This window comes from Sceloporus undulatus, chromosome 6 (genome assembly GCF_019175285.1).
Source record: "Sceloporus undulatus isolate JIND9_A2432 ecotype Alabama chromosome 6, SceUnd_v1.1, whole genome shotgun sequence".
Taxonomy (NCBI): domain Eukaryota; kingdom Metazoa; phylum Chordata; class Lepidosauria; order Squamata; family Phrynosomatidae; genus Sceloporus; species Sceloporus undulatus.
In genome coordinates, this window is record NC_056527.1 from 123,909,483 (window position 1) to 123,981,366 (window position 71,884).

Genomic DNA, 71,884 nt, shown 5'->3' on the forward strand with positions numbered 1-71,884 from the left:
CCCCCCCTTACAACTTACAATTCCACAATTTGGGCATCTGTAAAATGCTTCTGGGGAGCATTCCTTCCATGGGTTGTGATACTATACTGTCCCACAATCAAGTTGTTGTGCACTGACTGCCTCCTTTAGTTTCTCCAGGGCAGTAGCATTGCTTTTTTCAGGCCTAGCATCCAGACTAGGACAATATGTTTTCATTATGTATTAACTGCTTTTCTGCTCTCCTTTTTAATTCTACTTTTAAAAAATGAATGGTGGTTGTGCCACAGCTGTGGCCCACTTCAGAATCTTCAACTCATCAGCTAAAAACTGATGGCATAAGGTACTCTTAGAGGGATGCCCATTAACAGTCCTGTGCTATACATGTTGACTGGGCTTACCATAAAAAACAAACCTGCTCTAGTGATATCTGTGGGTGAGTACATTATGCTCAGAGATAGATGTGGCTCACACTGTGCAAGGTGAAACAGGTACCTCGGGCAGCAGATTTAACATGTCTGGAAAAGGCAGCAAGTTGTTAATGATTGCATTTTATATCCTTTTGCTTGTATTGACATGGATGGGCAGAGGTGCTTGTGAGAGTTCGTGCCTTGGGAGCCCAAATAAGTCTGTCATAGGATACTATACGAACCTTGACCGGGGCAGATGGGGTTGTTATTTGCTGATCTGCCCCATAGTCTCTTGGGACCTGACTTGCTGAGATGTCTCCTTCCCAAGTGATCTTCCATGCAGTTCATAAGGCTAAATCTGATCAGTTTTTTCCCCGGTAGGAACTAAATATATTCTTAGGAGATTTGCAGCCAGTGTTCAAGACTCGCCCGAGGTCACCCAGTGGGTTTCCATGACCAAGCAGGGAACCGAACCCTGATCTCCAGAAACATGGTCCAATGCTCAAACCACCATGCCCTGCTGCCTCTTTAATGCAGCCTGCTAGCCTTCCACACTTGCCCACCCCTTTAGTAAATGCATAACTTGTTGCCGGAACTGAGCATGGTAAGGAGGGCTGGCCAGCTCATCTTTTGTTACGCAAACATTTGTCTCTCTCCTTGGCCATGCAATAGCTTTTTTGCTCAGCTGTGCCTAACTGGGACTGGCAAGGTTGGCAGTTTGTGTTTCAGAGGCAAAGGGCAAAGTCCAGGTGACTCACGTTACCTGTTCTAGGGAACAAGCTGAAAACAAAAGGTGGTTGTGCCAGAGGAGGGCAGGGATTCGCTTGAAAGGTAGTCCAAATGAGGGCATCACCACAAGTGCTGCCAAATTGCGGGCAATCTCTGTTCTTTTCTTTGTGTCTGGAAGATGGTACCCCTGTTTCAAAAGTGGAATGGAATTTGATAGCCACTTGAATTGTCCATCCCAAACATACAAGTGTCTTTATGGTCTTAGGGCAGGTGCTTCCCTAAGCAAACTTGAAAGTTAAGTAGATTTTTGAAAGAAACTCAGCAGAGTTGTATGTTAGCACTATTTCAAGACATGTCTCTGAGACAGTCATCCTCAATTGTTTTACCCTGGAGGCACAGCACAACACAACAGCAAACACAAATACAGTTTATAGACATATACAGTTGGCTCTCGGTATCCACGGATCCCACTATCCACGGCTTGAAAATATTGGAATATAAATATAATTCCAAAAAGCAAATCTTGATTTTACAATTTCATATCAGGGGGCACCATTTTAATATAGAGTGGGCTCATGGTATCCTCTGAGGTTTGGTTCCAGGACCCTCTGTGGATACCAAAATCCATGGACGCTTAAGTCCTATTATGTACAATGTTGTGGTAAAATGGTGTCCCTTATATAAAGTGGCACAATCAAGACTTGCTTTTTGAAATGTATATTTTTATGAAATATTTTCAGTCCGTGGATTCAACCCAGATTGTTTTTATGGTCTGAATAAGCCCCTAGAGGTCAACATGCTTTAGCCTGCCCTAAAAGGTCTTGGTTATGTTTTCTTCTTCCTTTGCCAACCATGTTGGAGATGAAGAGCCGGGGGAACAGAAGAGGCCTGCATAGAGAATGGGGTGGTTGAGGGAAGCCCTTCCCAAAGGTGTTGGCAGTTGGGAACTGTGGCATCAGAGATGCCAAGAACAGCACTGGATGAACCACCGTTTGATCTCCTTGGTCAGCTGCCAGTGTTGGAAGTAAAGGAAGAAAATTCCACTGGATTTGTGTTCACGGTGAGTATGCCTGCACTTCTCATGCACTCCTGGGGCATTGCACAAAGGTGATGGATGCATTTGTCACTTAGGTTATTGGTGTAGTCAATGGAGGGGGTGGCCAGCGGCTTGGCATCTTCTCCCCAGGTCTCCTCAGTTGCAATGCAGTATCTATCATGGGTGGATGGGTCACTGAGTGAGACCCTAGAGGTAAGTCTACAGACAAGCTGACTGGGCGATGTGATGCCAGATTCCACAACACACTTGGACACTTCCCCAATTGGAAGAGAAAGGAGTGTTCCTGGGGCAAAAAAATCATGGACAAAACTACAAGGGCCACCCAGTCCAGCCAGTATTCTCCATTTGCTGTTGCGGGAAGGAGTACTTAGTCCATCCATTTTCATTTTTTTTAAATGCCTGAAATTCTGCATATGTTAAAAGAGGCATTAGAGGTTTTGGAGACAAAAGATGGCAGGCAACCCTATTGTGTCTGCATCATGCCTTCAAGGTGCCTATTATGGTGACCGCATGAATTCCCTTCCTCTTATGGTGACCCCATGAGGGTTTTCTTAGGCACAGCATCCTCAGAGGTGATTTTGCCAATCCCTTCCTCTGAAATACAGCCTATAGCACTTGATATTTGTTGGTGCTCTTCCATTCAAGCGCTGTCCAGAGCAGACCTTACTTAGTGTCCAAGATGAGATGAGATCGGGTGCCTTTAGGATATTTAGGTCTCACAACCCCATTCGGGGAGGTGAAACGGGAAAAGGTTCCCTGGCAGTTTACTCTGTAGAACAAACATTCTCTCCTATAGAGTTGAGCTTTGTTCTTCAACCTGTTCGGTCTAGTTTCCCAGCCTGCTGCAGGTCTTTCAGTTAAAAGGTTAAGCAAACAGTCCCAGCAGCTCCTTTTTTCTTTTGTTGGCCCAGATCACTGCCAGGCAGCTGGGACCTGCCTTCTCTTCTTACCCCTGCTGCCTTGCTTCCCTTCTCTTCCAAGATCCCTTTGTTTCCACTTTACATCCCTCCAGAAATGAGGTTTTGAACTTGGCTCTTCCCACCCTTACGTGAACTGTTTAACCATTATACCACACTGTCTCTCACTGTACCACAGGAAGAACTGAACAGTCCACTTTACTCTCAGGTCTGAATGTGGCTTACAACCTCAAGACCAGCAATACTGGGAAGCAGCCAGCATTTGGTCTGCTGTGTTTAAATATTTCATTGCAACCTCTAGTAAAGGTGGCAGAGAGAACTGGATCTGGGACACCCTCCTGCTACTGGGAGGGAAACAAGTCTCAAAGGCTGCACACTTTTCTAGTAGCTTAAAGTGAGCCAGAGACTGTGTGACATTCTTGGAGCGGAGAAGATAATCATTAAACCATTAGACTGAGTAACCGTGTCTGGTCACTGGGGAGGTCTCTGCAAAAGGAATGAGAAAATGCTCATATGGAGATATTACTTTTGTGGACTACAATGTCCAGAATTCCCAGTCATCTGGGATATTCTGGGATTCGTAGTGGCTAGGGGGTTTTGTAATTGTCCTCTCTGCTCCTATTTTAGGAATGTTCCTCGGAGGAATGTAATTTGGATCAAACTGGGAGAGATGGGTTTGTGGATGGCATTAAAGGCCATAACCTGACCACAATGAATGCTTGTTGCCCATAAAAGTAGGCTGGCATTCCTTTAATGGAGATAAATTTACAGCACAATATAAATAAAGCTTGATGATGATGATGATGGATGGTCAGAAGATACACTTAGCCTTCCATACCCATGGATTTTTTATCCATTCAGTGCATTCAGTGATCTATGGTTCGAAAATGTTCAAGAAATATATAAAATCTTGGCAAAAAAGCCCCTTGATAGGTTCACCTTAGGGTTTCCATAAGTTGGAAATGACTTGAAAGCACACAGCAATTGCTGGAGAATGCAACAGGAGGTATACTATAATGCCCTGCTTGTGGGTTTTCTATGGGCATCTGGTGGGCAAGTACACTTAGAGAAACAGAGGATGGTCTAGATAGGCTACCAGCTGCTCCAACATAGTTTTTCTAATTTTCTTGAAGCCATGGCTCAAGCCTATCTTGTGACAGAGGGCTTTGGGGAATCGACATGCAATCCAACAATTGTCCCTTTCACGATTACCACAAACGTCATGGTTGTTAACACACATTGGATGATAAGCCTCCAGTTTCCCTGCCCTGTGGTTTGAGCCACTCAGTTGCTCTTTGCATTTGACTCCTTGATGTCTTGATTCAGTTTTCTTCTCTCATTCTCTAGCTCTAGCAAACTGTTGTTTCTGCATGAAGAAAAGTGTTGACTTCATGAATGGTGCCATTCATCTCTTGCCGCTCCATCAGACCTTCGTCTGAGATGTTACATTAGTGCCAGTGTGCTGCTTTCCAAATGCGTTTTGTTGTTACGAAAGAAAATAATCTTGCCTTCGGTGTCCAAATCTACAACTGTCAAGGCCACACAAGGCTTTGTCCCAGTGTGCAAGAGCTGGTTGTGTGGGTTTTTTTTTATTCAAGGAACATGGAGGAGTAGAGAAATGGCCACATCTTCCAGAACCTTGTAAGGGAAGGCTATGACTGAATAAATACTGCGGCATGACTCCTTTTTTTAATCAGCCAGAAGTAGATTCTGGGCCAACTTTGCAAATGACTAACTAGAAATAAGTAGCTAGTTGCAATGAATTCCTTTTTCCAGTCCTCTGTCATATAACATCTTGGAAAAGGGATTCTAGGAACTGTAACGCAAAAAGGTTGATTCCCCTTCCAAGCTTTGCATTTAAAGACAGTCAGAATGAGAACAGAAAGAAAAGGGAAGAGAGCGATAGATTTGTATGGTTAAGAGCCTGGCTGGTCATTCTGGGTCATTCCTATTCTGTCGCTTTGTCTGTTGACAGTTTGGACACAGTTTGTGGGATCTCTCAGCTGGGATAAGCAAACTACAGGATCAGCAACAACCGAGAAGGTTTTTGAGGTGAACTGGGGACAGATCCTCCATTATCCACTTGAAATCTGCCACTTGAAGGATTTGGCTTCTTCCCTTTGGCTCCAGCAGGTCTGCAAGCATTGATCCCAATCCCAAATATTGATTCTGAGATTGGCATTGCTAGTGGGAAGGTGAAGGCACTCTTTACATGGCTGGGCACAAAGCAATCCTTTGTGTAAGACAGCATGGCAAAGTGGTTTGAGTGTTATACTACGACTCTGGAAACCTGGATTCACTTCCCTGCTCAGCCATGCAAACCAATGGGTGACCTTAGGCAAGTCACACACTCTCAGCCTCAGAGGAAGGCAATGGCAAGTCGGAGTCAACTTGAAGGCGACAACAAGAATCTTTACTACGATCTTTCTTTCTAAATCATTGTGTATTCTTGTGTACCGGTTACTCTGTGTACACGGATTATAGGTACAAAGTAGCTTGCTTACCTCTGGTTGTTTTTTGCTCAGTACATGTTCAGCCAGCTGTTCTAAGTACATGTGCATCAGTGCACGGTTCAGCATTTAACAACCAGAGAGAATGAGCCAAGCTCTATGTGTTTGCATGCGCATGGATCACCAGTTAAAGATTAATGCTCTGGTTCAGCTAATGCTCTGGTTCAGCGCTTTAGCTTTCCAGAGCAAAATCCCACTCCTACCCTCTGACCATGTCCCTGGAAACGCCAAAAGATGCTTCCCAGACTTGGTTTTAGCTTGAATGGTGGAGTTCTGGAGCATATAGTCTTGATTTAAGTGTGAACCTTGAGTATCTAAGCAAAAATTTTTTAGAGGAAGATTGTTGACAGCTTCCTAGATAAGTACACGCCAGCATCCAAGCACAAAACAAACTGTCTACAGGGATCTAGTACATTTATAAAGATTTTTGTGGGTTTTTCAGGCTATGCGGCTGTGTTCTGGAAGAATTTATTCCCGATGTTTCGCCTGCATCTGTAGCTGGCATTTTCAGAGAATTATTTCTAAAGCATTTACAGTATCTAGGTTTTTGGCAATGTAAAGAGACTTTGGTACCCATTATCCTAGTAATGCTTTGTGACTATTATTTAAGGTGGATTAATATCTTGTAGTCAGCCGCCTTCAGGTTGACTTCGAACTATGGTGACTCTATGAATGGGAGGCCTCCAAGTTACTCTATCCTCAACCATTCTGCCATGGCTTCTCTGACTGAATCTATCCATTTGGTATATGATTTTTCTCTTTTCCAATTGCCCCCCATTTTACCAAGCATTATCATCTTTTCTAGTGAGTCCTTTCTTCTCATTACATGGTCAAAGTATGACCATCACCAAACCTCAGGTCCAGGTTATAAGAAAGACCATAGTGTCCCATACAAACCTGACTCAGTTTTGGGATCATCTGGGGAAACCTGTCTCCCTTTTCCATCACCATTATAGGTATATCTAGTGGGAACATGGAAGAGATCCTTCTCAATGGATATCCCAGGCTCTGGAACACCTTTTCCAAAAGAGGTTAGAGTTGCGCCCTCCTAACAATCTTTCCACACCCAAATTAAAACCTTTTTGTTTTGGAAGGCCTTGGATTTATTTATTTTTAAAGAAGAAATGGACCTTCTCAGTCATTTTTGGCTGATTATCATTTTAATTTTTAAAATATTTATTTTAAATTGTTGAATTGTTGTATGCTGTGAATCTTAACTATGTTTAACTGTTGTAAGCATGAAAACATATCCAGGGTATGTATGTTAGCCATACACAGAAGTACAATAACATCCAAAGTACACAAAATGGTGATACCTTTATTGGCCAATCGAAATGCACTCCATACACGATGCAAGCTTTCATAGCTCCACTGGTTTCCTCATCAGGCATTAAAGGTGTTAAAAATCAAACAGGATTTTCGTCGGGAGCCTGTCTTTCTTGTCGTTGCTGTCGAACTTTTGTATGCTGCCTTGATTCCTGCAAAGAAAGGTTTTTCTGACCGCCCTTGCCGTGTTTTGCAGAAGAGGCGGTGGGAATCCCCTGGCACTTCAAAGGGACAGGTGAGTCAGACTATAGTTTATTTTGGTGTAAAAAAGGGCTTTCTTTATCTAGGGCTAGCCCAGCACTGGGAGAGGTGAGGAAGAATGCTCTAGCCTTAACTCCCTGGAATGGAGCAAGGTTCACTCCCATGCTTTTGCATTGTGTTCCCTTCTCTCATCTCTCTGGCTTGTTGTTCTGCTGTGTGTGGATCTGATTTGCTCCCCCTGCAGCTCTCAGCATGCATATTAAAGCCACAGGCGCACACAGCAGGCGCACTCTTTCAGGAAAAAGCAGCGCCTTCTCCTTTAGTCTGTGTCTCTGCCTGCCTCCTACAGACCTGAAAGCCCCAGGTTGCTTTCGCCAGCTGTGCCAGGGGTCAGGAGGTGCCCAGCGTTGGCATTAAGTCCTGCAGGATAATAACTCACGGTGCTAGCGAGTTGCAACAGGACTGTGGTTGCACTCTCTAACTTTTCCTGTGCTCTCCTTGCAAGGTAAGAATTGGCTCTCTTAAATCTTGGCAGGGAGGACTTGTGTGAATGAGGTGTAGGTTCTGGGCTGAGGGAGAAGAAGGAGAAGTGGAGAAATGTGACTTGTGGGTAAGACAAATAGCCAGACTGGCCGCCACCTGATCTCAACCAGCAATGTCCAAAAACAGCCCAAAGTCCCTTCTGTGCACTGGAGATGGAAGAAAGAAGAAAAATCTGTAGACCTGGGAGAGGACAAACTTATGGTTTCTTTTGGAGGTGTGTGCATCATGGAAGGATGGAGAGCAGCCGGACAGTTATTGCTCATATTCCTCTATGCTTCTCTCTGGAAGGTAGGGAGAAATTAGTTGCTGCGGGGCAACTTAGAAACCTTCTAAGGTTTCCAGAAGAGACTGTGAAGTGTGGGAAGGAGATGAGGCTTTTCTATGGGACCATGTGCTGTCAAGGAAATGGTTCTTCCTCTATCCATAGCAGGGGAAGATGACAAGAACAAGAGCCACCTGGATCTCTGCAGCTACATCCAGGTCTCTCTCTGAGCAACCATGAAGAACTGAGGGCTGGGGAGATGGGTTCTGGAGAGACACTTGGGTCCCATAGCTTAGAGTAAAGAGGATGCAAGTTATACAGCAAGCTTTGGGTTAAGCTTCTCAAAAGAACATGAGTGATGTGTAAGTTGTCGGTGGTGATGGGTGCGAAGTTGAAAGCTTTCATGGCTGGCATCTATAGTCATAGTTCACTGCTCAAACCACTACACCGGCTCTCTGTGGGTGGCATCTACACTGTAGAAATAATGCACTTTGACCCAGGACTTAAAATAGTGTCAAGCTGTATTATTTCTGCAGTGTAAATCATACTATGAGTAAGTCATACTGACCCTGTGTAAGTCATAATGCACCCTGTGTAAGTCACGGTCACCGAGATTATGTGCGTGCTTTCATTTGCGGCAAAGGTATGCACCTTTCTTCTCTCTCCCCCTGCCTGTCATTCCTGAGTTGACTGTCAATTTTTCTTATTTGCAAGTGTTTAAAAGCATTACCTTCTGCAAATAGTCAAGGTGCATTCCTTCCTTTTGCCCCATGGCAATGACAGCAGCCTTTGCTGTGGAAATGTGATCTAGGAAAGGTCAAGGAGCAGAGGGTTGAAAGACGTGGCATCTATCTTTCCTACAGGGACCTTGACAACTGCAACAGGCAAATAAGACTTGAAGTCAGGGTTATGGTCTCTGAAGGAGGTGCCACTTCATAGTTTCAGTATTTCTAGAGGTATTTTCCCCATATATTGGTATGCGTGTGTAGGTAGAATTTGGCCATAGGACTAAGCAGATCAGAACCAGACAGAACTTTGCTGGCTGAGAGTGCAAGGATTTCTAATGCTGGAGAACTAGATATGAGTGTTTATTATGGGGGTGGCCCTGTTGGCCATCATGTTCAGCCATCTTTGACCTTTTCCAAACCCTGACGTCCACTTTTCTCCATCCGCATTGCTGTTTTAGACCTCATTTTTACTTGCCCGACCCTACACTTCTCTGAACTTCTTTTCTTTCTTTCCTTTTTCTCTTCCTGGAGTCTCTAATCTTCTAGGGCTTGCTTCCTTGCCTTACTCCAGCTCTTTATGGAGTTCAGTTATAACAACAGATAAGACTTTAACTCTTTCAGCAACTCACAACAACAAATGTCTCTTCAATACAAGCAGACTGTGCAGAATCTCTAAACTGGTGGCTTCCAAACTTTGGTCTTCCAGATGTTTTGGACCTGACCATTGGCCAAGCTGGCTAGGGCTTCGGGGGGTTGAAGTCCCAAACCCCTGGAAGACCAAAGTTTGGGAACCGCTCCTCTAAACACCTGGCTTTAAATAATCAAGTACCTCCTCTACCCTGTATGTCCCTCTGAGTCCATGGAGACACTAGCCCTATTCAGATATTATGGGTCTGGGTGGAATAACGCAAGAGGAGATGTAATATACTAAAAATGTTGTGAAGAGACTCTTTTATCTGTGAAGACTCTCCATACAATCCAGGTCAGGTCTAAACAGGGCTAAAGAAGAAGACTGATGCACAGAGACAGCCATGCTCACATTCTCAACTTTTGCATGTAATGGATTAGGATAGGCTTCAGGGATCCCAGCAGCGATGTAGCCAAGGGGGGGGGGGGTTTGGGGTCCAGACACCCCCTTCTGTTAGAAAAATGAATGGTGCGTGTTGCTGCATCGCCGCACCCAAGCCCCAATATAATGGTAGCACTTAGTCTGGACCCCCCCCCCCTTTCCTAAAATCCTGGCTATGTTCCTGATCCCAGGAAGATGAGGGATAGGACCCAAACATCCACGTTGCCTTGAGTCCCTGTACTGGGAGAAAGGCGGGATATAAGGAAACGACAGTAACAGCATCATCAACAACAACACCACAATTTCCCAAGGAAGGCCCAGAATCAGCTTACAGACCTAATGTGTTCAGACCTGTCATGAAGAAAAGATTGGCTGGCATTGGAGTAGTAGTGGCTATGAAAATAGCATACCCTCCAGTATTTTACAGATGAGAACCAGGATTCGTGTGGCCAAGCCACATTACAATGTAGTCAAGATGGCAAAAGGAAGAGCAGATGAGAGAGGCTGCAGCAGTTTGCTTTTGCCTGAGTCTACAGGGAAGGTCAAGATTTTGCTCCCTCCTCTCGTCTCTTCCCTGCAGAGTTTGTTGTTGTTTGCTGTGTGTGCCTTTAAGATATTTCCCAACTTAGGGCAACCCTATCATGCCATCCTCTGAGGCTGTGCGTATGTGTGACTTGTCACCTAGTGACTTTACATGGCCAAACTGGAATCCAAACCTTGGTTTCCAGAGTCATAGTCCAGCGCTCAAACCACACTGGCTCTTCCTTGCTGAGCTGAGTGCAAACCACTTTTGCACTTTGAAGTTGGTTTGCAGCAACTGAAAAAGTCTGAGGACAAAGGGGGAAAGTGCAAGGAGGAGAGAGAAACTGGGACATTTTAAAAGCACCTGAAAAAGTGAGACGACAGAGGGACAGTCAGAGGTCATGGAGTAGTAGAGACAGACAACTGTTTTGTAGGAGGACTAGAAGCAAGGCATAGCAGGCTGATTGTATTTTATGGGTTCAAGAAGCTTTCTTAGACACCCACTGAAGAATGGAAGCCAGTATAATCTCGGAGTGTGCTTACTGGGTGCCATTCAGCCTCCACTTGAAAATCTCCCTGGAATGCAATTGTTTGTACTCCTTAGCCACATATTCCCCTAAAGTCCTATTTTTTAATTCGAAAATATCTGAAACTTCTCTCTTTCCTGTTATTAAAATGGCTTGTTTTTGTCTCCACAGCATGCTCACAATGACTAATACTTCTTCTTGCTGACATCCATCAAATATTTGAAATTTGTCAGCATGTTCCCTTTTGGGGTTTCCCCTTCTCTTGGGACGGTTGATGAACGCTTCTTCCAAGCTTTCCTTTCTGTGGTTTGCCTTCTGCTGTTGCTAACTTATCTTCACATCCCTCCTGAGAATCCTCTCAAGTTCATCCCTTGGCAAAGAGATGTCTTTTGTTTGCTAAGAGGGTCATGGGATCTTCCGAAATGGGAACAACTTCCATGGTTCCTCCAGCATTCAAATTTGTTTTTGGTTTTGTGTTGAGATTCCTAGATTTTGTTCCATATTCCTTTACTGACTTGTCTGTGGTCTCCTTTCAGTAGTTTGTTATCGCACCAGAGCTCTCTGACAAAGAAGACTAAATGTCTCCCAAAGCTACAATGCTTTGAATTCCATAGCATTGAGTCGTGGCAGTTAGAGTGGCGTCAAACTGGATTATTTCTGCAGTGTGGATGCAGTCTTGGTGTTGCTATTTTAATATCTATTTCCTATTTTGATGACTCAGCCCTCCATATCCACTATATATTTAATGGGGTTTTCTTGGCAAGATTTGTTCAAAGGAGATTTACCATTGCCTTCCCCTGAGGCTGAGGGAGAGTGACTTGCCCAAGGTCTGCATTTATGTCCCTCTCCATCATCTCCGTATCCACGGATTCAACTATCCACAGCTTGATTTTGCCATTTTATATAAGGGACACCACTTTACTACACCATTGTATTTAATGGGATTTGAATATCCAAGGGGTGGGTGGGTCCTGGAACGAAACCCCAGCAGATACTGAGGGGCTACTATAACCTCTGAGACAAAATGTAGCTCTGTGGTTCCAACGTCATAGCATTTCTTCTCTTGCATGATTTTCAGCATCTTTGCCCAATGAAGAAGCCAGTGAAGCTTGGAAAGCTTGCGTGATGCATTTTCTGCCTCTTGGTTAGCCAAGAAAGGCATCGCTCTTTTGTGAAAGCTGGCTAAGTTGCTACACCAGCATCGCAGAAACTTTCCTCCACTTGTTGGAGATGTATGGCTTTAGGCCCTTCTCAAGATGAGATGCAACGGATGTTCTTAATCCTTGCTTTGGCTTCTCGGTCCCCTGCCCAGATATATACCACTGTCTGCAGCTGAGAGAGATTTGAGTCGGAAAATCCCGGCTGAAGCCAAAGTGGGCAGTTCACTACCATGGCCCAAGGATAAACACTAGCAATGCAATCTGGGGGCAGGGAGGAGAGCATTTGGGTGGGGAATGGAAATGTTTACATGGAAGGCTGAAAGAATTGGGAATAACAACGCGTTGACTGTAACAAGTAATGAAGTCCAGATTTCCCCACCCCACGCCAAGTACTTTGCCAGTTCCCCTCTAGAGCTGGTTACAGATTTGGTTTGAAACACCCCAAAGATAAGCAGATTTGGGGCGAGTAAAGCTGTGGGCACAGAGAAATAGTTCCTGATAGCTGGTGTTGGGTAGATGTCTCTCCCTCCCTCCATCCATCCCTAAACCATAGCGAAGTTTTGAGAGAAGGAATGGGACTTGATTTTGGGAAGGATTTCAGAGGGGAACGTGGCATTGTTGCATGGAATTTGGGCAGGAAAGGATTTGGCACCTAGTAAAACAGCACAGCGTTGGCCGGCGCTCTTATGAGAACCACATTGCAAAACGCTCTGTACGACTGGAAACCAAAAGCTCAGCCATGCTGTTGCATCTTTGTAATATATATATATATATATATATAGAGAGAGAGAGAGAGTTCAACAATATGAAACAACATAGATGGGAAAATGCATCTACACAACTGACCACACAAACTAAGACGCTAGAGGAAATACCAATATAACCAAAGCAAAGCAGAGACATATGAGTTTCAACATACTAGATGGCTGTTGTAGTTGTCAAATTCTTCTATTTCCTCTTAATATATTTATATTTATATGATTGTTGCTGTGTGCCTTCAAGTCGTTTCTGACTCAAGGCGGCAATATCATGGGGTTTTCTTGGCCAGATTTGTTCAGAGGGGTTTTTCCATTGTCTTCCCCTGACAAAGCTAGTGATTTGAACAAGATCACCAAGTGGGTTTCATGACCAAGCTGAGAATTGAACCCTGGTCTCCAGAGTTGTAGTCCAACACTCAAACCAATCCACCACACTTTCAGGTTGCTATAAGTTGTAAGGCACACACCACCACCATTACTTCATTGCATGAACCAAATCTCACAAAGGAGAGTAGTGTGCAGAAACAGATTAATATTTGCCCATAAAACTGATGTGGATGAGCATTTTTGGGGGGTAAGTAGCATGATTACCATGTCTGCTAACCAAAACTTTTTGAGGCAATATAAGAGAGGCAGCAGCAGTTGCTTTTGCCTGATCCTACTGGGAAGAGCAAGATTCTTCTCCTTCCTTTTCTGTGTGCTGAGTTAAGTGAATGGAAAGTATTTTGTACTTTGAACTCAGTTTGCAGCAATTAAAGTAAGCTGAGGACTAAGGAGGGAAGTGGGAAGAGGAAAGAGAAACTGGGACATTTTAAAAGCAGCTGGGACAGCAAGGGATAAATTGCCAAATCAGGACAGTTGGAGGATATGTAATATGTAACGACTGGGCATTTGGACATGGCTGTTCACCATGAAAATGGTCACACATCCACTGCCTGGTACAACAATATTAATGGGAGATCGCTGGATCAGATTCCAGGTTGGTGGTTTTCTCTTCCCCTTCCTTCCTTCCTTCCTTCCTTCCTTCCTTCCTTCCTTTTCCTGCTCCAGCATGCAGCCTTGGTGCCTTCCTCTCCTGACCTGCCTTTCTCTTAAGCGTCTCCCCTTCAGGGTGTGGAAGTGTTTGCATGTTGGCACGTGCGGCACTTTGGATCCTTGGATACTTTACCTGAAACACAACCCAGGAGCGTAGGTTGGGCTCCACACAAGCGTGGCAAGGCTGGAAGTGGAGAGCCCACCTTCACTCACACTTTTAACTTTGCTACGAAAAGAAACAGAGACAGAAAAGAAGATCCTCGTGGCACTTTTAAAGCCGATGGGTTTATTTTAACATGGGCTTTTGTGGATTATAATTTCCTGCCTCTCACTGTGATAGAATATAATTCACGGGTCTCAGGTGTACATGCAGAGTTACATAACTGTGCTTTTAACCTTGAGACACAGCTACTCCTGGCTCTGAGAAACAAGTGAAAGGTTGGCCATGATCACTGTGGAACACAACTCAGTTCTGTAAAGGATCCCCGGATCTCAGGATCTTGCTCTAAAGTCTCAGGATCTGGTCCCACATGGGAGGAATCTCAGGGTAAGAGTATGGTCATGTACATTTGTGTGTGTCTGTATATTCCTCATTAGTTAGAGCTGTTGTTTTTTAATTTGGGTTTTATTCAGTATTTTATTGGACTCTGTATTGTATTTTATTCTTTTGGAAGCTGCCTTGATCCAAACAAAGAGGCGGGACATAAATAAAATTTATTATTATTATTATTATTATTATTATTATTATTGGCATACAGCTGGCCCTCCATATCCATGGATTCTTTATCCATGGATTCTAGCATCCCCAGCTTGCAAATATAATATTATATATAAGCAAACCTTGTTTTTGCCATTTTATCTAAGACACCATTTTCCTATCCATTGTATTTAGTGGGACTTGAGCATCCATAGATTTTGGTATCTGCAGGGAGTCCTGGAACCAAATCCCAGCGGATACCAAGGGCCCAATGTACTCTGTGCAGAATGAGAGGCAGCGTGATGTACTGGTTAGAGCATTGGACTATGACTCCAGAGTTGTCGTTGCAGAGAGAATGTTGTTGCACTATGCTTTCGAAATAATTTCCAACTTACGGCATCCCTAAGGCAAAACTATCACAGGATTTTCTGAGGGCTGAGAGTGTGTGACTTGCCCAAGGTCACCACATTTTCATGGGTTTTCATGGCTGTGGGGTTTCAGACCCTGGTCCCTGGAGTCATAGTCAAACCACTATGCCACGCTGGAGACCAGGGTTCAAATCCCAGCTCAGCCATGGAAGCCCACTTGATTACCTTAAACAAGCCACACTCGCTGAGCCTCAGAGGAAGGCAAAGGCAAAACCTCTCTGAACAAATCTTGGCAAGAAAACCCCATGATCGGTTCATCTTAGGGTCACCATAAGTCAGAAACAACTTGAAGGCACATAACAGCACAACATATTATTTGCAGCTATGTTTAATGCACAATGTACCATGCTTGATGCTATTGCCAAGAGCTGCCTTTTGTGACATTACCAGGAGACAGGGTCATCTCCCAAGTCTCAGGTTTTGGTCCTGAAATCTTAGGGCTGGAGATAGTCCTGAGCTGGCAACCCTAGCTCTATGCAAAGTCTAACTCTCAGCCAAGGTGGTGGTGTAAATACAGATCTCCTTTTGTGTATATTGTTGATCTTAGCCTAGAACTCCACGCCTCCTGCATCCACTTTGGTCATTGAACACTCCCCATGTCATTCTAATTATTTCTTTCTCAGGAAGCCAAAGAGGCAAGAAAGGAACCCTAGAGCAAGGCCAAATGTACAAAGGGATGCTGTCTCTGAGTCAAAGATAACAATACAAGTTCTTTCTCGGGTGTTTTATCAGCTACGACTTGTAAACACAGACAAGTCATCATTAACGTGATGCTATCAAGTGACACCTCTGCGTGCATGAATTACTTCCAGACGTTTCAGGGAGATGTCTTTATGCCTGCCAACATTTCGCAAATGATAACCGAAATACATGATAACAGAAATGCATTGTGCGTACTTAGGGAGTTGCGCCGGAAAAACTGAAACTTTAGCTAGCACAAAGCCTTCGACAACCAGATTGTTTTGTGGCATGTGTTTTATCAACGTTATGACACTTGTTTCCAGTTTGTTTCTTGGCACAGTTTTCAGTGCAGGGCCTCTTCTGTTGTAGCACCACAACCCAGGGAGGTTAGACTAGTTTCTTCTTTCTTTCCTGTTAGGTGAAGCCATTTAGCATTTTCTATAACATTAAAACAGTTCTATATGCAATTAACTCCTCTCTTTGTTGTAAAAGATGGTTGTCGGCTGTTCTTAATTTTCTTTGCCCATAATGTTTTAGAACTATGTTTGAAATTGTACAGTTGTAATGTCTGTTGTTGTTATTGTTGTTGTGAGCTTTCAAGTTGCTTCTGACTTATGGCGACTCTAAGGCGAACCTATCCTGGGGTCTTCTTGGCAAGATTTGTTCAGAGGAGGTTTGCCATTGCCTTCCCTTGAGGCTGAGAGAGTGTGACTTCTTGCTCAAATAGTCCAACACTCAAATCATTACGACATGCTGGTTTAGTAATTTCTATACTGGACATTATAGTAATTTCTATACTGGAGTGCTAAAGTTAGAAATAAACAGATCCTAGTGCAAATCAGGCCGGAGCTTTCCCTGGAAGCCGAGATAAGTAAACTGAGACTGTTTGTACTTTGGAGATATCATGAGAAGACATGACTCACTAGCAAAGAGAAAAATGCCTGGCAAGGTAGAAGGCAAGAGGAAAAGAGGAGGATTGCAGATATATGCATTGCACATGGATAGACTCAGTCAAAAAAGCCACAGCCCTGAGTTTGTAAGACCTGAGCAGGGCTGTTGATGATATAGTGGCTTGAAGGTCTCTCATTCATAGCATCACCAGAAGTCGGTTGACTTGACAGCAGATAACAACAGTCTTGATCCTCATGCCAAAGCACATGACCCACAACGCCCCGTTCTCTGCTCTGTTTAAAGCTGCGCCTGTGAGACTTCAGAAGTTCTTCAAAAATTGTCAGAGCTGAGATGCTAAATCATTTCCTCTCTGCTTCTCCGTTGCTGTTTAAAAGCCGGAGGGAGGAAAGAACTGGGTGGGAACTGGTGCCAATTTGGATGGCAAAACATAGCGCACCCTGCCTCCCTATCAACTTGGCAAAAGCAGTTTTCATTTTTCTCTCTGCTCTTAAAGTGCAGTTAAATAAAGCCCAAGGAAGACTTTTCTTGACAGTATGGGTGGGCAACCTGACATAGTAGTTTGAGTGTTGGACTAGGACTCTGGAGACCAGGGTTTGAATCCTGGCATGGCCACAAAACCCACTGGGTAACCTTGGGCAAGTCACACTCTCTCAGCCTCAGAGGATAGCAATGGCAAACCTCCTCTGACCAAATCTTGCCAAGAAAACTCCTTGATAAGTTTGCCTTAGAGTCACCATGACTTGACGGCACACAACAACAACACCAAGTGGGCAAAATGGAGGGCTCAGCCATCTCCTCCAGCTGTCCCAGTTTGGCAGGGACAGTCCCTATTAATCCTCTGCTATCTCACTTTTTCGATGCTTTTAAAATGTCCCCGTTTCTCTCTCTTCCTCCCACTTTCCCTCTTTTGTCCTCATTTTGCTTCAGTAGCTGCAAACTGATTTCAATATGCAAAAAATAGTTTGCACTCAACCCTTTGTGTTCCCAGTTGGCTCAGGCAAAAGCAATCCGCTGCAAGCTCTCCTCACTTGTGTGCTCTTCCTCATCTTGGTCAAAGATGTTTTAATGCCCTTTCAGCCCCAAATTCCTGATTTATTAAACAGAACAATTAATATTTAACTTGAGACAAGAACACAGAGGTGGGTGGTGGTTAATATACTCGAAGGGCAGCGATTCTTGCAATGTTTTCATACCCTCCAACAATCCTATTTTGGTACAGTCAGTTCTGGTTATTTGTGTGCCATCCAACTTTCTCCGCTGCTTTTAAAATTGACCAGTTTCAAGACTGGTATCCAGTCAGAAGTTATTGGACTAAATAAGGTTTGGCCAGGCATACAAAACATTAACTGAAGTCAAAGAAGCAGCTAGAAAGAAGGAATTAGTAACTTTTGCCTTCTTGTTGCCTGGCCGCACCGTATCGACTACCCTCTTATGCCAGTTTTCACCTGTGAAACGTTTGGAGGGTATGCAATTTGATCTCCATCGTTCTGTATTAATAGGAAACAATAGGGTTAAAAAAAGCATTTACTATGAAATGTTGACGCTAAAATAAAGACTCCACCCTCAGACTGTTCTTTTGCTTTGCTTTCAGAGGCTGTTCAGTTCTGTTTTCTTGTTCTCCTCTGGCAAACAGCTAGTGATTCGCCTCCAAAAGTGAGTACATTTTACTTTCTTTAAAAGTGGTCTTTACCTTCTTTAAAAGGGTCTTAACACTTTTCTCCCCAGGGCCAGCTCTACCTTCAAGCCAAGTGAAGCAATTGCTTCATGTGGCAGAGACTGGAGGCAGGAGCATGCTATCTCCTATCCGAATGAACCATCTCAGTTATAGTTTTATAGTTATACAGTAGTCGTGGGCACCGTTCCATCATTAGCCCCAAAATAAACTTGCATTGCTACACTTTCTATATGTGGAATAGGAGAGGGGTGCCATCCTGTGTTTTGCCTCAATATTTGCCCATATTCCATTCTTTGTTAGTCTTGGTTTTCCTCTCTTCCACTTTCTCCTGTTTTCTGCCCCAACAGAATAAACTTAGATTGTAAAATTCTTGCAGTGAGAAGATCGTGTTGCTGATTCTGCTTTGCAAAATCCCATGTGTACGGATGGCACTTGGATCAAACCCCAATAGATAAGGATAATGTATCAAGAGCCAGCCTGGCATAGTGGTCTGAGCATTGACTACAACTCTGGAGACCAAGGTTTGAATCCTGGCTCAGTCCTGAAACCCACTGGGTGATCTCGGGCATGTCACACTCTTTTAGCCTCAGAGGATGGCAATGGCAAACCTCCTCTGAACAAATCTTGCCAAGAAAACCCCATGATAGGTTCTCTTTAGGGTCGCCATGCTAGGTTCATAGAGTCATAGAATCATAGAGTTGGAAGAGACCACAAGGGCCATCCATTCCAACCCCATTCTGCCATGCAGGAAATCCAAATCAAAGCATCCCCGACAGATGGCCATCCTGCCTCTGCTTAAAGACCTCCAAGGTTCTCTTTGGGGTCACCATAAGTCGGAAACAACTTGAAGGCATGCAATACATATATGCATGTGTTCTGCAAGAACTGAATTATGTGCAAAGATCTGAAGATGAGACTGGATTACAGGTTTTCTTACAATCAGAGGCCCTCAATAAACATTTCAGACAAAGATGTTCTGTTTGGCTGATTTCTTGAAAGATCCTAGAGTCGGAGTGTCTGCCTACTCCCTCTAATTGTGAAAGTCACTTCTATTTTGGGTCATGTGAACAGGCCTTTTCAAAGCTTATATGAGATGATTTGGCTTAAATGTTAATTATGCTAACTGGTAATGTTCCTTTGGCAAATCATTTAACCTAATTATTCATAAATTGTAAACTGCATATGACCAAGCTAGCATCTAATCTGTTTAGAAGAGCTGAACTGCAGAAAAGATTTTTTGGGAATATATATATATATATATATATATATATATATATATATATATACCACTGTCATGTCTTCTGACTGTCCCTATTTGGCAGGGACAGCCCCGATTAATCCTCTACCATCCCACTTTTTCAGCTGATTTTAAGTTTCTATGTTCTCCTCCCACTTTCCTCCTTTGTCCATAGTTTATGTTAGTTGCTGCAAACTGAATATGAAGGGCAAAAATATTTTGCATTCATAAGACTGGATCCTAGTCCAACATCTAGACCATTATGCCATGTTGGTTTGAACAGAAATATCCAGACAGAGGATCATTGTGCATGTATATACACTTCTGTTAGGCAGAGTTAAGCCTTGCCATGAGAGATCTATAGATAAAATGGACTGCTAAATAGATGAAGAAGTGAGTCCTAGTGCAAATCAAGCCTGAAACTGGATAATGTTGTCATTTGGACCTATCATGAGAAGACACGACTCATTAGAAAAAGGCAAACAACACCACATAGTATGGTGTCATCTGCATATCTTACATTGTTGATGTTCTTTCCTCCAATTTTCCCAGCTCTTTCGTCAGCATCAAATCCATCATTGCATAGGATACGTTCAGTCTAAACAGATAGGAAGATAAAATGCAAGAGTGGAGAAAGCCACATGGATCGCCCATGAAAACCAGAGATTTATGACCAGGCCTTGAAACCTTAATCTCCAATATTTTGGCATTTCTTGCCCACGCTAAAGCCTTTGCTTCCTCTCTCACCCCCATCTATTCTTATACACTTGGACAAGAATGCAGCTGTGCAACTGAACACACTGTAGAGCCTTGTTTGGGACTGAATAATTAATGCGAAATGATTTGCATTGTCAGAGCCACAGCGAAATGCCAGACACGACATGCATACACACACCCTGCGCTGGCACAGAAATGGGGCCGGGCACTGACCTTGCTGTGGGCACTGCACCAGCTGTGGAAAGAAGGCTTGTTTCTCTAGGGCCCAGCAGGGAACAGTGTCAGGAGTAGATAATAGATGAGTCTGCCCTGCTCCAATAACTCACTGGTATCGCTTTCGGAATGAGAAGCTCTCTTGTCCTTCCTTTGCGGAGAGGCAAAGCTTGGGAATGGAAGTAGCCCATCATCCTGCCACATCTCTCCTTTCCCCAACGTAAGTCAGACTTTACTGGTGTGAAATTAGTTTTGTAGTATGGTGTGTGGGGGTTGTATGCCCTCAAGTCATTCCTGACTTATGGTGACTCTAAGGTGAACCTATCATAGGGTTTTCTTGGCAGGTTTCTTTGGAGAGGGTTTGTCATTGCCATTTTCTGAGAGAGTGTGACTTGCCGAAAGTCATCCAGTGGTTCAAATCCTCGCTTGGCCATGAAAACCCACTGGATGATCTTGGGCAAGTTACACATTCCCAACCTTCATAAAACCTTAGGGTCACTATAAGTCAGAAACAACTTGTGGGCACACAACAATGTACAGTGTGCCCTTGGTATCCATTGGGGTTTGGTTCCAGGACCTCATGGATACCAAAATCCATGGATGCTTGAATCCTATTAAATGCAATTGCATAGTCAAATGGTGTCTCTTCCATAAAATGTTTACTCTTTGGAACTGATATGTTTTGGAATATTTTGAATCTGTGGATAAGGAAGGCCAACTGTATTTCCTCAACTAGGGAATACCTAGGGATTGTGAATATGAAAGAGTCACGACTGCCTAACTCAAGGTTACACAGCAGGTTTCCAGCCTATTTTTCATCTCCAGCACATCTTTTACTATCCTATCTCCCATATCGCTCAAAAAAACAAAACAGGAAACCTTTCAGAACAGATTGGTCTGGGCTGTGGATTTAGGATCCCATGGGATACATCGCTGATGCCTCCTGTAACAAATGGCAGGGATGTAATCCGTTTCTGGCAGCAGCCCCTAGGACTTCCAGTCAGACCCTTGTCTGGGAGCCAAAAGGAGGCATTCCCTTCTCTGATTCCCACAGAAGGAACGATGTGACGTTGGGAGCAACCCTCTGCAAGGGAGGATTAGATAACAATGTGCAATGCAGAGGGGTGGCTGCAAGTTGGAAGTGTGTCTGGCCATCTCTTGTTTCCAGGGAAATGCACAGAAAGCGTGGACCTCTGCTCCTCAGCAGAGTCCATGCTCTGCATGATGAAGGTCTCAGGTTCAATTCCACATGCTTCTAGCGAAAAGGATCAGATACCAGATGGTGGGAAATAGCCTTCAATGGGAAAACCCTCTGTCAGTCACAATATTGGGCTGTGTATTCCTACATACACAGGAATGCACCTTCAAGGGTAGCCTCCCCACCAAATTTGTCCATGCATTGCTCTGTGAATACCCATTAGAATCACTGAGTTGGAAGGATTCAAAGATATAGCCGTGTTAGTTTGTAGAACCAGTATGTAGAGAGATTTTGTGGCACCTTTCAGACTAGCCAAAAAGAAGAGTTGGCAGCATGAGCTTGGAAGGAGTCCGAGAGGTCACAGAATCTGACCTGTGACTTAGTGCAGGGAATCCAACTGCAACAAAGGTAGGCAAAATGCAGCTTTGTAGACCCCAGGGTCGTCTTAAGTGATTTCCAAACTTTGGTCCTCCAGGTGTTTTGGACTTCAATTCCCAGAAGCCCTTGCTAGCCTGGCCAACAGTCAAGAATCCTCAGAGCTGAAGTCCAAAACATCTGGAAGACCAAAGTTTGGGAACCATTGCAAATAGTCCAAAAATGGGGAAAAATCCAAAATCCAAAAGCCTTTTGGAAAATGGAAACCCAAAGTGTATAACAAATTGAATTACATGCTTTCTTCAGTCACACCTCTCCAAACTCTATTCAGATCTTCACCCATTCTCTGACTGCACTAGCTTTATTCCATCTTTTCTCTATCTGACTCTTTAACAGATAAAGCTCTACATTGTAAACAAAGGAGTTCTTGGAGAAAGGCTTCCAGCTCCCCTCTCTCCCTTTGGCCTTTATTCCTCTTCTACCTTGTACCCTCTATCTGACATACCTATCACTCTTTTTTCCCTCGATTCCAGTCTTCCCAATTCTTGCTAAAACATTCCCAGTTTATTTTTTATACAGATCTGTTTGTTGCAGTCTGGGCTGCATCATGGAAATGTAGCGATGATGAGATGCAGATGCTTACATAATGCAGCCTAGCACAGGCCTGCATGACTCATGCAGGAGAGACCTGGGTTTGAATCCCTACACGGATATAAATCTCTTTCTCTCTGGCCTTAGAGAAATTAATATCTCTTTGCATCACTGTGGCGGGAATAAAGTGGGGCAAGGGAGGTCCTAAGTGTACCATGCTCAACGCATTGGAGGAAGGGAGGGGATACCATTGTGCTAAATGATACAATATACGCGTCTTGTTTCAAAATCTTTCTTTATGCCCATCATTGTCTGCCTTTTGCTCCATAAAACAATAAAATACTATGTGCGTTACTCCAGAATGAGCAAAGTTCCATCATGTACTGGTAGCTTTATGTAAATGTGCACCATAACTGTGGTGCTGTTGTTACTAATTGACCGATAGGGAAATTTGGCCAAATGATCCAAGTTGTGTTACTCAAGGACTCTTGTGGCAATGATTGAGCAAAGTCACTCTCCAGGGGTCTCCAGGAATGCTAACGCTTCTCCGTTGTTTAAAGTACAATCCTAGAGGTTGACCATAGAAGCGTGCTGGATAACCTACAAATGCCTAGAAAAGTGTTTTCTCTAGGAACATCTAGGTCCTCCAGTGTAACTCTATGGTCAAGGTCCATGACAGTCACACTGGAGGGCCTAGAAATTCCTAGAGAAAACATATTACTGTATATACTCATGTATAAGTCTGGACATTTTAGTCAAAAAGTTGGCCCCAAACACCTGAATCGACTTATCCATGTCCAATGTAAGTTCTGTACTAACTCTTATTTAAAAAGGAATCATCCCCTGGTGAAGGGCAAGAGCATCATCTGTCCTGGAACCACTGACTTTCCTTTACTCTTTCATCCATCCAGTTTTGAGTGTGAGCAGAGTTTTGCCTGCTGGAATTTTGTAAGTTCTTTGGCATTCTTTTCCTTTGCTTCAAGTTTTAGATCCTTTGTTATATGCCTCTAAGTTTTACCCTCGACTTATCCATGGGTCATATCGAAATCCATAAGTGTGGCCGCAAAACCTGCCCTCGACTTATATATGGTAATCAAATCTGCAAATATTCAAATCCGCCAAAGTCAACACTGCAAACATGGAGGGTCGACTGTATGTCCTCAAGGCATGAATAAAAATGCTTAAGCCATCTTTTCCTTTTCTAATCCACACAGGGTGCATCATATTGGAGCATCACTCTCACCTTGGTTGTGTTGGCCGTCTGTCTTCTGTCCTAGCAGGAATGCCAAGCCTGACCTCCCCACCTCCTCACTCCAGGCCTGGAGTACCAGAAACAAGCCTCGGACTTAGTCTGGATGACTTTATCCCTTCACACCTCCAGAGAAACTCACCCTTTGCCAACAGCACAAGCCCGATACCTCCTCAGGCCACCTCTACTCCGCAGTCTGTGCAAGCCACCTCTCGCCGCAGAGTGAGTCTCAATGAGCTGAACTTAAGCGCAAAGATTTCATGCATCCACATGAACCAGGAAAACAGAGTTGCTTGTTCTCCAAGAGAGTCACACTGCAGGGCAACAGTGCAAGAAAGGTGGAGGACAACAAACTGCAATGTGCGCAGGGAATTTAGGCCTAGATATACCATACTATGGGTTGAATTCCCCCCTATCCAAAAGGCTTGGGACCAGAAGTGTTTGGGATCTTGGATTATTTACTGAGATATCTTGGAGATGGGACTCAGCTCTAAACATGAAATCCATTTATGTTTCCTAGTTTGGTGAATCGCCAGAGATCTCTGGCTGAGAATCTGAAATATCCTTCCTTAAGATGCAATCCCCAGACTTTAGATTTGGGTCTTATCTCCAAGAAGACTAACTTGTTTTTATTTTCCCGTGAGCTTTCGTGATGCATCTCAAGAAGTGGGGTTATATCCATGAAGGTTCATGCAAAAGTAAAAACCAGTTACTCTTAAAGCTGCTGTCGGATTTCTATTTCTCCCCTCTTACTTCCCAACTGTTCTTTTTTATGCTGTAAGAGATAAACCTGGCTACTTCTTTGAAACTTGTTCTGTTTTGTTTTGCTTCTCTCCACTTCTCAGCGTGAATCAGAGCATGGGAACAGGAAGTGTTCTCATTCAGATAATGCGTTTTCATTATCTTTCATGCCCCTCTTTTACACTTATGTATCTTTCCCTCTATTTTCCTTTCCATCTGTTTTGTTCCATTCCTTTCCCTTCGCTGTTACCAGTTTTTTCCCTTCTTAGTCAGTCGACATTCTGCAGCCATGGAGTCACTGGTCTATTTGCTGGGTTTGTTTTTGTAACTTGAAGAGGGTTTCTCCTTTTTGTTTCCTCGCCAGAATTTGGAAAAGTAACTTTTTTTGGGGGGGGGGACTACAACTACAGAACTTTCCTGGCCTGCATTGACTGTGATCATGCTGGCTGGGGCATTCTGGGAGCTATGTTCCAAAAAAAGTAACTTTCCTGACATCTGATCATTGCAATTGCTGGAGCTATCCTAGATCTGAGGACACCACAGTCTTATGCTCCAGTTTTGACTTGCATCAGAAATTAAAGAAACATGTGAAGTCGAAGGCTTTCATGGTCGGCATCCATAGTTTTTTGTGGGTATTTTGGACTATGTGGCCATGTTCTAGAAGGGTTTATTGTACAATACACAACATGGAAATCACTCCTCCCTACCCAGGGTCACACAGTATGGATGAATGGATGGATGGATAGGTAGGTAGGTAGGTAGGTAGATAGATAGATAGACAGACAGACAGACAGACAGATAGATAGATAGATCAATTATACCTAATGTTGCCTCTTCCTAGAGATCTAAAATGGTTGTTTTGCACTTTCTGACCTATGGCGACCCTAAGGCAAACCTTAGGTTTTCTTAACAAGATTTGTTTGGGTGTGTGTGTGTGTGTCATTGCCTTCCCCTGAGGCTGAGAGAGTGTGACTTGCCAAAGGTCACACAAAAGGTTCATGGCCCAAATGGGGACTCGAACCCTGGTCTCCAGAGTCCTAGCCCAACACAAGATGCTGAAACCTATCCCTAAATTGCTTTAGCACCTTGGACAGCTGCATGAAAGTAGGAGAATTACAGCTGATTGTGAGAATTAATTGTGGGGGGGGAAAAGAGGGCTTACTCATTGATTTGCTCTCTGGGAGCAGAATTCGAATGTTGCAGGTTTTCCTTACCAAGTACCATTGGGGTAGCCATTTTGTTGACAGTGGCATAAGTAAAGTAGATGACTTTGGCTTCATCTGCACTGCAGAATTAATGCAGTTTAACACTGCTTTAACCGCCAGGATTCAATATCATGGAATTCTGCCATCTGTTTATTTTTCACTTATACCTTAGCGTTGCTTCAGGAAAAGCTAGAAATTATATAACATTATATGAAATTATACGACGGAGCCAGAAGGAAATAACCCATTACAATATTACAATATCTCATTGTAATTTTTTGTTCCACTTTTTGCAATGATGTTAAGTTTATTCCTAATAATAATAATAATAATAATAATAATAATAATATTGTTTTATTTATATGCTGCCTCTCCGTAGGATCGAGGTGCTTACAACATTGGGTAAAACACAGTATAAAATACAACATACAATTAAAATACATCCCATTAATTCCCTCCCCCATGATGATGTTGATGATGATGATGATGATGGACTATATTATTGTATCCATTCCCTGAAGGTGCCTGTTATCCGCAATTGTGGTTCAAACACCCTGAATTTTGAGTTCCATGACACAGCCCCTCGCACCGTGTACAATGGGATATCTCATCTGCAGCCACAGAAAACAACCCAGTGGAACAACTCAGGTAATTCCAGCCAAGAATAGAGGAGATAATAGATTCCCTTTGGCAAGAGGAATGGAACACCTTGTCGCCTTTGGCTCCTTATCTTCCTGTTGTCCATTGACTTGAGCCTTTGTGTTTGATCAGAGGTAGACCCAATTCTAATCTGCTAGAACCTCCTCTGCTGATGGAAAGGAGCAGAGAGATTAGACCTGTCTCTCTGTTCTCTCTTCTTAGCAGGGATCAGAGAGCCCCTGGGGTTTTTATAAAGTACTCTTTTTGGCTGTCGACATTAATTGCTCAACATGTTAATTCAGCTGGGTATTATACAACCCACATCTTCGCTGTGCTTCCTCCTGCCCATGCCTATTAGAGCAATGGCTGAAGCAAAATCCTCATTGGTTCAGCGCAGCTCTGGCATGGATAGGAACAAGACTGGGCTGATGGTTGGATCTCTGGGGTTGTTTTTCTGCAAAAGTGCAATGTGAAGTTGAAGGCTTTCATGGTCGGCATCTATATTTTTTTGTGGGTTGTTCGGGCTATCTGGCCATGTTCTAGAAGAGTTTGTTCAGAGAATGCTGGCATGGAAGAGAGTAGGGTATATATACACACACACACACACACACACACTGTGTGACCCTGGGTTGGGAGGAGTGAATTTCATGTTAATCTGTGTATTGTTCTGTTGTTGAATGGCAAGGCCTCAGGGTGGGAGGATATACTAAGAGGATTGGGTCACACATATATATACCCTACTCTCTTCCATGTCAGCATTCTCTGCAGATGCCAGCCTTGTAGATCGTTCCCACTACACCTCGCATGAGCCCTACTTGGCATAGCTAAAGGCCAGGAGTTGTGGATATTGTACTCCAAAACATTTGGAGGGCTGTAAGTTGCCTATGCCTGTCCAAAAGGTTTCTTTGGGATGCTTGCAAGTTCGGCACAATACTGATGGTTCTCCCTTTTTTTATCCCTAGCTTGTGTTGATCAGAAGTAGATTATTGCTTCTAAACACAGAGATTCTGTTTGGTTTCTATAATTAAAATGATGCCAGTCCAATAAATTAGTTTGATCAGACTGTTCTTACCTTCCTACCTTCAGCTTTTGCTGAGTCCCTAATCATAGAATCTTAGAGTTGGAACCAAGGGTGGTTCTGTTCCAACTCTCTGCCACGCAAGAATGCACAACTAAAGCACTCCTTTGCTCTTTTTTGCAGGAAATAATTGGTACCCAACCTGGCCCACAAAAGAAATTAGGCCACCAAAGTCTCAAGCTACACCTGTCCCCTCTCTCCCTGGTTCATCCATGAGCCCAGCTGTGAATGGCACAGGTCAGCAAGGCTGGTCAGCTACTTGGACAAAGGATGGCAGGAGGAAGGAAAAACGCTGGTTGAAGTATGATGGGATTGGACCAGTGGATGAGACGGGGATGCCTATCGCCTCGCGATCGGTGAGTCCTTGCATTATATGTGAATGCAAATAGAATGCAGAGATCCCCACTTTTTGGCATGTCTTCACATTTCTTCTGTATATATAGCCTGGAGCCAAGCTAACATGGGGGTGAGGATCTCTTGGCTATGGAGAGCTGGGCTGTACATAAATGAGAATTGCTTAAAGTTTTCCAAATGCTGTATCACACAAACAGGTGGTTGATCTGAGATTTAGAGTGTTCCTAATACTTGAGGGTGCTCCATCTTCTCTGCACGGTTTGGCACAGCCTTTCCATGCCAAACAGCTCATTATGGAAGGAAGACTGTTCTAGTATATCTGTAATGCTCAGTTAAAACAAATGGTAGTTTGCAAACTAGAAACCAGTCTTGATGAGGCTGTGCATGATGTTTCTTCAGCTTTCCACCCCTCTCCAGCACAATATTTCCTTGTGCACATAACCGGCAATTTAGCATTATATTTGCAATGGTATTAACCATGGCTGCATGTGCAGTGCAGAAATAATGCAGTATGGCACTGCTTTAACTGCCATGGCACAGTGCTATGGAATTCTGAGATTTGTAGTTTGGGGAGATAGCAGCCATTGTCTCATGCTAATTTGTATTCTCTCCTTCCTCGGGATTTCAATATCAGTGCAAGTGTGTAATGTGAAATGAAATAGGGAGGGGACATTTGCATTCGAAATGGAAGGAGGACGTTGAAGGCACTATTCGTTGGTCTGGAGGCTGGCTCCCATTTTGTAAACTACATTTATATTTGTACTGGACACATCCTTATGGATAGAGAATTCAAAGTCCTAGTCCTGTTAGTCTGGAAAATCAGTACGCAAAGCCATCTTGCAGCACGGGAATCTTGAGACTAATTGAATGAAAGAAGCTGGTCACATGAGCTTTCATAGATTTGAACCTACTTCTGAATATGGAACAGTTACAGATGAATAGATCTAGGTAACGGTTCCATATTCCCCATTGCTACTTAGTCATGATGGTTACACCCTACAGCTACGATAATAACTCCACACACACACCAAACATACTTTGACAGTCCATTCTGCTGGTGATCAGAGCATGCATAAATAACATTTCCATTAGGTTTGACAGTGGACAGTACAGGGGAGTCTACATAGTGAAGTATTCTTATATAGCTGATACAGAATACTGCCCACTGTTTTTTCCTGACAATGTTTATATTTTATTCGTAACATTCAAATGTTAACTCATGACTGGCAATGTCTATTCAGAGGTGATATTCTTCCCTGCCCATCACTCCCACCCTGATCTTACACTCCCCTTCCTTCAAGTCTTTCAATCCCTATTAGTGACTTTGCATGTCTGATTTCTCTTTCAGAGTGTGGATAGCCCCCGGGACTGGTATCGCAGCATGTTTCATCAGATCCACAGCAAGTTGCCCGGTATCCAACTGTTAAATTTGAGCATCATACAGTACTTATCCGGCTCTGAAACCCGGAGCAATGAATAATCGTTGCAATTATACTCTTAGGCACAGTCCTTAACAGTTATTGAGCATCCTCTAGTGGTTACAACTTTATTGCATCCTTTTTTGTGCTGTTGGTGGGACTTGGGAAACACGTAAGATGTGGCTTTAGACGTTTTAAGGTTCAAGAGGAACTGCAATTTTGGGTACTGAATAAAGCCAGGGATAAACACAGCTAGTAGTTTCCAGAAAGATGAATTTCTTTTCTCAGATTATAGCAGGAGACCTAGACATAGATAAGGGTAGTTTCTGAATTGGACATGCTAAAAAATGGAGGAGCTCAACCATTGCTTTCCTGCTGGCCCCAGCATTTGGAGGCAGAACCTGAAGGTTGCATAACACTTAGCAGAGCCTAATCCTATTAATTATGAAAAGCATACCCTCCAATGGGTTCAAATGCCAAAAAACAAAACACTCCACATACACACCGGGAAGAACTTTTTTATTAGTACAGTATTGTGAGAGTTGTTCAAAAGTGGAATTTGTTGTGTGTTATTGTTTGGCGTTCAGTTGTTCCAATTTATGGTTCATATTTCTCCTTTAAGTGAAAAAAATGATGCACAACTATAATAAAATACAAATGAAAGCAATTAAAAAAAATAAACAACAGTTAGTTTAAACAGCCTTGGAAAATGCAGGAATAAGGAAGAAACAAACAGCACCCAATCAATTAAAATTTCCTTCGGGTAGTGAACCCATTTAAATTTAAGTCTAGTGTCATTTCTACGCATTGTGGGAAATTTAAAAGGTTGGTTTGATGAAGACATCATGTTCTGTTCAGAGTGTGGCCACCACAGCCATGTGCCACAGATGGAGAGGGGAATCCATTAGATAAAAGACACTATTGAAGAGCCCTTCAAAATGAAAGGTGTTTGTTCCTGAGCATCTCAATTCTCTTTCAGAACCAGATGTGGACTGGGACTTCTCCTACAAACCCAAAGGTAGGGATTGGTTTCTGCCTCCAAGTGCACAGCCTAGGTGCCAAGTGTTGTGAGACTACTACGGGTGGGTATTGAGACAAATACAAAACAAGGGTCTATAGTCCTGTCCATGTTGATGGGAAAGCCCAGCTTTCTTCTGGGGCTTCTGGGTCCATGGCAAGGATGAGCTGTCTACACAATGGGCACCCACAGTAGGCAGCACTGTCCTCACACTTTCCAGGAGACCCCTCTCCTTATTTTCCCATGACTCATGGAGGCAATGGCTATCTTACTGAGTGTCGGTGTGTTGTACTGGTGGTATGTTCGTCTACTTGGTGCTTGTGCTATCAATTTGCACATCCACAAAAGGACTGGCCACATACCCAGAGGATTCTCCGGAGTTTCCGTCCTGATCTGGAACAAAAGAGGACTCTTTGTACTCCAGGGAATTGTCCTGGAGCATGGATTGGGCCCGTGTTTCACCCGTTTTGGCCCTGTGCATCATCTGAAGAGATCAGTGGGAATAGGGCAGGAATGTTTCTTTTCCTCCATGCGTACACCATCTAAAGGAGTGTTCATGCAAAGGCTAGGAGCCAAATGAAAACAGAAGTCTGTGGATGTACAGTATTTTGGAAACACACCTTTACAGCAAGTACAGGACCAATTCTCTTCAGATAGGTTCTATGTGAGCCAAAGCCTTGGATTGAAAGCTGAGACCTGTTTGTTGAGAGTAGATGGGAACAGAGTACATTTTTCTTGAATTTTCTCCAGGCCTCATGAAAATTACCTGTGATACCAAGAGCATCACTTACTGTGATGCCCAGACTGAACTCCTATGGCTTGGTGGGTGCTTCAAGACCCATAGCTTCATAGACAAGGTCAAATCATTGTGAGCCATAGGAATTCAGCATTGCACCATGAGAGGAGAGTTGTTTCCGTCTTCCTTTGAGGGAATGAGCCTCACTCTTCATTAAGATGTTCCACCATGTTGTTGGATCATCCAAATGTTCTTCCAGCCATGAAGGAACATCTCATGGACGAAAGTCTCTCACAGCTCTGGCTCATGCCTAAAAGGTGTGCATAGGTTTTTGTGGATTCACATTGGGTTTCTGAGAAGAAGCTAAGCAGAGCAAATGTTGTTCTCCCTTGGAAAGTGATACAGGTTGACTATCCTTTATTCGGAATTCCAAAATCCAAATTACTCCAAAATCCAAAATTGTCTACATGACTGGCTGAGATGGTGACACTTTTGCTTTCTAATGGTTCAGTGTACATAAACATTGTTTCATGCATAACATTGTTTAAAATATTATGTATAAAATTATTTTCAGGCTATGTTTATAAGGGGTATATGAAACATAAATGGATTTAATGTTTAAACTTGGGTCCCATCTCCAAGATATTTCATTATATATATATGCAGATATTGCAACATCTAATCATCATCATCATCATCATCTGAAATCCAAAATACTTCTGGTCCCAAACATTTCAGATAAGGGAGACTCAACCTATACTTCGATCTCTTTCAGATTACAGATCCCCAGCGCTCTTGAAAAAGACCCATTCACCAGCCCAGACATCAAACAATTTATACTGTGGACAGAATGGCTTGGATTGGTGAGTATAGCATGAGGAATATGAAAAAGCTTATTTGGGTTGGGCCAACATCAATGGCTGCCACAGAAATCACAGTTAGACAAGGATGGAAGGCTATGATCCTCCTAGATCCTATCAAAATTACAAAGTTAAACTAGTTTGCATTTGAGGAAGAAGATTTTATACCATCAGAAACTGGTACTTTCAGCTTCTCTTGATCTGCTTGAGTTGATCCAGCACCTAACCTGGTTGTGGTGCAAACTGACTAAACAGCATCTGGCATGTTCAGCAGAACTGGGCTATACCCCCCTAATATGCATGTTAAAAAGCTGCCTTTTGTTCTGGAAGATCTGTTGTGATGGTGGGTGGCTGTTTGAAACGTGTCCTGCTGATCCACCTGGCACATCCACTGCTGCTGCAAGTCACTTGCTTGGAGGGCAGAACAAGGTGCCCATTTCATGTGAATATTCCTGGACACTTTGTTCTCACCTCAAAGCGAGGCAACACACGGCGGGCAGCTCAACAGAACATGTTTCAAACAGCCACCTGGCGTCACAACGGAGAGCCAAGTAATCAGGACGTTGGGGTAGATCCTGGGCCAGTGCAGACAAGGCCCTAAAGGGACTTGAGTATGGGAAGGATGAGAAATTGCACAGAGGGGAAATTGCATGGAGGGAACAGAGGATGCAAAGGCACAGCATGAGTTCCAATAGCAGCAGTCTGGGAATAGTGTATTCTACTTTGCAAACACAAGATTGAGGATCGTGGGAAGGAGGCATGAATTGGTCAGTGACAGACCTCACAGCCACTTCTTCTATTGCAGGAGAACTTGGGAACCAGCTAATGTTGCTGCCACAGAGCCCAGGAGCATCTTTGACTACGAACCCGGGAAATCATCCATCCTCACTGATTCCATTTCGGTATGCAGCCCGCCCTGTCTTTGGAGTGTGATATTTCTTGATTTGAGCTGGTAATAGTCCTGCATTATGTCTAGAATGGATTTCTATTGCCAATCGGTAGAAGCCTAGAGGAGTGCCAAAGCTATAAGGCTACACACACTTCTGGCAAGTAAACCTCAGTGAACTCAGTGGGACTTAGGGCTGGTCTACATGTAAGTGGATTGTGCAAATTGCTGCGGATACTTGCACATTTACATCAATCCACATCAATCTCTTCAATCCACATCTATTCACTCTCCCTTTGCCAAAGACACGCAACCATCTGAATCCATTTTGCATGAATACTCTGGTAAAAAAAGCGGGAAAAAAATTTCTGCAGAGTTTAAGGAGGTTTTTTTTTGGGGGGGGGGGGTCCCTACAAAAAGTCCGAACTCCTGCAGATCATGTGTTGCCAGATCACATTCGATTCCCCTCTGATGAGGAGTATTTTAATTGTGTAGACTAGCCCTTAAGTGATTGCATATTTCTGCTGCACGGCTCATTGTGCTGAAACTAAAGCAACAACCCCTGAACAATAGTTGCAAGACAGTATGGAGGATTACTTTCAGGAGTGGGAAATCTCCATCCCCAAACCATTAGTCCTGATTCAGGCTGAAAGACGAGGATGTCAGGTTTGGTAATGCTCTCTTAACACCGCAACCTCTCTGCTGTGATTTAATTTGCTGACTAGGGCCTGTTACAGACTGCCAAAATAAAGCTGGTTCGGGTCTCTTTGCAGTTATGCTATTTAAATGATGCATGCATCCTAAGGATCCGGAAGCTGCACCAAAGCTGTACTCCAGTGCTTAGGAATGGAGTGTGGCTTTGGCGCGACCTCCGGACTCTTAGGACCCATGCATCATTTAAATAGCATACCTCCAAAGAGACCCAAAGCAGCTTTATTTTGGCAGTCTGTAACAGGCCTATGGTTTTTTTTGCAGCCTAAGAAGCCCTTCAACACATCTCCAGCACAAGCCCGGCCAGCCTCCCCACCCATTGAGGTGAGTACTTTGCAGTGCCAAAGGACACCTATGCTTAACCTGTGACCATGGAGTCAAAACTGAAATCCAGCTAAGCGTATGCTACAAACTTCCACGGAGGTGGTTGATAGTTGTGGAAAGACACCCTCCCCAGCATGGAAACTGAGAGACCAGGCAGGAGGGGATGCTGTTGTGTTTGAGTTCCTCCCTTCAGGGTTCTCCCAAGACGGCTGGAGCACAGCTGTGTTTACTGGCTTCCATGGAGCAGGATTCTTTGTTATTTCCTCTCCCCTCCTCCTCTTCCTTGAACATTGTCCCCCACGTTGCCTCCACGCTGTGAAAAAATACTTGACATGCTTAGATAGAAAGCTCCAGGTTAGGATTCTGGGCAAGAACGATGCTGGGGTCTCCAAATGGTTGTGCCACAATGCCAAGTGCTCCTTTGGTGCCAAAGTCAGGATCGGGTGAGCGCTACTTTAGAACAACAACCGCACTAAAAATAAAATTGAATCTGCACCCAAGTAATCAACGTTCTCTACAAAAAAGGGCTAGATTCTGTTATTGACATCAATTACCCTAACGAAGATAATAACATATAATTTATCCGGCTGGAGACCATGTATTCTTTGCATTTTTACCCTCTGATTCTGTTTCATGGAAGGTTAGCAGGAAGTTATGCAAGAGATTTTATATTTAAAACTGCCCACACAAATATGTTTAATGTATTGCTTGTGTGGTCTAGCTGTCCTTGGGGCAGCGGATTATAGCTGATCATATCATTTCTGTCTGCACATTGAAGGTTTATATGATCCTTCCTATTAAAAAATGTAAGTGCCTTGCATAGAGAAGACTAGCATGCCAGGGCAAAGGGGTCTTTTCTGAACACGTTGTTTTTCTATGTATATAAATCATTTTGTAAGGGAGCAGTCTGTGTGTGTCTATCTGTACATGCTTTTTAACGTGGGAGGATTTTGTCATGGGATCATGCCACGCAGACTGAATTGACATAGTGAAAAAATGAGGCCTCGGTGTCCATATCTCCATTTCTTCATCTCTGCTTTTTGTTCTTATGGCTGCATTTCTATGCACATGTACTTGACAAGTTGTTCTCGTGAACTCAATGGGACTCAATGGGACTGTGGTTCTGAAACACTGGCCTTCTTGATATTTTGGACCTAGACTCAGAAGTCAAAGCCAGCACAGCTATTGATCAGAGATCGAGGATCTGGGAGGGAGTCAAGGTTTCATAACATCTGAAGACTCAACATTGAGAATCCCTGCTTTGGCCTCATTGAATCTCTTCCTATGGCAATGACTGAACCCAGGGGCAGTGCATGGTGTTATATATTATACACATTCTCTGGCATTTCTGTGGAGTGGGCACATTGCTGCCCCACTATGCTTCTCTTTTGATTCATCCTAACATTGGTGTGGCTTGCTTACTGTGGCTTCTCCAGACTCTTACCTACTAGCTACATATTTCTGTCTCAGGAATTGCTGGAAAAGGAGCTGCAGCAGCTCAGCGAACAGTTGGACAAGGACATTAAAGCCATTGAGAGGCGGCAGCTCGCTCACAAGGTAAGCATCATTGTTTTCTGTGCACATTGCTGACTGCTTGCAAATAGGGGCAGGAAAATCTTTAGGGTCATAAAAGTGTCCTTTTTGCTGAGCTGGAAAAAATCCGTTTGGCAAAAGGGACATTTTTACTGCCCTCTCCCATGCTTTTACATGAGAATGAAAGTGCTTCAAAGTTATGTGGAGACAGAAGGATCTGTCGGGTTTGTTTTTAATGCAATAAGGTTCCTAGTTTTAAATTCTCTATGCATCTGATATCTCCCTATAAGAGGCTCCCCATGTCTTGGGATCTTCTGGTGAGGCTCTTCTGTCTTCTGGTAGGAACTTGGGAGAGGGTTTTCTTGGTGGCTGTTCCCAAAGTCTGGGAGTCTTTTCCTACAGAGTTACTTAAAAAACCAACACATTTTGACTTGTGGAAATATTACATACAGCACAATCAGAGGTGTAGCTATTGGGGTGGGCAAGATGAAGGCACTGCCTCTTCTCTCCATAACAGTTCCACCCAAATAAAATGTTCCTTCAGTTCATACATGTTGTTGTTGTTGTTGTTGTTGTGTGCTTTCAAGTCATTTCCAACATGGCAACTCTAAGGCCATAATCATGGGGTTTCTTGGCAAGTTTTTCAGAAGGGGTTTGCCATTGCCATCCTTTGAGGCTGAGAGAGTGTGCCTTTCCTAGAGGGTTGAGATGGCTGAGCCAGGATATGAACCCTTGTCTCCAGAGTCATAATCCAACACTCAAAACATTACACCACTCTGGCTTTCTACCTTTGCTGTGGCTTAAAACTTCAGTTGAGCCATGCATTGTAAGCATCCAAAGTTGTCAGGGGAATGCAAACATAACAAATGTAAAAAGTTCGAGTTGTCAACTGTTTTCAGCATCTTGCTTTCTGCAGTGCAAAAATTTGGCGACTGAATTAAAATCCCATTTAAGAAAGTAGAATTCTTATTTTTTTGGAAGGGGATGCCATCATTTTGCTCTGACCACCAGCATCATCTTTTGCATTTGACTTTAAATGGAGTATCAGTGTATTCTGTACTCTAGACAGCAACACCAGACTTGTAAGTGTAATTATAGCATTGGGGGAAAATACCTCTGTCTCTTTTCAGGGAGGTGAGGTTTGTTTTAAATTTATGGAAGTGATTTATTACTCCGTCCTTCAACAGAATCCCAGAGCGGCTCACGAGGAATTAAAATTTCCTGCCCATAATCTAGTGAAATACTTGGTTAGGGCAAGTTTGCTTCAGTATGTTTGAGTTTTGCAAGCGGTAGTTTATGTTGATCATGTTGTGGTTTTGTAATAATAAAAAATATTATTGGACATCATTAAAAATGGGTGGCATGTTACTTGCACCTTTTGTGGAAAAGCCGGGCAGAAATATGTCCGATAAATAAATATAAAAGAAATAACTATAAATTTTCTTAAAAGTAATTTTAAAAACAACCCTAAAGACCAGGGTTCAAATCCTGGCTCGGCCATGGAAACTCACTGGGAGACCTTGGGCAAGTCACACTCTCTCAGCCTCAGAGGATGGCAAGGGCAAAACCCATTTGAACAAATCTTGCAAGTTTTGTGACCTATTTCGCTTTCTCGGTCAGAGAGGAACCGCAACAAGCAACAAAGCCCAAGTTCCAGAGCCTAGAACCCTGGCAGTTAAAGCAGTATCAAACTGTGATAAGCCTGTAGTGCGGATGCAGCCTAAAGAAGCTCTTTTGGCACATCCTTGTCAGTCTTTAGGACCCAGCTGTTTCTCCGGCAGCTTCTTGGAAAGCCCTGCCTGCAAAGCCTTTCCCCGCCCGGCTGGGCTGGCAACTCCTTTGGCTCTTGGCTCCAGTTGCTTCCATTCCTTTTCCTCTCTTTCTTTTTCGTTCTTTCTTTCTCTTTGCAGGGTTTCTCCTCGTCCCTCGCCTCCGCTAGTCCCTCTTCTTCAGCCTCTGCTGCCCAGCGGTGAGTATGGACCAGCTGTGGGGAGTTGGCACCCTTGGCACCCTTGGCACAGGACTTGGTGCCCAGCTAGATGTTGAGCCTTGCTTTTTTCCAGCTCGCCACGCCTTGCCTTGCCCCAATGGCCTCATCCAAGAAGCATCTGGGGTGGAGCAGGGCAGGAAGGGGGAGAGGGGAGGAAAGGCAGAGTGTGAAAGTGAAGGAAAGGAAAGGAAAGAGACAGCCCTTTGGGGAAGGAGGGGGTTTGCAGGACAGTCACTTGGGTTTAACCATAGACCAGTGTGTTTGCATGTCAAGAGAGCCTACTCAAAGGCACCAGAGATTTCATCTGATCTTGGGAGCTAAGCAGGGTCAGCCCTGGATAGTCTTTGGATGAGAGATTGCCAGTGGATCCCAGGGATCCCAGGTGCTGGAAGCTCTGTTTGAGAGGAAAGGACTGGCAAAACCACCTCTGAGGGTTTCTTGCTGGAGAGAACCCTATGAAACTCATCATAAGGCCACAGGCCACTTGAAGGCACATGCACACAGTACCCTAAAGGCACTAGAGATCCTCCCTGATCTTTGAAACTAAGTAGGGTCAGCCCCGGATAATCCTTGGATGGGAGACTGCCAGCGGATCTCATGTGCTGGAAGCTCTGTTTCAGAGGAAAGCACTGGCAAAACCACCTATCATGAGGTTTTCTTGGGAGTTTATCACACGAAGGGGATCAGGAGTTTATCCTGGAAAAAACGTGCAATTATGTGAAACAATTTCACACAATGTCGCACAAAACCCGCCATTAGAGTGGTCACAAAACAGCATTAACGTGCATCTTTTTACTTTCGGGATTTCAGCAACAATGCATTTCCGATATCACTTTATTTGTACAATTGTGTGTGATAATTATTCTTGCCATTTCTGCTTTATTTGCAGGATGCTTTAAATGTGCTTTAATTTCTCTTTAATGCCAAAAGTAGCCCCAGTGTATTAAACTCCATAGCAACCTTTGTTCCGAGGAGGTTTGCCACTGCCTTCCCCTGAGGCTGAGAGTGTGCAACTTGCCTGAGATCAGCCAGTGAGTTTCATAACCGAATCAGCCTTTGAGGACATGGTTCAATGGAGCCTCCAGCATTTGAAACAGTGTACCTGTGCGTGAAGAGTACGGTGTGCAATGAATTCTATTGGAGGGGCTTTGAAAGATTTGGCTGCTCACTGTGCAGTGGAATGCTTGGATCCCTTTGTGGACTTTTTTGGTCTCATGCATCAAGGTCCGTTCTTATCACACCCATCCGGACACACATCCTGTTCCATAAGGAAAACAAGGGAGGTGAAGCAGGGGGTCCTTTAGGAACAGGAAGCATTTGCTGGCAAGCTTTACTGGGATTGTGGATGGAGTGGAAGGGGACAGTAAGAGTGCACTGGGACTGAGAGCCACTGGCTGCGCATATCTGATTCTCTCAGGTTCGGTGTGTGATGGTTGACATAGGGCTTGTTGCTGTTGTGCACCTACAAGTCGTCTCTGACTTACGGCGACCCTTTCTTGGCATGTTTCTTCAGAGAGGGTTTGCCATTGAGGCTGGGAGAGTGTGACTTGTCCCAAGGCCACCTCATGGGTTTCATGGCTGGGAAGGGATTTGAACCCTCTTATCTATAGTCATAGTCCAATGTGCAAACCGTTACACTACACTGGCAGCCCCATGCATTTCATAGCGTTTTTCTAATCAAGGAATATTCAGAAGGAGTTTGCCTCTTATATGCAGCTTACAAGCACCTGAACATAAAAACAGTCAAAAACCATGCACTTTAAAACAATACAACAGCCCCAGGTTGTTCTTTAAACACTTTCTGTTTTAAAAGCCTGTCTAAACAAAAAAAAGTCTGAGGCTGCAGGTGGAAGGAAAACCAGGAGAGGGCCATTCTGGCTTCTGTTCCCCATTCAGATATTAACCAGGCCTGACCCTGCTTAGCTACCAAGAGGAATGTGAAGGTAAAGAATGCTGAAATGTCATTATGTACGTTTGGGTCCATTTTGCAAGTCTCTGTGTGCATATTATTGTAGCTTATTCTTATTCTTATTATTAATGTTTATTGATATAGCGCCATAAATTCGCGTGGCACTTTACAGGCATCAAAACAGCATATAACCTGCCGATGGCATACAATCTAAAAGTCAGAAAAATATAAACTATACAAAATTCAGCAAGTTATGCAGTTAAAATACAAACTGTAAAAAGTGAATACATGTACTTTGCAAGGTATATCTGGACGCTCATTTTTAGGGCTCAAAAAGAGCTGGGCATTGTTTTTACTCCTTGTATTGCTTTTTAATACTAAAGAATGATAGATTGATTGCTTTTAAATCCTGACCTTCCTCTGAGGCATTGAAAGCCACATGCATATCCTTAAATGCAACCATCTGAGGAATGTAATGTTGAAACATAGCCCAAGGACACCTATCTGAGGAAGGATTTGAACCTGGATCTCCTTTCATTTTCTCCCTATTGTTTTACATCATGCACCCAGGCCTTGCATCTTCAAACCACACAGCAATGCTGTGTGCATAGGTCTTGTCTATAAGTGGTTGTTATATGCCTTCAAATCGCTTCCGACTTATGGCGAACCTAAGGCGAATCTATCATGGGGTCTTCTTGGCAAGATTTGTTCAGAGGGGGTTTGCCATTGCCTTCCTCTGCCGCTGAGAGAGTGTGACTTGCCCAAGGACACCCAGTAGATTTACATGGCCATGCCAGGATTCGAACCCTGGTCTCCGGAGTCCTAATTCAAGGCTCAAACCACTACACTGCATTGAGGATTTTTCCTCCAGCTTCTCTCCAAACTCTTCATGTTTTCATGTTTATCTTTAAATTTGTGGCCCAAAGGTCTGAACCACCTGCAGAGAGTTTAATGACCGAAATGAAGAGAAACTTCTGGTTCTTGCCAAGCAGGTCCCATGATCCCTTTGCCCTTGTTAGAAAATCATCTGATGTGTTTGGCATAAGTAAATGCTGCAGTTTTGCCAGTAATGGCCGGAGGCATTTCTAGCATTTAAAAAGGATACCCAAAGTGACACCTGGCCTCTCCCTGTCCTTACTTAGGAAGGAATGCTGTAGACAACTGGGCAGTTATTTTGCATTTGTTGTCATTGTTGTTGTGTGCCTTCGGGTCATTTCTGATTTATGGAAACCCTAAGGTGACACTATCATAGGGTTTTCTTGGCATGTTTCATCAGACAGGGTTTGCTCTGAGGCTGAGAGAGTGTGACTTGCCTAAGGTCACCCAGTGGGTTTCCATAGTCGAGCGAGCCAGGATTCGAATCCTGGTCTCCTAGTGTAGTCCAATGCTCAAACCACTACATCACACTGACTCTTTTGCATAGGTTGCCATTTTCTGACCTACAAGGATGTTATTTGCTTTACAGAGAGGGAGAAATTAGCAATTGGGGTGGATAAGGGACAACCTTTACCAGGTAAGAGGGCTTAATCTTAAGGGTTATATTTCCTTTTCTTAGGACATGATAAGTGGGAGAACCCCATTTACAGATGTCCAACTTCATATCTCCCTTGGCCTTCCTTTTTTCTTTCTTGCCCCTCTGCTCACTTTGCCTGGAAGGAAAGGTGCTGTCTCTTTAAAAATGATAAATCACGCAAGTTAAACTTCAGCAAATAGATGTTGCTTGCCAGTTTCTTGTTGCCGCCTCAATGGTTCCTGTTGAACTTGGCCTCTTGCTTGCCAAGGCAGCTCCAGGGGCCCTGGGTGGGGAGAGGATTGCAGACAGACCCACCGCCCAAATGAGGAGCAAAGGGGGACGGAAACAGTTCGGGAGTCCAGTCCTCCCACTTCCTCTGCTTCTGAATCCTTTGCATTATTTTCATCAGGAGGTGGGGGAAATTGTATTTACATAGAGCGGCTGCAAAGCAGTTGGCCCTGGAAGCCAAGGGATTGGAAATGTCAAAGGGTAACAAGGCAGGTTGGTTAGGAAGCTGCTCCTGTCTTCTTCCCTTCCTAGCTTGGCTCCGCACCATGCGAAGCCAAGCGCCGACTAGGATTTAAGAGGCAAACGATTTGTTTTTCAGGTGAATCATTTTGTTTTCTGATTGTTTTCATATAATCCCCCTTTCCAAACCCTGCACTTTTCCTATAGGGACATTTCTCCTGTTTGAAAGGACTAGGATGCAATTGCATGGGCAGTTAAAGAAGTCAGTTGGGGCTGATTCTGACCAAATCCTACACATGGAGTGTGTTGCGAGGGTGATGTCTGTGATGTGTGTGTGGCTTGTTGAAAACATTGAGTGGGATGTGTTGTGCGTGTGGAATGTGGAGGACAGACCATGGTGCAGTTATGACCCTTTGTCCCTTCCCATTTCCCCACCGTTTGAAAATCCCAACCCACCAGCTGCTATTTTATTCTGGGGATATCTGTGGGTTTTACAGTATGGGAAAAATAGCAGCTTTGAATGGCAATTTAAAATGCTGGGGACTTGTTTCTTTCTAGTCTCAAAGGTGCTGCAAGATCTCTCTACATGGCTGTATCTTTGAATTGATCAGTGATCAGTGATCTCCCAGATGCATTTCTTTTGTTCCCATCAGCTAGATGCTTTCTCTTTCTGTGCATCCTTGTTGTCTCAACTAGCAGCCTGCTGCCTAGCCATAGTGGCTATCCTTCTGCTGGACAGAGTCCTCCTGTGACCCGGTCCTACATACTGGCCAGCCCTAGAATGGAGAAGGGAAGCCCAGGCATCACCAGGAACAACTGGAGCAGTTCCCCACCCAGGAATGGTATGGCTTTGGATTTTCATGTGTTCATAGGGGAAATAGTGACATTCTACACTCAAGCAGGGATGCTTTTTACTTTCTTGGCATAGGACAATGAAACGTTGGAGTACCTTTGCATACTCCTGGTACACTGATCTAACACACTGCTAAGATTGAAGAAAGCGGCCCTAAAAAGTCTAGTGTTCCTACTCAAAGGAAATCCATAATTGGTGGTACAGGTTGAATCTCAACCTGTAATAACTTCATTGGGAGCCACCAGTATATAACAAAAGTGGGCAAGCTTCTGGGTTTTCAAGGACCCATCCTAAAGGAGATGCTCTCAGTCTTAAAGCAGGAAGGTTATGAGCCAGATCATAAGTTGTCACCATATATCACATGGACCAGAGGGAGGAGAACTGGTACATACTAAATGTTTCTGTGAATGATAACTGATACACTAGATGCCACAGATGTACACATAAACACCATGTATACTATATCAGAATTTAAGCAGGAATTTCATATTTCAGTGTTTCTCAAATTCAGCAACTCCTTGCAGCTGGAACGCTGTGACATCATGGAGAAACCCACAATTTTTCCCCAGTCATACTAAATGTCTACTTCCAGGGATTATGTTTATGTCCCCTTTCCATAGAATGAGAATTTATGTATATACTTCATCATTATTCTGAAATGGTTCAGTCCTAGGAACCATTAGCTTCCATGTGGCTTTTCCGAATCTTTGAATCTGCTTGGAGACAAAGAAGTCATTTATCAAAGCCTTTAGTGGAACTGAAAACAAAACTCATCCCTTTGCCACAATATTGCCCCGAAATGAGTGTGATTTGCTAATACCTGTTCTAACAAAAAGCAGCTAAATCAACATACGTCTGCTCCAAAAATCTAACTAGTGTTGGAAACTTGCCTCTGCTACGTCTGGGTGGTCAGTTGCCTTCTTGCCTGGTTCTTATCAAGAGGAATGTGTGGCGTCACCCTAAAACTTTGTCCTCAAATCCCAGGTGCATGTAGACTGAATGTAGTGAATCAATTGGGAAGGAAGACCATGGAATCCTAGAGTTGGAAGAGACCCCAAGGGTCATCCAGTCTAACCACATGCCAGGCAGGAATGCACAGTCAAAGCACTCCTTGTGACATCCAACCTCTGTTTAAAAACCTCCGAAGAAGGAGACTCTGCCAGTCTCTGTTGAATGGCTCTTACCATTAAGTTGTTCTTCCTATGTTTAGGTGGAATATCTTTTCCTATAGTTTAAATCCATCACTCTGTGTCCTAATCTCTAGAGCAGTAGAAAACAAGCCTGCTCCATCCTCAATATGATGCTCTGTCATCAATATGATTCTACAAATGATCGGAGGCACTGATCTCCAGTTAGCTCACATATATCTATATATCTTGCCCGAGAGCATAAGAGCTATAGCGCATCAGACCAAAGGTCTATCTAATTCAACATTCTTTTCCCACAGTAACCAACAAGTCCATTGTCTGTGAAAAGCCCCACATGCAGGAAATATGTGCAAATGCATCCTCTCTCCTCATTCTTCCCAGCAACTGAGATACAGAGTCATGCTGCTTCAGTGCTGGAGCAAGACAGAGAGAGAGAGATTTAAAAGCAAGGCAATAGCACTTCTCCCAAATTTGTCCTGGATTCCAGAAAGATGAGGCTAATCACTAAAAATATATGCATTTATTGAAAGGATTAACAAAACAGCACAGAGCACCAAGAATAGTCTATGCTCCAACATTGCCAAAATTTTAAAAAGGTCTTGGAAATGTTTATTTCTTACATGCATTCCTATTGGGGTCAGTTAACGGTTTTACATTTTGTAAAATCTATTGATTTTGCTGATATTGTAGAAGTCTGAGATGACAGAGTATCCAGGTATATAAGCTTAGGGTATCATGGATATATATCCTAACCTCCAACTCTGAATTTAGGGTTTATATAAGATCAACAGTATCTTCTTTAAGCAATTTCTTGTTGGCAAGGGTTTATATGGGTTGAATGAGTTCACTGAGGGTGCATCTGTGCTGTAGAAATAATGCAGTTTGACACCTTTTTAACTGCCATAATAAATAATAATAAATAATAAAATAATTATTTCTATACCGCTTTTCCTGGGAGATCAAAGCGGTTTCCAAGTTCAAAAGGAATATACATTTTAAACATGTTCCAATATAATATACAGTCAAGAATACTGTGTCTTCAGGCTAGCCGGTTCTCTCCCTCACAGGCCCAAGGATGGCAGTTACGGAGGGAGGGCACATTCCATTCTATGGAATCCTGGGATTTGTGGCTTTGTGAGGCATCAGTACTCTTAGGCCGGGAATACTAAAGGCCTTATAAAACTAAAAATCAAAGGATTTCATTGGATGGAACTACAGCACTTAAAGTGGTATCTAACTACATTTTTCTACAGTGCAGAAATAGATGCATGCTGAAGTATGTGGCAACGACTTTGTGCAAACGTTTGTATGTTGCTTGATCTTTACGTTTTCTATTTGTTTTCAGTTGTCTTTCCACCTTCTGCTGAAGAAGGTGGAAACGTGTTGCTTTTATTTTTCCAATCTGTTTCTTAATCGCTTGTGTGTGTGCATGATCTGATCTGACTAGTAGTCCCTGTTTCCTACTTCCAGAGGTCTAGCTTTGAAAATTGGCCTTTGGGATTGTGTCCTGGCTTAAGTTAAGCTCTGTTTTTTCCATATGACTCATGCCTCGGCTGATCTTCCAGGAGACGTGAGCATTCCTTCTTGTGGGAAATGTCTTTTCCAAACTGGTCTCTTTCAATTCTTTGCACAGATCCTCTGAGGCTTGTTGGACAAGCTCCCTTCCTTGATTCTATGGAAAATTTCCTGGATAGTCCCCCAAAGAAAGATGAGAAGAAGGTAAGATGTTGCTCCCACCCAACAGTAGACACATAATACATTAGGCATATCAGCAATCCAGGATTAAAATGCTTTACTGCGTAATTGAGAGCCATCATGGCATAGTGGCTTGAGCATTGGAGTATGATGCTGGAGACCATATTTTCAAGCCATGAATGATTAAATATGTGGATAAAGTATCTGTGGATAACTGTACTGACTTTCAGGGTGCAGCTGAAAGTCTGGTTTGACACCACTTTAACTGCCATGCTTCCATGCTACAGCATCTTGGGATTTGTAGCTTTGTGAGGCACCAACATGCTTCGGCAACGAAGGCTCAAGACCTTGTAAAACTACAAACCCCAGAATTCCATAGGAAGGAGCTACAGCACTTAAAGTGGTGTCAAACTGTATCATTTCTGCAGTGTAGATGCACCCCGAGTATATTTACACTGAGTCGCATAACAGCTCATGTTCATACCAACAGTTGCTTTCAGCTAGCAAATCATTAATCTGCTTTAACCTGAAAAGCATGCACATTTTTCTTTTGAGAAGAGCACAAACAACTACTTGTTGTGGATAACCAGAGTAGAATCAACTTCTTTGGTGTCCACCATAGATAGCATTACTTCTTTCTGGAAGGGAGGCCCCGTCGACGAGAATTTTAGATGATTCTCAGAGGAATTTGGTCAGCACAAATCTTCCATGACTCATGCATAACTAGCACATGAACAGCGCCAAAGGTGAGGGGGTGAATTAGCTGCAAAAATGCCTTGAGATATATGTTCTTGTTTGTCGGAATCCAGTTTCCTTTCTTAGGCAAGAGTCGCCTGTAGCTTAGTGGATCTTGTTCCTTCAGGGCACTCTATGATCCAAGCTAAGGATATTTAATTCTCTTGTTTTTGGTTTAGCTCCTTGTTTTGTTTCTGGTACGATGCTGGCAAGGCGCCCAGGTTTCCTTTTCAAAATGCAGTGGTTTTGCATTAGGTATCTTAACTGTATATCCAGCATTAACCCATTTTTCTCCTCCTTCCAGATGAAAGCTGCTCGACTCAAATTTGATTTCCAAGCAGAGTCACCAAAGTAAGTAACAATAACTGTCCCTCTTTTAATTGAATGAACTTAGTTGAATGTGAGTAGCCAGTTAGAAACTAATATTGATAAAGTACCATAGTATCTCAATGGTATTACATACCTCAAGTTTTTGTTGATCAAGTACCATTGTATCTCAGTGGTATCACATAGGATCTCAACATCAATGTCTAACCATTTACCAGTTTTTAAGTTCTAACTCATTTGATACTGATTTATGTAATAGCATTGAGATAATACGGCGCTGTATAGGATAGCCTTTTAAAAAGATAGGATGCAGTCTTGAGGAGCTTTCTGTCTGAATGCAACAGATGAGACACAAAAGGGAAGGCAGTGGGAAGGAGGTGAGAGATAAAAGATGAATTATGAGCAGGTGTTTGTGTGTGCGTTGGGTGCCTTCAAGTCATTTCCAACTTACGGTGACCCTAAGGCAAACCTATCATGAGGTTTTCTTGGCAAGATTTATTCAGAGGAGGTTTGCCATGGTCTCCAGAGTCACAGTCCAACATTCAAGTCCCTACACTATGCTGGCTCTCCCCATGTTTAGAGATAAAAATGTCTTACTGCTTTTCCTAATGGGATATGCTGTGCACCTTTGATGGTAGATGGCCATGCTCTGACTTTTCAGGGAACTGACCTTACAGAAGGGGGACATTGTCTACATCCACAAGGAAGTGGACAAAAACTGGCTGGAAGGAGAGCATCATGGCAGGGTGGGTATTTTCCCTGCCAACTATGTTGAGGTAAGCATGCCTTGGCATTTCAAGTAAGTCTTTGGTATTTGCCTTATCTGTAGGAGTGTGTTCGTTTTCAGTCAGAAGAGAGGAAAGAGAGGAATTTTTGAGATCAGATTTAAACAACTCAAGCTCTTTGCATAAAATTAATATATCAAAGAAAATGGGAACTATATAAGACCTTATTGAGCAAATGCAAAGATGGCTATAAACTAAGGCACCGGGATAGGTACAGTAGTTCCCCAAGGGGCTCAACTATATAGGAGTCTTGGTAGTCCTGATCCTTGGTGCCCAATTGTTTCCCCCATTGCCTAAATTAGGGGGGCAAAGCTCTTCCATTCTGGGTTCCATCATCTGGTCTAGCATAAGGCAGTTTTCTGTGTTCTTGTGGTTGTTTCAAAGAAGATGTCTGGCACAGTTCACATACAGTTGGCCTGAATAAAACATGAAAGGCTCATGTACAACTGGGTTTCATCACCAAACAGTTCTTCACAGCCAGCATTCTGATATGTAGGGAGCAGATTTTCTCTCCTTGATGCACATGCATCTTTCAGTGAGCTGCTTAGGGCAAGCTGACACTGCTTTGCATTTGCACTTCTGCCAAATTAAATGCGCTACATGGACTGGCAATGCTGAAGTCCAAGTCATATCTTAGGGTACCAATTTTCATTTAGGATTCCCAGGACTCTGGGTGCCTTTAAAAGATAGTTATGCTGCCTTTTAATTAATCATTTCCAAGGCACTTTAGAATATGCTACAAGACACAAAAAGACAGCAATTGTCAATAGAAGAACAGCACAGTAGAATAAAAATATATCAGAGGTTAAAAGCCCTGTTGTGGGTAGGGAATATCTTCCTACCCATTGCCTTCTCCCACTTAACACTTGACTTGCCTCAAATGGAGAAGATGATGGGTGAGCAAGCTGGATGACGTAGGAGAAGATCTTATGTATAGTGCATTGCAGTTGTTCCTTGGAAGCTTATCTGGGTCTCCTCAGGAAGAAGACTGATCATGGTAGATGAGCTTTCCTGAAGGACTACCTTCCTGGCTCTGTGGATCTTGTCCTGCGATGTGCAGTTTCAAGAGAGAGTACTGTAGTTCATGGGTGCCTTCCTACTTTCTCCAAGAAAACATAGCAGCCCAGGATACCTAGCTGCGCATGAACTGTGTGGGCATGCTAGGTTATTATTATGATTTCAGCAGCAGTCTGGGGAAACCCAGTTTAAAGATGGCTTGTTGCTTGCTTTTGGTGTCAGATAGTCACTATTTAAATTAAGCTAAATGCTTGCTTTAAATTAGGTTCTCCCAATGGTGTTGGGGGTGCTATAAAAATGGTTGTGGAGAGCTGGATGAAGCCCAGAAGGTATGCTTTGCTCCCTCCTGGTTTATCATGATGTCAGAACCCAGTCACTGAGGGTGCATTTACAAAGTAGAAATGATGTAGTTTGGCACCACTTGGATAGCCATGGTTCCATCATACAGAATCCTGGGATTTGTAGTTTGGTGAGTCACCGACACTCATTGACAGTGAAGGCTAAAGACCTTGTAAAACTACCAAACCCAGGATTCCATGGGATGGAGCTGCAGCACTTTTAAGTGGGGTCACACCGCATTATTTCTACAGTATAGATGCACCCTGGCAGTGAATCTATGGATTCTGGGTCCCAGTCTAAAACCATAACTCATTGTGCCATGCTGCCTCTGCTTCTTTTTCAAAACAGGTCCTGCCTCCAACTGAAATCCCCAAGCCTATTAAATCCCCCACCATCCAGGTCCTGGAATATGGAGAGGCTGTGGCGCAGTACAATTTCAAAGGGGACCTGCCAGTGGAGCTGTCATTTCGGAAGGTACCCAAAGCAAATTTAAAGCAAAGAGCTGGGGAGGCCAAACATTGGTGCACAAATGGATTCCAGATCAGTGATAAAGGAGCTCAAAGTCTGCTTCCATTGACTCTCATGGGCTCCAGGCCAGATTTATTCTTCTCTAACAGATGTTTGGTTGTCTGTCTCTGCTTCTCATAAACTGAGCTCTGAAGCAGCCATCATTTTAGGGCCTGGGGCAGAAGATCCAAATCATGTCTCTTGTGCCAGTGGGGAAAAAATGCAATAAACCAAGTGATTGGCACTTCATGTGTCTATGCGCCTTCAAGTTGCTTGTTGATTTATGGCAACCATATTAATTTAATAGCATCTTCTAAGGCAAGGAATACTCAGAGGTGGCTTTGCCAGCTCCTTCCTCTGAAATCTAGCCTACAGCACTTGGGATTTGTTGGCAGTCTCCCATCAAAGGACTAAACAGGGCTGATCCTGCTTAGCTTCCAAGATCAGATGGGCTCTGGTGCCTTTAGAGTATTTTCTGACCATTTAATGGAATCTGCTGCTTCAGGCAGGCTCTTTGCATTTGTCTAATAATAATTAGACCTTGAATAATAAAGGTGACCTTGCTATTCCTTTGAGAAACTTTGCATCAACAGACTCCAAAGTTTTATGTTAAAGATTAATTAGACAAATAATATTTCATGCATTTTTGCTTACCTGGGCAGAAAGCTTTTAAAAAGTCATTTTTTAAAAAAGAGTAAAATCTCGCAGCAAATCTTTTAGGAGATACAAGAATGTTTTCTGCTCAGTGTAAATGCTATATGCTTCTTCCTGTTATCTTAGCAATTTTTTATCTGTTAAGTAGTACATCCTCAGTACAGTCGCACCTGGTTCTATTTTCTAGGGAAAGGAAGGAATTTAGAATTACATGAGTCAAATCCAAGCTGTTTCACATTACGAAATTCCTATGTGAAAGGTGTTCCTGAATAGTTCACGGAGTTCCTATCCAACTTTTCTGCCTAAAATAGTGCTCAGCTGGCTAACAATAAAATAGTAATTCAGATAAAAACTGAACTTTGCTTAAAATATAAAAAGCACTTAAGACACATACATGAAACACCCAGCTAGTTAAAAACTTCTCCAGCAGTGATTTAGGTTACATGCCAAGGATCTGTCTAAATAAAAACATCTTTGCTTGTTGGCACAAGGACAACAAAGAGGCTCTCTTGCCATGGAGTTAGTTGCTGAGTTGAGAGTGGTGGATATGAGAGAAGGGCCTCCAATGAAGATCTTAAAACTTGGGAAGGACTATGGAGACTTAGCAAGGGTATTTAAGACCATCCTAGGCTTGGAAGGCGCCACAAGGGCCACCTTCTCCAATCCCATGCCATGGAGGAATATACAACTAAAGCACCCATGAAAGATGCCCAGCCAAACTCTGTTTAAAGACCTCCAAAGATGGAGAAGCCACCACCCTCGGAAGCAGTTCATTCCACTGTCCAACCACTCTTACAATAAAAAGTTCTTCCTGATGTTTAGGTGGAATCTATTTTCATGTACTTTGAATCCATTGGCTCATGTTCTGGTCACTGGAGCAGAAAAAAATAAGCTTGCTCCATCTTGTACATGGTGGAGTAGAATGATGGGTCATTATGTTGTGTGCTTTCAAGTAGTTTCTGACTTATGGTGACCCTGAGAAGAATCTAGCATTGGTTTTTCTTGGCAAGATTTGTTCTGAGGGGCTTTACCTTCCTCTATAACTGAGAGAATGTGACTTACCCAAAGTCACCCAGTGGCTTTCCATGGCCAAGTAGGGATTTGAACCATGGTCTCCAGAATCATAGTCTAATGCTCAAACCACTCCACCATACTGGCTCTCCCGTAGGTCATAGGGAGGAATACAGTACATTTTAAAATGCCCTGGTCTCAAGTTGTTTAGGGCACTATAGGTCATAACTAGCAGCTTGGAAAAAGACTGATATTCAGTGAAGCTGTTGTAATAGGGAGGTCTCATGATTCTTGTAACTGGCTTGGCAGCAGTCTGGTTGCAGGATACTCAACCAGTCAAAATTTCTGGACACTTTCCTGGGGCAAGAGAGTTTTCTGTATACAGATCAAGGAAAGGATTAGCCTGAGGTACAGTTGCTAAACTTGGCAGCAGGATGGAACTAGACAGACAAGTGGAGCAGGACAACGGTTGGCGGGGATGAAGTGCTTGCAGGTGCATCAAGCTGGGCCAATTGTGCCGGGGGTTGAATTCCAGCCTATTTAAACTCACCTCTTTTAGAAGGGCAGAAAATGGCTCGCTGGGCCTGTATTTCAGCCTTCTAGGTTCCTTTGCTCCCAGGACATGCTAACTTTTCCCTTTTCCCTTTGCTGCTAGGGTGAACGCATCTGCCTGGTCCGCCGAGTGGATGGAAACTGGTACGAAGGACGCATCTCTGGCACTAACCGCCAGGGTATTTTCCCAGCCAGCTATGTGCAGGTGGGAAAGGAGCCAAGAGTCAAGAACTCCGACTCTGAGTTTCCTTCTTCTCCAAGCCTCCGGGTTCGTTCGGCTTCGCCATCCCAGTTGCATTCCCCCAATGCGAGCACCAGATGGCAGCCAGACACCTCGCCTTTCAGCACGCAGAGCTCCTTGGCCACAGATGTGCCATCGTCCTCCTCCTCCAGCCACTCTGGATTCACTTTCCCCGTGTCCCCCAAGTTAGAACATGTTGAAGCTGTGCCCCGCAGACCCCAAAGCTCTCCAAGAGTAGCGTCGGGCAGTCTCCAAAACCAGAGTCCAGTCAAAACTTCTAGCCACAACTTGCCACCTGCCTCTTCCTTCCAGACGCATGAGCTTCCAAGACCTGCTGCCCCTCTCTTGGCTCCAAAGCTACGGACTGCCTTCCAACAGCAGGTGAGTTGCTTGCTATTCTCTTACCTTCAGGTATGTTTTCCTACTTACAGCCCCACAAACCTGTCCCACATGCTAGCTTGCCAGATCCAAGGCCAACCACTGCAGCACTGATAAAGTACGACACCACTTTAACTGCCTTGGCTCCATGCGATGAAATTCTGGGATTTGTAGTTTGGTGGGCTATTTAGCCTTCTCTCTCAGAGCGCTCTGGTGCCACAACAAACTGCAAATCCCAGGATTCCATAGGATTATGGAGCCATGACAATTAAATCGATGTCAAATTGCATTACTTCTGCAATCCAGATACAACCTACTTCCTCAGATGCCCTGCTTCTTTCACGCAGTAGGTCTCAAAGGTGCAACAAGAGACCTTTGCATACTGCTTTTCCATACTTACAACATTATATACAGGAATATAGGTATTTGGTCTTCCTCTTTTTCTACGGTCTTCTCCCTTCCCAAGCATTATTGTCTTTTCTAGTGAGTCATGTCTTCTTCCAGTTTACTTACTTGTTAATTAAAGGCCTTGCCTGCCCTAAAACAGCTGATGCTCCCTATAGCAAAGTAGTCACCCATGCAATCCTCTGGGGAGGGGATGCACTTTTTCCCCACCCCTAATTTAAACCCTGACCAGCCTGTCCAGTCATGTATAAACAGGGATGAGGATCAACTGATTCCTGGAGGGAAAAGGCGTGAACTCTTTCCCCTGCCTACTGCTTTCCTCCAAATGCACTTTCTGTCCTGGAACCCAGCTGGAAAAACAATGACGTTTGAAGACAAGCTGCATGGAGGTCAGCCTGAGGCAGGGAGAGGATCAAGCCTACGTGCTTTTTTGTAGTTGTTGCTGTTGTTCTAATAATTGGTACTATTCATTCTAATTCACGGAGAGCCATTGTGGTGTAGTGGTTTGAATGTTGGACTACGACTCTGGAGACCAGGAATTGCTTCTCAGCTTGGCCATGAAACCCACTGGGTAATCTTGGGCAAGTCACACTCTCTCAGCCTCAGGGGAAGGCAATGGCAAACCTCCTCTGAACAAACCTTGCCAAGAACACCCCATTTTGGAGTCACCATAAGTTGGAAAAAACACAACAACAACCCTGATTCATAAGTGATTTAGCAGATCTAGTGTCGGATTCACCATTATCAAGGGTCTGTCTGTGAGATAAAGCCTAACACTTCAAAAAGTAGTACAAGGCAGAGAAAAGTTTAGAACCAGGCCCTTCCAGACTCACTATGGTCTTGGAGACTGGGTATATAGGTGCACTTTTTAGTTGCATTAATTATATTACATTTTGGGAAGTGTCTGTCTTTTGAAAACTCTGATATTTAGAACTGGAATGATGACCAAGAGAGAGCAGTATGCCTTTTTATTAAAAACAAATTCTCTAGTGGCTGAGAGAGGATTACCTGTGCATCCAAAGCATTTGTCTCTGGGTCATGAAGATCATCAGAGCCGTTGGTTTAAAACCTTGCCTGACCTCATAAAAGGGGTGACGAAATGCATTATGTTTCCTAGATTGCTTATTCAAGAGGATTACAGTTTTGCATTTCTTGGGGTAATGGACTGAGCAAAGATTTCCAGCTACTTTCTACCCACTTTCCCATTTATAACAACCAGTCTGTCCATCTTTTTAAAAATTTAAATGAATGGCATGTCAGCCTGTCCCAAGAGCTCAATAAGGCAGCATTTCACACACTGTCGCAGTTCCTCCTAGTAGTTAGAAACATCTTCCTTTTATTGTGCCTCTGTCTGCCTTTTTTAGCTCCAACGATAGAGTGCATTGTCACCATGGCTTCTCCTTTCTCTGTCTACAGGACTCAGCCCTTGAGACGGCCGCTTCTTCTCAGTCTCCCCAGTTGCGTAGCCCTGGGCAAATGTCCGAAGCTCCCCCATCCAGTATACAGTGGACCCCGTAAGTGAGGCCAGTTTTGCAGTTTTGCGAGGGAAGTGCGAAGGGAATAGCTTTGCTCTGGCTGGCAGCTAGCCAGAGCATCCATCCCTGGGAAGTGACCCATAGAGAGGGCTGGCTGCAGACGGCTGCCTTGGGTGCTAGACCAGGACAGTGCCTGGATTGTTGTTCAGAACAAGGGTTTTTTTCAGAAAGGCTTCCAGAGTGCCTGAGGAAGCGGAAGCGGCTGGCTGCCCTACCTGTCCCTTGACTGCCCTTTTTGCATGGCCTTGCATAGTCCTGCTTGAAAAGCTGAGACAACTCAAGGTTCCCCCAAGCTGTGGGGCTTCTCTCCCTTCCCCCAGCATGTTGAGAGCGAAGGATGAGAATGCGGGAGGAGAGCAGGCAGAGTGTTTGCCTCGGCACATTCCTTTTCCATTTGGAAAGCACAGTTCAGTGCCTCTGGTCCGTCCGCAGAGCCTGCAGAATGGGAGTCTGGAACAAAATGTTTACTCTGTGTTTGTACATTTTTTGATTTTTGCAATTTGGGTGACACTTTTTTGACAACAGAAAGCAGCTCTTGCCATTTTAAAATCTTGTTAAATGAACAACAAAAAGCAGTGCACTCACCGGTGGCTTTGGTGTTGCAGGTACCTGGCTCTTTATCAGTATAGACCGCAGAATGAAGATGAGCTAGAGCTCCACGAAGGAGACCGAGTGGATGTGATGCAGCAGTGCGATGATGGCTGGTTTGTGGGTATGTTTGCATAGGAGCAAGGGAATGGAGGAAGCAATGAACTCTAAAAGACGATGTAATACCAAATCTGTTGAGAGGCATTGCAATCCTAGGACTAGAAAATGGGTTAGGAGTTCCCTAGGGTTTTGCCATCTATCTTTAGGTTTCATCTCTACAGTTAGGAAAAGACTACCATAACACAGGGTACCAAGCAGGTAAAAGGTCTGGGTACCATTTAGGTGGCAGAAAGGAAATACAAGTTGGGGGAGTTGGTCTCCTCCCATTTCTATATGTTGTAGGGTTCTATCTGATTGCTGTTAAGTTGCATCTGCACTGCAGAACTGATGCAGTTTGACACCACTTTAACTGTCACAGCTCCATGCTATGGAATCCTGGGATTTGTAATTTGGCACCAGGCTCTCCGACAGAGAAGGCTAAATATCTTACAAAACTACAAAACCCAGAATTCCATGGCAGTTAAAGCGGCATGAGACTGCATTAATTCTGCGGGGCAGATGCAGCCTTAGTCACCACCCAAATGTCCACATTTAATTTGAATATATAAATGGCAATTAAATTATTGTTAAAACTTGAGTCCTTAAGATTTCCCCTTTGTTTCCACACTGAATAGTCCAGCATGGCTGGGAAAGAATTCTTGCCTTCCAGCTCATGCTCTGAATAGGTGCAATTTAACAAGAGTTTCTAGACCATCCCCCAAAATCTGGATGAGAACAGAGCTTGAAGAAGCTACTTTTTCAACTTCTGTAGTCCAAAAAGCAACTTTTTCATATTTTGGGTTAATGGGTTGTTTCTGAAGACCATGAAACAGAAGCTTCAAAGATATGGTGAATTAGTAAGATGACTTACTGGCTTCCTTGAAGCCCACTTTTTATTTGAAGGCTGGTTCAGAAAGCACCAGGAAAGCATTCCGCTGCAGAATGGGCAGCCATGGGCTTCTTCTGTCATCAGGGATGTCTCTCTCTTTTGTTTCTTCTGCAGGCGTCTCTAGAAGAACGCAAAAATTTGGCACTTTCCCTGGTAACTACGTTGCCCCTGTGTGACTGTCCTGCAGCGAACCCCTTGTGCCCCAAATGGAGAATGAATCAGTCTCTTCTGCACTGGTTTCCCTGGAGTGAGGCTCTCAAGACTGTAGGCAAGGAATGGAAAGAAGAGATGATGTGAGAACCAACCTTGATCCCTAAGTTCTCTTCAACAAAACCTTAACCTTTGTTACCTAGCATCCTCTGTGCCTTGCCTTCCAGTGATGTATCCTGGCCTCCCCTTTATTGGAGCAGTTACAGGCTTATTTCTTTTCCCATTATTTACAGAAGGCCAGTCTTTCCATGACAAAGTAGAGCCTTACCCTGAGCAGAAAGTACTGGTGTCTCCCAGATTCTGTCCTGCTGCTCCAACTAAATTTCTACTTAATGAATTAATCTGGCGTTTCATCCAAAGAGAGGTGAAGAGAGGCCGTGCCCCAGTGGCTGTCCTACACTACATCTCCCATGCAAAAAGATACACCTCCCTGGAATGTACTGGATGCTATATTGATGGCTGAAGACTTATTGTGTGATCAACATCCCAGTACCATTGCTGAACTAGCTGGGCTACTAATAGAGATGTATCTCAGGTCCCATGGAATGGCTGGGATCTGCTAACAAAAGGCTGTGACATGGATCCATATGCAGCGAAACACACTGCATGGCCACTAGTATGAACATTTTCATACCTTGCCTAACTTCTCAAAAGGTTTTGTTTACTGAACCTTGATTTAAACAGCTTCTCCACCTGATTTTAGCACTTGGAGCTAAACAACATGCAGTTATTGCTCTTTACTATTAAGCCCTGCAGGAACGTGGGTGTGTGATTTTTATCTTTATTACCTTTTATTTGTTTGTCAAACTCCAACAAGGCGTGAATCTTTGGGAGAATTAGAATACCAAGAGCTACTTTGCTGTTGAGGCACAATATGGCATTCCTTCTTCCAAAGCTGATCCTTCTTGAGGTGCCCTCTCCTGCCCAGTTTAACTCCCAATAACGGCAATAGTTATTATCCCTGATCACTGAGGTTACTAACTTTGATGCTAATAGCCTAAAATCAGAAACAATGGTGGTTCTCTGCTGCTGCTTTTGCATATACAGTCCATATTTTTTCAAAGTTGTATCTCATGTCCAGCTGCAGAAGCCAGGGACCAATGCAAGGGTCCTGTGGTAGAATGTGTTGCCCAGCTGTGTTGCCTCTTTCCACCATTTTACTTCCTTGATCTTTCCATTCCAGGAATCTCCTTTCAACTCCAAAGTTAGGGGTCAAGGCCAGAGGGGAGATATCTGGGGACAAAATACCCATCTACACACAAGAAGCGTTGTTCTCAAACTCCTGGGGGCTGCAGCTGGTGAGGCAGGGGAGCAGAGGAAAGAAAGAGGAGAAGATCGTATCGGGTCTGAACACTGAGATATCTGTGCTGCCTGCAGCTCCATGCATAGTACTAACAGTCTCGTCCCTCTATGCGACAACTAAACAACTGCACATTGACACAGTCCTAGTTCTAGGATAGGAAATTTTCTGGTTGGAACCAGCCATGTGTAAACAGGGCCAGAGAGCGTGGTGTAGTGATATGAGCATTGGACAACGGCTCTGGAGACCAACGTTCAATTCCCTGCTTGGCTATGGAAAACCACTGGGTGACTTTGGGTGAGTCACACACCCTTAGCCCCAGAAAACCCCATGATAGAGTCACCTTAGGGTCACCATAAGCCAAAAATGACTCGAAGGCACACAACAACAAAACAGGACCAGTTGCTCTTTGTTTGCAATCACATCTCAGCAGATTCAGGTTCTGCCTCTCAATTCAGTGGTTTTCAGACATTCTACCTCTGGGGAATACTTTCTGGCTGCCACAACAATTTGCATCTGCCACTGAACCCAGTGCATTGCAAAGAATTCTCTCGCATGTTCTAAGGCTTAGAGTCTCACTCAGCTGCCTTTATAACCTACATCCTGAGAGTGATGCCTCTGCACATTTTCAAAGGGATAGGGACTTCTCCATCTCACAGACATCTGTTTGCTATTACTGATCTCCAGGACAAATTTGTAAGGCATCCCAGGTTTCCTTTAAGTTTGAAAACTGGTGGGAAAGTAGTAGCAATGTGGTGTTGGAGGACAGAGCTGAGGATATTGTTTCATCACCAGTCCTGAAGGAAAACTCAAAATCTTTATTACATGAGAAAAGAAAGCCACAACGGTGTAGGAGAGTATCCGCTTTCTCTGTGCCTGTCTGTATGCGCCGTAGCACTTTTGTTCTCTTCCTGAGAGAGAAGGTAATAAAAGTGTCTCTTTTGTTATGCTGGAAAAATCAGTTTGACAAAAGGCACACTTTTATGACCCTCTCAAGAAGGAGGGCGCAAGTCCTCTGAGGGTTTGCGGAGGCATGGAGCAAGTTGCTACTCTCCCATTCCCTTTTGTCTTTTTTCCCTCGTGCGATAAGGCCCCAAGTACTCCTTCAATTGGTTTTTGAATGAGTTTATATAAGCATCATCTTGGCCTTTGGTTCTGACCACAAAATATCTTGACCCAGTACAAAAAATGCTGTTTGATTGGTTAGGCCTGGGAAAACAAGGATTGTTTATATTATTATCTATGCAGCTTGTCCTCTCAATAAAACGCCATTGAACTAACATTTCACTTTGCAGAGTGGCACACATCTTCCTTCCTCCAAATGTATACAGGTTCAAGACACCATGAAAGCAAACATGACATCCGCCTCCCTCTGCAAACAGAGGTGCCTGGTATGAGAAAACAGGAGACATAATCTGCAAAACCCAATCTCATAGAGGATTACTCTGCACCGTAGTGGAGGACCTGTTTGTTTCCATGGAATGCTAAAAATCTGTGCCATGCGTCAAGTCGTGGAGCAATATTACTTCGATTTCCTGTCTTTTTCCATACACTCATTCAGTCTGGCCCTCTGAGTGTTTTGGACTTCATCTCCCAGAAGCCTTAGCAAGTTTGGCCTACAGTCAGGAATTTTGGGATCTGAAGTCCAAAACTTTTTGGAAGACTAACATTTGGGAACTACTAAGATCAGTATGGCTGAAGCATCCTTAAAAGCACAACGTTGTGTTGGCTGAATATACCCGATAGGTTTTCTGCACATGCAGAGTCAAATGTGTTACCTGCTTTTAAAAGCAGGAATCTATCTTACGTGAAATCAGAGGCTTTTATGGCCGGTGTCCATAATTTTCTGTGCCTCAGATGCGGGCGAAACGTCGGGAATAAATTCTTCCAGAATGCAGCCACATAGCCTGGAAAACCCACAGAACACTATAGAAACCTATTTTTTGTTGTTTCTGTACATGGACTACTTTCCCTCTGTATCTGCGCATGCCCCAGCAGGTGCTGCCATATTCTGCATGCATGTTGCATTGCCAGAGATACCTTCACTACAGCTTTTAATATTGGATCTTGCTCAGTCACATAAGGCCAATGATCAATCTCTTATCACCAACATCATCTTCCATCTGGTGGGTCAAGGCAACTGCCCTTGCGTAAAGGCAGTTAATATATTATTAGGAACATTATGTACTCCCTTACATAATACTGAATGCTGCATTAATGACTATTTTTTCTGAATCCGCTTAGTGGCTCCATCCACACTGCAGGAATTATTGAGGTTGAAACCACTTCAACTTGGATGCTGTGGAATCCAAGATCTGTAGTTTTGTGAGATATTTAGCCTTCTCAGGGAGCCACAACAAATTCCTATTTCCAGAATGCCATATCATTGAGCCATTGCAGTTAAAGTGGTGTCAACCTGGATTGTTTATGCAGTGAGGATGCAGCCCTAGTTGCAAATTCTCTTCTTCCGCTGCACATAATGCTGTAAAGCTGGTGAACTTTATTCTTCAAGTTATCCAAGCCTTCAAGTTATTAAAACCATTCTAGTTACAGTATTAAATAACATTTGAGTTATTAAAACCATTCTCTCCCCCTGCTATTTTTTGCTGAAACAATTACTATTTTCCTGAATCTACTTAGTGACTAATAGGATTGCAATCTCTGCATTGCTGATCTCCCTTTGTTATCTTCCCATGCAGACAATGCTCTGAGGTTTGAGTGAGCAATGCACAAACCATCTTTTATTCTTTCTGTCTAAAGCAGTCTTCCAGTTATTGAAAACCATTTTCAGAGTAAGACGATCAGTCGTATTTCTGCTTTGTGTATATTCTGCAAGCGTAGCAGAAAACCTTGCTCCTGAAATCCAAGTATCTCGACAAAGGCCACTCCTCTTCTTCGCCATGTGGATACCAGGGACAAAGGGCAATAAAACATAGATAATAAATTTAAAGTCCATTAGCAACAACATGAAATCTTGGAAGGTATGGGAGCATGGAGAGCCGGCATGGTGTAATGATATGAGCATTGGACTCTGGAGACCAGGGTTCGAATCCCCTCTCATTCACTGGGGGACCTTGGGCAAGTTGCATGTTCTCAGCCTCAAAGGCAGGCAAAGGCAAGCCTTGCCAAATCTTGTGAAGAAAACCCCATGATAGGATTGCCTTAGGGTTGCCATAAGTCAAAAAGACTTGAAGGCACACAACAACAACAACAACAACAGGAGCATTTCACCCAGAAGCATTCAGATTATACAGGTCAATAGGTAGTGACATAAGAAAAGGAATAGTCAAGGCAAGGGCCTCTAAGAATTGGCAATGTGTTCCTTCTTAGCTGGGATGTGTGCCTCAGCAGGTGCCCGGCTGTGCCAACTTCTGATGCCAGCCCTTTATTTGGTCTTAAATCCAGTTGCACTCATTGGAATGTATTTGAAAACCAGCATGCATAAACTCATGCTCCACCAAGATTTTCTTTTAATCTTGCTTTTCTTCTTGAGCAGAAATTTAATTTAAGCTTACAAGGCTTTTGATACTGAGCTTTAACCAAAGTAAGATTCACCATTGGATCCTGTGTGTGCCTGCTTAGAAACTACATTCATCTGACTGGTTCTCGGGCTGCATCTGCACTGCAGAATTAATGCAGTTTGACGCTGCTTTAAATGCCATGGCTCAGTGCTATGTGCAGTTTTGTGAGATATTTAACCTCCTCTGTCAGAGAGCTCTGGTGCCACAACAAAATACAAACCCCAGGATTGCACAGGATGGAGCCATGGCAGTTAAAGTGGTGTCAAACTGCATTAATTCTGCAGTGTGGCAGCAGCCTTACTCACTAGTTGGCATGTTCAGTTTTGGAGACTGAGAAGCACTGACCTAAAGAACTTGAACTAGGATCTCTTACCCTCCCACCAAATTTAATCACTTATTCCAGTGATGCAATATTTGAATTACAAATTAAAAGTGCAAATCTCATTATGAGTTTTTGATCCCACACTTCAAAATCCATTAAGTCTAAAGAAACAGGATTGACATAAATTACAGAGGGTCGAAGGAAAACAAATATCCCGACTCGGATCCTTGAATGTATCCTTTCAAAAAGTGTTCAGAATGATGAGATTTCAATATATCAGCTGATATCTCTCTCATTTCCTCATCCTAGGAAATGTTTTCCTTTGCAAAGAGTGGAAAAAAAGAGAAAAGAAATAGCATTTTGAAGCATTTTCGCTTAAGAAAATAAATATATGTTTTATTAACTTTGTTATTTGTAATGCTTCGTCTTTGTCTGCTTGGAGACAACCCTGGAAGGGTTTTGTTTTGCTCCCTTCTTCCAATGTTGGGAAGAGAACCGGGTTGCAATTTACAAAAAATTAATTAAAGTTTTGTTTGGGAGATCTTAAAACAAGAAAGGCAATACAAGGAATACACTCCAGGCATAAATACGTATTCAGAAGGAAGCCTCATTGTGCTTAATGGGGTTTATCCACAGGCAAATATGCATAGGATTGTATGCTTATAACTGGATGGGTGTAATTCAAATGAATAACAATTCCTATGTGAACACTGATAGAACATTACATGTGTCAGGGCTCAGAAATGCATGGGCCTTCAGATGTTTTAACTCCCATAGCCCATAGTGGAGGATGATGGGAGATGCAGTCTGTTTCTTGATAAAACGTGTGCCCATTTGTGTGGCCGTTCGATCGTAGCACAAATCGAGAGCTTCCACACTATGTCTCCATTTAAGTTTAAAGGTAAGCAAAGCAGTCTAATGGGGTTGATCATTATTTCAGCCCTAGACAGACATACTTAGCTGAGAGTAAGTCCCATTGAATCCAGCAAGGGCTTTGCCGTAAAAGACAGAAATGCAACAATAAAATGAAGCACAGCTATTCAAGTGTTATTGAGGTTTAGTCTTCAGTTGCCAGGGCCTTTGCAAGTTGAAAGCATTCACTGATACTTTTGCCAGCTTTGGGCATCTCATGCCAGCCTCTTGGGCTTGAGAACTGCTGCCAATGTTGTTGTTGTTGTTGTTGTTACTATTATTTCTTCCCTGTTTTCCCCTGGGGTCTGGAAAAGGGATCTAGGAGTCCTAGTAGACCACAAGCTGAACATGAGTCTGAGTATCCCAATGCATCTGAGGAAGCAGACTTAACTCTACAAAAGCTCATGCTGCCAACTTCGTTCTTTCAGTGAATCTCCAAGGTGCCACCAGATCTCTCAATGTACTGATTCTAGAGACGAACACAGCTATATCATTGAATTCTGCTGTGTGTTTTTGGCCCTGAGACCACTTTAAATGCCTTGGCTCAGTCCTAGGGAATCCCTGGGAATTGTAGTTTCTTGGGGCACCTGAACTCTGTGACAAAGAAGGCTCAATGCCTCCCAAAAGTACAATCCCCAGAATGAGATAACATTGAGTCAGGGCAGTTAATGGTCTCAAACTGGATGGTTTCTGCAGTGCGTTTTGGACCAGAGGCTGCTTTAACTGTCCTGGCTCAGTGCTAGGGGATTCTGGGAGTTGTAATTTATGGTGGCCCCAGAGCCCTCTGACAAAGCAGGCTCAATACCTCCCAAAAGTACAATCCCCAGAATGAGATAACATAGAGCCAGGGCAGTGGAAGTCAACCTGTGGATGGTTTCTGCAGAGTGCCTTTTACCAAATGCAAGTGGAGCTCTCCAAAGCCTTGCAGGAGCCCGCCTCGGCCTGCAGGGGGCGCTGACCCACCGCCTCCACTTGAACTCTCACTAGTCCAGTTAAGTGAGTCACTAGTCAGTCCCATTCGGAGGAGGATCTTTGCAGGGAAGGCTGCTGCTGCTGCAAGAGTTGCTGCTCCTCTCTTGCACTTTGTGCTCTTCCTTGCAACCTGGTTGCATGCCTCCTTTCTGACTTCCAGCTCTGGGACCTCAACAGCCAAAACAGAGCCGAATCCAAGTTCTGGGTAAGTGTGCCATCCTTTCTTTTTTGCAAAGGGATCCCAGGGAGGGATGCCCCTCTTTCCAGGCTTCTCTGGTTGGAAATTATCTTTGCTTCTCAGCTGGGAGTGGAGTCAGTTTCAGAGATGCACCTTCCTCCTCTGGAGTAAGTTTCAGAAGAAATAAGGGCCAAGGCACTTTGGTCCCCACTTCAATTGCTAAGGCTCTAGGGCTCCCTGGGATTTGTAGTTGGGTGAAGCCCCAGCATTTTTGGGCAGGGAAGGCTCCATCCTGCAAAAGTTTGGGATTGGTAGATTTGTGAGGCACCCACTGTTCTTTATCTCCAGACCTTGTGAAGCTATAAATCCATGATTCCATAGACTGCAGCTCCAGCCCTTAAAGTGGTGCCAAACTGCATTATCTTTACAATGTAGATGCACCCTTAGTTACAATACTGGAGCTACAGCAGTTAAAACCCATGATAGGATTGCCTTAGAGTTGCCAAAAGTTGGAAAGGACAGGAAAACACACAACAACAACAACAACAGCACTTAAAGGGGTGCCAAACTGCATTATTATGACTGTGTAGATGCACCCTTAGTTAGGGTACTGGAGCGACAGCAGTTAAAACCTGTGATAGGATTGCCTTAGAGTTACCATAAGTTGGATAGGACTGGAAGACACAAAAACAACATCAACAACAGCACTTAAAGTGATATCAGGCAGCATTATTTCTCAAGTGTTGTTGTTGTGTGCCTTCCAGTCATTTCTGACTTATGGTGAACCTGTCATAGGGTTTTCTTAGCAAGTTTCTTCCAAGGGGGTTTGCAATCGCCATCCTCTGTGGCTGAGAGAGTGTGACCTGCCGAATGTCACCCAGTGGGTTTCCATGGCTGAGTGTCCAGAGTCATAGTCCAGCACTCAAACCATGTAGATGCACCAAAAGTCTTTATAGGACTGCAGCCTATAAAGGAATTCTTTTTTTCATTGCTATATATTTCTGGTGCTTTTATGTCTTTCTCCCCTTACCCCAGCATGTGTGTCTTGTACAACCCTGGAACCGGTAAGCGTTCTGAGTTTGTGCGCAAGCGTCACAAATCCTGGACAAAACTGTAATGCATGATGGATATGTATGTGGCTTCTAGTCAGCTGCTGATTTATGGCAATCCCATAGATTTCATAGGGTTTGTACAATATTATAAAATGAAATATCTGCTTTTTTGTTTGCATTGTGCAAACAACACAATCTCCTTTTTGGCTGTAGCTCAGATGAGAGGAACATCGTACTTTTCCACCTTGCCTTCTGCAATGAGATTAAGCAAGTTGTTTTCACCATCCTCTTGCTTATTTTGGTCCTCTGTTTTTAATTGCCTTCTTGTTGATGTTGCCTTTGAGGTTTTTTTCCTGTTGGCTCTATGAGATTTGTGTTCAGGCTTGAACTTTAATTGCAATATGTACATATACATATATGTGTGTGTATGCATATGTATGTATGTATGTATGTATATATGGAAACTACCTTTGGAGTTGCTCTGGTGGAAAGATGGTCTGTAAATAATAGGAAGCACATAAACAGGCAGACTGCTAGGAATTTTGCAAAGGCCGTCTCCCTCTTTCTTCTCTAAATGAGAGACATATGGCTGAGTTAGTGCATCATCTTTCCCTCTTAATTGGTGCTCTCCTGGTCAAATAAACTAGGGCTACATCCGCACTGCAGGAATAATCCAGGTTGTCGCTGCTTTAACTGCCACGGCTCAATGCTATATAATTTAGCCTTCTCTGTCAGAGAGCTCTGGTGCCGCAACAAACTACAAACCCCAGGATTCTATAGGATGGTGCCAATGGCAGTTAAAGTGGTGTCAAACTGCATTATTTCTGCAGTGCAGATGCAACCTAGGAATAGGAGGCAGCTGGCAATACTTGGTAAACAGGCAAAGGACCACCAGTGCTTATATGTAGTTGCCTTATGGTGCAGCTACACTGTAGAAGTACAGTAATACAGTTTGACACTGCTTTAACTGCCATGGCTCCATTCTATGGAACCTTGGGATTTGTAGTTTTGTGAGGCACCAGCACTCTTTGGCAGAGAATACTAAAGACCTTGCAGAACTACAGGATCCAGGTTTCCATTGGTTGGAATTCCAGGGCTTAAAGTGGTGTCAAACTGCATTATATTTACAGGGCAGATGTACTCTTAGTTATGGTATTAGTATGTAGGGCTGCATCTGCACTGCAGAATTACTGTAGTGCAGTTCGATACTGCTTTAACTGCCAGCGATCATTGCTATGGAATGCTGCAATTTGTAGTTTTGTGAGAGATTTAGCCTCCCTTGTCAGAGAAGTTTGGTGCCCTGCCAAATTACAAATCCCATTATTCCATAGATGGAGCCATGGCATGTAAAGCATGGCATTAATTCTGCAGTGTGGCACTGTAGATGATAGCACTTTGATTCCACTTTTCATGGCCAGGGTTTCATCCTGTGGAATCCTGGGATTGTCATTGAAGGCAGGGGGATGCATAATTATCAGCCAGAGCGTTCTAGTGCTCATGCAAACTACAAATCCCAAGCTTCCAAAGAATCCAATCGTGGTCATTATAGTGGAATCTGGTGCTCTAACTGCAGAGTGTGAAAGGGACCCAGGACACATTTAATAAAAGGTGCATGCATTATGCAAGTAAGAAAATACATGTAAACTGTGCAAAAGAAGTAAATATTGCAAACCTGTATGAATTATGCACATTCCAGAATTCAGTGCGCATGTTCACGCTCTCTCTCTCTGATATAATTGTAGCTGAGAGCAAATGCACAGCCCTCTTTGCCATTTCTTTCCTCCCTTCGCCAGATCTGTTCTGCAGCCCCTTCAAACTTTGGGGGGGGGGGAAATGTTCTGCAGAGGACGAAGGGGGACATTTTCCTTGGATCCGCTACCAAGTGCGATATAAATCCATGCAAACATTTGATCCAGTACAACCAGCGCAACGGGGGAAACAGTCAACTCCTAATCCCACTGCAATTATAAGTAAAGCCAAGATTTGTGGCTGGCCTGTTGTAAACCCCGTCCGCCTTCCTTCCAGATGAGGTGTTAACTGTTTGCTTGAAGTATTCATTGCACTTTTAAAGTTCCTATTGGCAAAGCAGTGCAGCAGATATCCAGACTACAGTATACTGTTGTTGTTTTTAAAGGAGCAGGAAAATTGGGGATGATAGGTTATGAACCATTATAGATGATAGAGACTTTGTGGACTAGCCACATGGGAAGTCACTTGGGTAACTTTGGAAACTGTATTCATTCTTTACAGTAAGTGTAGACGGGGGAAATATGACATGAAGGGGAAGTTATGTTTTTCTATGGAAAGCATAGCTCAGTTGCAAGTTTGCTGTCTGGACATGCCTTAGATATCGAAAAGTCAAGGGGAAGTGGATGCCTGTCTCATCGATCACCTTCTCCTTTGGTTTCTTCCTCGTTGTTCCTAACTTACCTCTGGGCACTTTTTTTATCGCTGTAAAACCTGTTGGTTTCGCTAATTGTTTTCGTCATTACGAGAGGCCAATTTAAAACTGTGGTCGAATGACAAGTAGCTTCAAATACTTTTAGACACCTGTAATCTTCAAATGCTTGCAGACGTCTGTCATCTTTGCAGACTCACGCTTGCTCATAAACTTTCCCTCTGATCTGACACCTTCTGTGATTAGGATTCTTATCTGGAGGGTCTTCAACCAAGCAGCAATTTGAACCCAGACCCCTCGGTTGCATCTGCACTGTAGAAATAATGCAGTTTGACACCACTTGAATTGCTATGTCTCCATCCTACAGAATCCTGGGATGTGTAGTTTTGTGAGGCACCACCATTCTTTGGCAGAGAAGGTGAAAGACCTTGTAAAACTGCAAAATCCAGGATTTCATAATATGGAGCTACAACACTTAAAGTGATGTCAAATTGCATTATTTCTACAGTGCAGATGCATCCCTAGGACAACACCCAAACTACTACACCACTCTGGCTCAATATCAAAAATGCATCCTTCACACCCAGAAGTGGACTTCCAGCTGATACCAGGTTTTTGGGGAGAGGTGGGGGAAGTCCTTGTGTCCATCAGACGATCCAAGGGACAGAAAACTGGCCCCCAGATCCATCTCAGTTGCCCACCTCTCCCAGAAATGAATGCCAATGATAACAATACTTCATAGTGTTAGTACATGTTCCAAGGACAACTCCACTTGCATTGTCTTAGTAATCATTACGACAACTCTTCCAAATAAGTGAGTTCGCCCATTCAGCAGCCATTCATCAATTGTTCAGTGATCAAGGCCGAAAACAGATGCTGCAGTTTAACAGGGGTCAGAAGAAGCCCTTCAGTCATGTTGTGGGCCTGACGTTTGCAACTTGCTTTGCAGATGGACATCCAAGCGATTTGGATTCTGAATCGGCCATCTGCCTTGCCCCTTCCACATATGCTTCAGGCAGCTGGCTGGCTTAAAATACATTAAAATGGCACCTGTGTGCTATCAGCTTATCCTTCACTTAAACGATTTAACACCATCATTTTAAAGAACAGTTACAAAACTTCTTCAGAGACTTACAAAAGGATTGGTACGCTACAGTTACTAGCCAACCAGCACTGTTTTGTCAAGCAACTTGTACACCAATTTAACTGAAAAGCCATGGGACCAAAGAACCATAGAAATTTAGGGGGTTGATTAGATGAGGGTTGCATCCGCAGTGCAGAAACAATCCAGTTTGATCCCCCTTTAACTGCCATGGCTCAGTGCTAAGTAATTCTGTAGTTTTGTGACAAATTTAACCTTCTCTGTCAGAGATCTCTAGTGCTACAAGAAATACTATTCCCAGAATTCCATAGCATTGAACCAGGGAAGTTGAAGTGGCATGAAATTGGGTTATTTCTGCAGTGCGGATGCTGCTGAGATCTGGTGCCTTCTGGGTCGTTGGACTACCTCCATAAGTCAACTTTGACTTATGGTGACCCTATGAATGAGAAACCTCCAAGTCAGCTGTTGTTTCATGCCTTCAAGTTGTTTCTGACTTATGGTGACCCTATGCTGCATTTGTATGGACAAAAGCAGATATTTAGATGCCATATGGCCATATCGGCATTACAGACGAATTCAGCAGACAAAAATTAAGTAGCGATTTGATATAGAACGCAAATTGACGTAAAGGCAGCCCATTAACCGTTCCACCCAAGAATTTGTGAGAGATTCAGCTTCCTCCTCTGCGGTTTACCTGCTTGCTTGCAGAAGCACCTGTTACACTGGCACTAATAAGAAAAGTATGCGCACGCGCATCCTTGTGCCAAAAGAAGAGCCTCTGACTTCAAGCATACCTCTTCCTGCTTGCCATTTGAGCCAAAGGAGAATAAAAGACTTGCTAGGTCTTCAAGCAAAGCATGATAGCAGCTTCTGGCAACGCAGGCTGTGGTGTCTGCATACGTCACCCCACTGTTGATGGAGGGCCTCCCCACGAAAACCAGTTCTCCCCCCCACCCCATCCAAAGGTTTTTGTAGAAGACCCCCCTCTCTGGCCGTCCATCCCAGCTAGAGACAGAAGTCATTGTGTTCCTGGCTGGGAAGGGGTGGTTTCCTGCTGGCACCGAAACATGTAAATGCAGGAAATTCTTCCCCTGAAGGCTTTCTTTGTGTGTCTGGGGTTTGGAGGGGATGTTTTCTTGTTGGCTGTTAGGGTGAAGGTATTGAGTCTGGAAAGTAACAAGGACAAGGTAGACCATGGGAACCGACTCTCTTTCCCTTCCCCATCACTTTGCCTGAACTTGGCTGGCCTTGCCTGGTAGCCTGTCCAGGGCCTCATTCCCACTACATTTTAAACCGGTTTGCAAACCAGCTTCAAGTGTTTAAATGACCCTTGTTTGCACTTGAGCCAAGTCACAGATGCAGTTTGGAGAGGGAGGCCATACGCTAGACCCATTTATTGCACTTCTTTTTGATGCTCATTTCCCCCCCCCCCCCGTCTTTTGCAATAAACCGATTCAGCGCAAGTATGAATGGGATGCGAATCGAAATTGATTTTTAAAATGATGTGATCAGATGATTGTCCGCTGAAGAGGGTCCCTTTGGAATCAAATCATTGGTCAATGTGAACCAAGGAAATGTGACCGGGGCAAATGCAGTGTAAACCAAGCTCTGCTGTCGAATTAGTCCATCAATTTGGATTGCAAACTGATTTATTTGTAAGTGGGAATGAGGTCCAGGATTCTTGTCTTCCTCCAAGCTTTAACAGGGTTTTAGAGTAGTTCACGGTGAAAGACTCAACCAACGAAGCCCTGTTTGGATCCACGCTTTATAAGAGCTGCTGCTCTTCTGTTGTTGTTGAAAACCCTCTGGCCTGTTACAGACAGCCAAAATAAAGCTGCTCGAGTCACATGTGAAGTATGGTGTTTCAATGATGCATGCGTTCCTAAGAATCCAGAATCACACCAAAGCCACGCCCAGTTCTTAGGGCTGGAGCGTGGCTTTGGTGCGACTTCTGGACTCTTAGGACACATGCATCATTGAAACACCATACCTCCACTGTGACTCGAAGCAGCTTTATTTGGCTATCGTAACAGGCCTCTGAGTGTTTTCAAGTGCCACCTAAGAAGAGATTGAATATGGTGTGAAGGAAGAGCATTTGGGCTATTCTCTATGTATGTTTGAGGCCTTTCCTCAAACCCACCACATTGCTGCCCAATCAGCATGGTGTCAGGCAGCATCCTCTCCTGGGAGCTTGTGCCAGAGCTGCAAATCTTCCAACCTCTTGCTCCAGCAAAGAAGGGGGGGAAAGTATGATCGGTTTGTGGTTGTGCAAACTTCCTGTGTTGGTGTTTCTGGTGCTTTAGTCTTCTTCTTCTGCCCTCCCCAACGCCGTTTTTCTTCCACCGTCTGCACTGTGCCTCCCCACGCCTACTTCCTGATGAGAGGGAAGCCATAAATGTGGCCTAGGGCACCGAATGTCGGCGCTACCAATTACTCAGTCTCTGGGGACCTTGCTTCCCCTCCCCGGAACAAGGAGCCAGACCCACCCCCAATGAGACCCTTCTTTGCTCCTCAAGGCAAAAAGACCTCTGGTTTGCCGTCTCCAAGTTCTTGCTCTCTCTGCCTTTGCCTTCTGCATGCCTTGAAATGCCCGTTGATGGTTCTTCTACTACCTTTTTAACCCAAAGCTGACCATGTTTAGCCAGCAATGTAGTGTTGGGTTGCAGCTTCCGTCATCCTTTGCCCCTGGATGTTCTAACCAAGGCTGGTGAAAGTGGCACGGTCCAATAATGTCTAAGGGCCAAGGTTACCCATTTCTGATTTACTGCATATACTCATGATACCAGCCCCCCTTGGTATCTGCTGGAGTTGGTTTCCAGGACCCTCCGTGGATACCAAAATCTGTATCTACAGTATTTTATATCAGGATCCTGCACAGGATTCAAAGGGCACTTACAATCATTTAAAAGTCAAATACAACTAAAAAGGCTGGTGGACAGAGGAGAAGGAGAAACACAATAAATACTAAAAGTAATGAACTGGCAAGGGTTTACCAGTGTTGGCTGATAGATAGAAGCTGCCCTGTCACTCTTCTTGCATCTGGTTGCTCTGTGCCTTTGTCCCAGTTTGTGTCTTGGCAAATGAGAAGTATTCTACCTCCCCTGAGATTTTCTACCCCACTTTGTTAGAAGAAGTTCCAGCAATAGCCTTATAGAAGGTCAGTTTTCCAGTCAGAAGCAAGGACTGTTGCAGATTTACAGCATTCTTGCAGTATCTCCAAGGAGGGAACCGCGACAATGTGTTGTAACAAGAACAAGTCCTGCAGCACCTCAAAAACTAAAAATATCATCTGGCATGAGCTGCTTTGGACTAACCTTGAAGTCTAATCCATTAAAGATATGCCAGATGAAGCCTGTTAGTATTAAGGTCCCACATGACTTTTTCTTGCAATATCTATATTGTTTAGAAATGTGCGAACATGGCATATTTGCCATGCAATTGTCTAAGGACTTCCTATGCATGGCTCTGCATATCCAAACTGTACATTTTCAGCACATCGCAATTTACCAGCCCACAGTATTTCCCAAGATTTCTTGTCAACAGAGAGAGTGGCATCGTGTTTTTTATTTCATCAGGATCTATTTATTTAGCCTTTGCCAGGTGTTTGGGATCACTATCGTCATTGCATGTTGAACAGTTACGATCATCATTTTAATGAATAGCCATTCTTTGAGCTACTTTACTGTCTCATTCATCGTCATAAAAATCTAGGGCCACTGTTATTCTCCCTTTTTTATTGCTAGGAATGAAGAGACAAAAGCAAAGCATGAAAAATAAACCACCATCATCTTGGTGCTGGGACAGAGAGGAAGATAAGAGAGGAGGATTTTAGCACCATTATTGCAGTGTTTTGATGTTTACCTAATAGCCAGCATGGAAGAGATGCCTTCTCTTCTTATCAGGATCAGTCCCAACTTGCAGGATGCACACAGTCCAGTGTGGCCTTAACTGTGGCCCCTTTAGAAGTCCCTCGACTTACGATTTCCACCTGGGATGAAAGAAGCATGCAAAGAAATAAGACAGAAAGTAGGGTTGTGATAGTTGCTGTATCATGGAACCACTACTTTCCCTCTTATTTCTTTGCATGCTCATTTCCGTCCCATGACTTACTTCCCAAGAAGGGAATCTCCAGCCTGGGCACCAATCCAGCTGGTGATGGGTCCAGATTTGGTACGTGGTCTCACCTCTTTGTTTGACATTCAGGTACATGCCCCTATACTGGGAAGTTTGTCTTGCTCATGTTTCCAACCAGGAAGGGAAGATGTAAGCAAGCTTCAGTCAACTCAGACCTGAGACTGGACATAACAGGGTTCCTCACCCCATTCCACTCACGCCATATTCCCACTGGGAAATGTGAGTGTGTGGGGAAAATACCCTTCGTATCGCCATTTTGAGATAGCAAAGGCATTTGCTGCTGTGCTACAAGTGTCTTTCCCTTGTTAGATTCCTCTTTGAGTTTTTGTTCCCTTCTTTGCTTAGAGCTTGCTTCCCTGCCAGGTGCTTGCAGTCAGCAAGGCGGACTTTGCTGGCTTCATGGGTTGCAGGATGTGAGACCTGTGACAGGAAGACAAGCATTGGCTGCACTGTGTGGGCCACAAAACAGCTACTTTCCATCCCCAGTTCCCCTTCTGATGATACTCCATACTGGTAGGCATGAAAGAAGCCATAGGTCTGCTGCATCGTCTCTTTTGTGTATCGTGGTGCTTCGGTTTGAGGTCCCACAGGAGTTTGGGGATGCCTGCAGAATGTACCTGCATTACAATCTGGGGCTTCTATTTACGACAGAAAATGGGAAGGTTGTCTAGATGACTGAGGTTGGAGTATGGACTTCATGGCTTCTGAATTATATTTCCCATCTCTGAAAAACAAATTACAATGGCTAGAGAGTAATATTTCCATAGAGGTGGGATGGGTTTTTTCTTAGAAAAGCATGAAATAGTATTCTTTTTTCCTGGCTGCCTTGGAAAATCGTGGTGAATTCCCCTCTTTCTCTAGACTTGTGCAGCCTGCAAACGGGTGGCAGAATCTGGAGCATACCTGTGGAACCAGCTTTTGAAATTGTGTGTTGTTTGT

General features: G+C 43.7%; 1 protein-coding gene across 11 annotated transcripts; it reads left to right on the top strand.

Annotated features, from left to right (window-relative positions):
* Positions 1-7,251: 7,251 nt before the first annotated feature.
* On the top strand, positions 7,252-57,636 carry SORBS3 (sorbin and SH3 domain containing 3). Of its 11 annotated transcripts, none has more exons than XM_042473300.1 (22): positions 7,252-7,631; positions 18,040-18,101; positions 23,288-23,402; positions 23,669-23,925; positions 26,171-26,297; positions 27,490-27,722; positions 29,069-29,132; positions 30,118-30,156; positions 31,668-31,755; positions 32,558-32,654; positions 33,614-33,673; positions 35,144-35,230; positions 37,117-37,175; positions 41,783-41,928; positions 44,721-44,806; positions 45,822-45,868; positions 46,506-46,620; positions 48,334-48,459; positions 50,813-51,331; positions 53,150-53,247; positions 53,874-53,980; positions 54,959-57,636. In XM_042473300.1, the coding sequence occupies exons 4-22, from the start codon at positions 23,737-23,739 to the stop codon at positions 55,018-55,020; spliced, it is 2,349 nt and encodes a 782-aa protein (XP_042329234.1). In that variant the 5' UTR covers positions 7,252-7,631; positions 18,040-18,101; positions 23,288-23,402; positions 23,669-23,736; the 3' UTR covers positions 55,021-57,636. The 11 variants fall into 11 exon arrangements, with proteins under 11 accessions (XP_042329234.1, XP_042329238.1, XP_042329237.1 ...); XM_042473302.1 differs by lacking the exon at positions 7,252-7,631 and adding an exon at positions 13,812-14,277; XM_042473301.1 differs by lacking the exon at positions 7,252-7,631 and adding an exon at positions 17,596-17,911.
* The last annotated feature ends 14,248 nt before the right edge of the window (positions 57,637-71,884 follow it).

Excerpts from the sequence above, each read along its gene's own strand:
- SORBS3 (XM_042473300.1), top strand. The coding sequence starts at position 23,737 with ATGCCAAGCCTGACCTCCCCACCTCCTCACTCCAGGCCTGGAGTACCA. Across the intron at positions 33,674-35,143 it reads CAGCCTCCCCACCCATTGAG|GAATTGCTGGAAAAGGAGCT; the intron begins GTGAGTACTTTG and ends TTTCTGTCTCAG. Across the intron at positions 46,621-48,333 it reads TCCCTGCCAACTATGTTGAG|GTCCTGCCTCCAACTGAAAT; the intron begins GTAAGCATGCCT and ends TTTTCAAAACAG.